Raw genomic sequence first — 63,974 nt, 5'->3', positions numbered from 1 at the left:
ACCACAGTTTTTGGTCCAAGGAATATTTATAGCCCACACTGAAGTCTCAAAAGCACTGTGGAAACTTTTAAGAGAGTCTAACTTACACTAGTCATAAACCTAAAGTAGAAAAGAATGTATATGAAACACGGTTAGTTTAGAGACTCTCTTATGTGCTAAAGTAATATTAATCACCAGGCAGCTGAGAGGAGTGGTAGGGCATATAGTCCCCTTCATGGGAGTAAGAACTTCATTAATACATTCTAGAGATTCTGAGAACGGAAAATGTCCAAGCTCTGGCTTCTGTTCCCATGACCAGCCACTAAATAACCACATTTTATTACACGTGTGTGTGCATGACAACGTGTGTGTATATGTTTGTGAAGGGTGTATGGGAGTGTACATGTGCATGTGTGAAGGTGCATGTGCACATATGTCTGTGTGTGAGTATGTGTATGTGAGTATAGGCATGAATTCCTCTGGAGTTTAGAGGTACAGGTAGCTGTGTGCTGCAATACCTGGGTGCCAAGAGTCAAACTCAGGTCCCCTGTAAGAGCAATAAGTGCTCTTATTGCTGAGCCTTCTCTTTGGTTCCATCTCTTTTTAGTGTGGTTTTGGTTTTTCAAGACAGGGTTTCTCTGTGTAACAGCTCTGACTGTCCTGGAACTTGCTCTGTAGACCAGACTGGACTTGAACTCAGAGATCTGTCTGTCTGTCTCCGGAGTGCTGGGATTAAAGACTTGCGCCACCACTCCCTGGCTCTGACAAATTTTTACTAGCTATAAAAGGCAGGAAAGGTATAGATAAACACACAAACCTGCCACCACACAAAAGCTGGTGATATGGCTCAGCTGAGTGAGTAAAGGCACCTGCTGACAACCTGAGTTTGATCTTTTGGACTCATGCTGCGGAAGGAGAAAACCAACTCCTGCAAGCTGTTCTCTGACCTCTACAGAAGAGCAGCCTTGGTTCATACAGCATCACATACAAATATGCACACAAAATAATCAATGAAATGTTTAAAGTTGCCAGGCACAGTGGCATGTACCTTTAATCCCAGCACTCAAGAGACAGAGGCAGGTGGATCTCTATGAGTTTGAGACAAGCCTGATCTACATAGTGAGTTCCAGGACAGCCAAGAATACATGGTGAGACCTTGTTTTAAAAAAAAATAACAAGGCCGGGCAGTGGTGATGCATGCCTTTAATCCCAGCACTTGGGAGGCAGAGGCAGGTGGATCTTTGTGAGTTCGCGGCCAGCCTGGTCTCCAAAGTGAGTTCCAGGAAAGGCACAAAGCTACACAGAGAAACCCTGTCTCAAAAAACAAAAAACAAAAATGAATCAATCAATCAATGTATGCCCTGAGTTTCGGGGAAGGGTTTTGTTTTAAAGCAGGTATTTATTAATTGGGAAGCTGGCACTTGAGTCACAGTGAGCATGTAGACCTCTATGTAGGGGACAACTTGCAGTTCTCGCCTTCCACCCACTGAGTTTTGCTGTTGTTGTTTTGTTGTGTTGGTTTGTTTGTTTGTTTGTTTGGAGACAGGGTTTCTCTGTGTAACAGCCCTAGTTGTCCTAGCTGGTCTCGAACTCATAGAGATAGGCCTGCCTGTGCCTCCAGGCATGCACCACCATGCCCAGCTGCCACAGAATTTTTAAATCTTAAAGTGATTAATTTTAAAATTAAAAAAATACACTATTAGAAATGTATGAGACTTTCAGATATTTTCTGCCTCTGGATTACTTGTCTTGGTCTTATTTATGGAATATCACTTTTTTTAAAGTGTGTATTTATTTTCATTTTATATGATGAGTGTTTTGTCTGCATGTATGTATGTGCACCACATGAGTGCCCAGTGCCATCACAGAGCATCGTATCCCCTGGAACTAGAAGCAGGTGGTTGTGAGCTGCCATGTGGGTACTGGGAACTGAACCCAGGTCCTCTACAGGAACAGCCAGTGCTCTTAACTACTGAGCCATCTCTCCAGCCCTGGAATATTACCTTTTGATAATTCAAGTACCCTTCAAAGTTTAATTTTTTGGGGGAACAGACCATTAAAATAACCATTACATTTACCAAAAGATATAACAATATTTTGGGGGCCGGGGATACGGCTCAGTTAGCAGTGTTTACATAGCACTCACAAAGTCCTAGTTTTAACCCTCGACACCATCAGATGTGTTGGCACACATACCTGTAATCCCAGAACCCAGGAAGTGGAGGCAGGAGGGTCATAAATTCAAGGAATCCTTGGTTACACAGTGAGTTTGAGGATATCCTCAGTTACATGAGACCTTATTTAAGGGGGGAAAAAAGGGGGGGAGGGAGGGAGGGAAGGAGGGAGGAAAGAAGGAAAGCATGGATTTTAAGCACTATGTAGACACCTTTTTCAAGAGGTAAGTATGAGTAATTTTGAGCTTGTAAAACTTAGATTTTATTTTTACTGCTGGAGATGGAACCTAGACTCTTACATATGCTAGATAAGCATTCTTCACTGATCAAATGATCAGACAAAACATGGACTTTTTAAAAAAATGAAAATTAGTAATACTTGACCTGCTTCATACAATAATACTTCAGGTAGAGTCTCACTGTTTCTCAAACAGAGAGAGGCGTGTGCAAATCTGCCTATGGAAAGCTGGACATCCTAGTCAAGGAAGGGTTTTTATGACAATGTTGGGGGTGTGAGGTAGGCAATACTGGTATTTTAGTGGGCAGGAGCCAGAGGAACGAAATGTCCTGCAATGCACAGAACAGTCCTGCACAACAGAGAATTGTCCTGTCTGAAATGCCAGCAGCTCCCAGCTGAGAAACGCCACACTGGAAAAGCTTCATTGCTTTTTCCTTAAACAGGACAAAAGCCTTTTGATAATTCAAATACCCTTCAAAGTTTAATTTTTTGGGGGGAACAGACCATTAAAATAACCATTACATTTACCAAAAGATATAACAATATAAAGATATAACATTATAAAGATATAATGATATTTTGGGGGCTGGGGATACAGCCCAGTTAGCAGTGTTTACATAGCACTCACAAAGTCTTATTTATGGAGTATCACTTTTTTTAAAGTGTGTATTTATTTTCATTTTATATGATGAGTGTTTTGTCTGCATGTATGTATGTGCACCACCTTTAGTGGTCTTTCAAAAATGTCAAAGTTTTATGACTTACAAAATTATATGATTTACAAGGAAACAAACACATTTTTTGTTTGTTTGTTTTTTAAGACAGGGTCTCATTATTTAGCCCTGGGTGGCCTAAAACAGCATTGCTACACAGACCAGGCTGGCCTCAAACTCAGAGATCCTCCTGCCTCTGCCTCCCGAGTGCTGGGATTGCAGGCCTACACCTGGCCAAACACCATTTTTTAGTACCTTTGTTGCAACTTGGACACTTTTAGATAGAAGAGAGGAGAGTGAAAGAGAAGGAAAAGGAGTAGGAGATGATGGAGGAGAAGGAGGGAGAGGGAAAATGGAGGAAGAAGAGAGGAAAGAAGAGGGGAAGGGAGAGGAGACTTCTTTTTTAAAGTTAATTTTATTTATATTGAGATTGAGTTGTCATAGAAAGTAAATAAGTACAGGGCTGGAGAGATGGCTCGCCAGTTAGGATTCCCAGCACCCAGCTGCAGCACACAACCTTCTATATGTAACTCCAGTTCCAGGGGATATGACACCCTCTTTGGATCTCCTCAGACACCTCATAGTACACAGACATACATGCAGGTAAGACATCCACACACATAAAATTAAAAAAAAAATTTTTTTAAAAGGAAGGAAGCAGGTACAATTAAAAGTTGGGGTCGGGGGCTGAAACAGCTCAGTAGGCAAAGGTGCCTGCCACCTATCGAAATGGCCTGAGCTCCATCCCCAAGACCCCACATGGTAGGAGGAGAAAACTGACTCCAGAAAGCTGTCCATACTCTCTACTTGAACAAGTAACAAGTGTATTCATGGATACACACAGAAATAAATAAGTAAAATTTCAAATGTGATCTTTTTAAAATTGTGATTTTAAAAAGACAGTAAACTAAATATCCTATACTCAATATTATATGCTTTATTTTTCCAAAATGGTAATTCTATAAACCATTTCCCAAAAAACCAAGGAAACTTTCAGGACTCTCAGGTCACCCTCTTAGCTAAAATACTTCTATAGATAGCTGCAGACATCATTTTGCCAACTGTTTTTGTTTTCAATTTTTATTATATATGCATTGGTGTTTTGCCTGCATGTATGTCTGTGTGAAGGTGGCAGGTCCCCTGGAACTAGAGCTACATATAGTTGCAAACTGCCATGAGGGTGCTGGGAACTGAACCCAGGTCCTCTGGAATAGCAGCCAGTGCTCTTAATGGCTGAGCAATCTCTCCAGACCCAACCATTATATGTATGTCCCCTCTAATGTTCTGACATCTCTACAAAGTATGCATTATTGCTCGTGTAAGGGTGTGTGTGTGTGTGGTGGCACACACCTTAATCCAATCAATGGGAGATAGAGGCAGGTGGATCTGATCTACAAAGCAATTCCCCTTGTATAGCTTGGTAGTGAGATTTTTGTCTCAAATATTAAAAAAAGGAAGGGAGTAAGACTGTCAAATTAGCAGAGCAGTGGTGGCACATGCCTTTAATCCCAGCACTTGGGAGGCAGAGGCAGCTGGATCTCAGAATTCTACAGGAGTTCCAGTATAGCCAGGGCTATGCAGAGAAACCCTGAATCAAAGACAGACTTGGGGTTCAAAAGCTAAATTTCCGCTGGGCGGCGGTGGCGCACGCCTTTAATCCCAGCACTCGGGAGGCAGAGCCAGGCGGATCTCTGTGAGTTAGAGGCCAGCCTGGGCTACCAAGTGAGTTCCAGGAAAGGCGCTAAGCTACACAGAGAAACCCTGTCTTCTGTTAATTACAGAAAGTTACTACTAGTCTCTACCCTCCCTGAACAAGAGACTAAAATGTATGCAGATGGTATCTCTCCAGCAACCTCTAAGGCTCTGAAAAGCCTCGAGTCATTTAATTACTACACAGTAAAAACTACCATTGATTCTAGCAGACTTCTTTTGTTGCACTGCTGTTTGTTTGTTCTGGGGTTCTGTTCATTTGGAGGTATGTTGTATTGTTGTTACTATCCCAGCCAAACAGACTTTCCAAGGAACAGATGACAAACTTACAGGAAAAACATGCCTATTCCCTACCATTCCTTCTTTGCTAGTCTAATAGTACAGTGTTTCTTTTTCTTTCTTTTTGAGACAGGGTCTCACGGAAGGCCAGGCTGACCTCTAAGTAGCAGAGGATGACCCTGAACTCCTGATCCTCCTGACTCTGCTTCCCAGTGCTAGGATCACAGATACGAGCCAACACTCCCAGTTCTATGCCCTGCTGTGGGTCAACCTAGGGTTTTGTGCTTACTAGGGAAGCACTCTACCAACTGTGCTATATCCCCAACCCACAGATTTGTTAGTTATATGTTAATATCACAAAGACAAGGCATACAACATTTCACAACAGTGAAGGCACAAATAAAATCCTACAATACACTGGAACACTATCGACTAACATAACAGAATAGCATATTGTCAGCCAGCACTGAAAATCTTCAATGTCCACCCAAATACGGAATCGAGATGCATGAAGTTGGTGGTAGAGACTGTCAAAGTGAGGAAAACAGCAATTTTTACAGTCCCTATATAAGAGGAGAAAAAGAATGCAAACAAAATATGCTGGTGTCCTAATAATTTTTCTATAATGATAAAAACTCTTTAACTGACCTAAAAATAAAAGTTTATTATATGTGAGATGTAAACTGGCCATTCATTTTCCAGGATAGGAACACTGGCAAGCATATTAGTTGTGTTTCAATACCAATCACCTGGCAAATATACACTACAGGTTGGCTCAGCAGTTATCCTTTCTATGGACCAACACAACAAATACACACATATTTCAGGATGGCTGCATAATTAAAACTAAAAGCAATACTGCTGAGCCTGACACCCTGCTGTTACGTAGTAAGTTGCAATTGTCATTCAAGCCAAAGGCATTCTACCATAAAAACGGCATCCCCTACTTAGTTAGCTGTAAACATACACAATGGTACCTACTAGTGTCAAACAGACCAAAGGATCATTTTTTTTTTTTTTTTTTTTTTTTGGTGGTGCTGAGGACCGAACCCAGGGCCTTGCGCTTACTAGGCAAACACTCTACCACTGAGCTAAATCCCCAACCCAAGATCATTCTTAAAAGTGTATTAGCTTGGGCTGGAGAGATGGCTCAGAGGTTAAGAGCACTGGCTACTCTTTCAGAGGTTCTTAGTTCAATTCCCAGCAACCACATGATGGCTCACCAAAAAAAAAAAAAAAAAAAAAAAAAAAAAAAGGTGTATTAGCTCCTTTGGGTAACTACCACATTTGCTATGAAACTATATATATCCACCAGTCTCAGGCCAGGCACTGGGCCACAACATAAAACAGAAACCGAGGCTGAGAGCTACAAAAGCATTTGGAGGTAAATTTGTTCAATTCTCTTAACCATTACAGGAACCCCTGTAATTTTTGTTTGGTTTGTTGGTTTGTCGTTTTATCTAGACAGTTTCACCCTGTAGTCCCAGGATAGCCTGGAATATACTATGCAGCCCAGCTTGACGTTGAACTCACGAACCCTCCTGCCTCATCCTTCTGAGTACTGGAATTACTTGTATAAACCACCACAGCTGGCTAGGAATCCCTTCTATTAACTGACCAAAATGTGAGGTCAGCAAGACGGCTCAGCAGGTAAAAGCACTTGTGGAGCAGATCTGACTACCTGAGTTCAACCCCTGGCTCCCATGATAAGCAAAGACCTCCTGAAAATTGTCCTGACATCCTCCCATGTGCTATATAACCCCACCTACACAGAATAGATAAAGAAATGAAATTTAAAAACTGAAAACTGTGTAACCAAGGTTGACAACGAACTCCTGATCCTCCTGCCCCTACCTCCCAAGTGATAGGATTACTGGCATGCACCACCATACAGTATTATCCAGAATCTCATGTGTGCTAGGCAAGCACTCCAGACACTGAGCTACACCCCCTGCCCAGATGTTCAGATTCTTACAAAGTCTCTTTCCAACTAAAGGAAAACATAGGAGCTGTAGTATACATTACTTTTTTTTTAATTCAAATACTGAATCTGAGGCTAGTAGTTCAAACAACAGCCAGTAAATGAAAGACAAAACATAGATTTTATTTAATAATATCCCCACTATTTCATAGGCATGAAAGATTTCAACATCATTTCAGACAAGTTGGAAGGAAGTGAACTACAACCTATGATGGTTTTCATATGACACACGTGACAGTTGCAGGTCTTCAGTAAGTTGGGCACCATTCTCCAGCACTGCGGAGACTGAAGGTGGATGGCTATGAGTCTGAGTCCAGCCCGAGCTACAGCATAAGATCCTGTCTCAACAAAAGAGGCGGAAAATCTTCAGCAACATCTGCTTTTTTTCATCTAGTTTTGTTTTATGTGCATTGGTGTTTTGCCTACATGTGTGAGGGTGCCAGATCTCCTGGAACTGGAGTTACAGTCGTGAGCTGCTATGTAGGTACTGGGAATTGAACTCAGGACCTCTGGAAGAGCAGCCAGCACTCTTAACCACTGAGCCATCTCTTCAGCCCCCAATATCTGCTTCTTATAAAGATGTTAGCCTGGCATTCAAGAACCATGTTCCACTAAAGTTAGCCTAACCTGGGGGCTTGGATGGAATGAAATAGGAAAAAAGGAAGAAAGTAAATAACCTAACATTATCCTCTAGACTTAGGCCACCTTTCTAATATCTTTTCTGTCTCAGCTGAAGTGATATTCCTCACTCCAGTTATTACAGCACTTTCTGATGATTGACTTCATTCCAACTCTTTTATTTTCACATGTATGTATTGTGTTTATGTGGATGTATGCTATGCGTGTTCGGTCGCCTAGACTCCAGAAGAGGACATCAATCAGGTGGAGCTAGAATTACGGACAGTTGTGAGCTGTCTCATGTGGATGCTGGAAACCGAACCCAGAGCAATACTCTTTCAACTGCTGAGCCATCTCTCCAGCCCTTCATTCTCACTCTCAGTGACTGGTCAGCAAATGTCTTTTGAGTCTTCCAAGCACCTAACTCACATACTTTACAATCTATTATCCATGGTGGGTAAACTTCTAAAAACGCTTTATATGTAACAACACTCCTCCTCATCTGATCCCTACTGCTATCTCCAATTTCTTTTTCTTCCTTAAATTTTTGTTTGAGGCTGGTAATGGTGGAACATACCTTTAATCCTCAGGAGGCAAAAGCAGGCAGACCTCTGTGAGTTTGAGGCCAGCCTGGTCTACAGAGCAAGTTCTAGGACAGCCAGTCTACACAGAAAAAGCCTGTCTCAAAAAAACAAAAGCAAACAAATAAATAAAATGGAAAAAAATTGACTTATTTTCATTTATGTAAAACACAAAATGCAGGTGGCTTATCTACATGCATGTTGTCTGTGCATCACATGCATGCAGAGGCTGCAGAAGCTAAAAGAGTGTCAGATCCTTTGGAACTGTAGTTACAGTCATTTGACACCATGTGGGTGCAGGGAATTGAACCCTGGTTCTCTGGAAGAACAGTCATGCTTTTAACTGCTGAGCCATCTCTCCAGCCCTCCTAGCTCCAATTTCATCTATCTTTACTCTTCTATCCATAGACACAGTCAACTTATGATGGTTAGTGCCAATTGTCAACTTGACAAAACCTAGACTCACCTGAGTCACCTCTTCTGGGCACGCCTGTGAGGATAACCCTGACGGCATTAATCAGACGAAAAGACGCGCTCACACAGTGAATAGCACCACTCCTGGCTTCAGTCCTGGACTGTATCAATGGAGAAATGGAACTGAGCAGTAGCACGCTAATTCATTCTCTGCTTTCTGATTATAAATGAGATGTCACAGACGCTTCAAGTGCCTGCCACCTTGTTCACGACAAAGGACTGTACCCTTGAACCGTGAGCAGAACAAGCCCCTTCTCCCTTAAGCGGCTTATTTGTAGACTCCTGCTCATACTTCAGCACCCATGCATGTAACATTCTTTCTCCATGGGGTGTTCTTATTGGTTTCTTCCACATGGCTCTCTCAGGAATCAACTAATATGGGAAGTGTTCTCTGACCTTTCAATCTCCTTTGTCTGTACTTTGATATGATATTGTCCTGAACAAATCCTATTACAGCTATCTTACTGTACAATAACTGTTGCTTATCTGTTTTCTTCACAGTGGACTATGTCCACTCACAGTCCATATGATCTCCATAAGGACTTGAACTTGAACTTGCTCACCTTCAAATAAATTATGGTATGTAAGTTTTGATATTAGATATTAGTCAAAATGTACAGTTGAGGGGAAAAGTAAGATTTAGATACTAAGATTCAGATTTCATTTTGCTGTTGTTGTTTTTGCTTTGGATTTGGTCTGGCTTTTTGTTGTCAAGACTCAAATTTTGTGTTTGAAGATGCAGATGTGTTCTGGTGCATGTTTATGTGGAAGACCGGTCAGACTGTGGCGTTGTTCCTCAGGGGCTGTCTAGCATTGGGATTACAGGTACATGCCTTTATATCCTAGCTTTCCACCTGAGTTTTGGAGATCAAACTTGGGTCAAATCCTCATGTCTGTATTGCAAACACTTTACCAACTGAGCTACCTCACCTTACCAAGACCCAAACTCTATGTGAAAAGTATCCTTTCTTTCATTCACTAGTCCACAAATCCTTTATTTAGCACCTCCTAGAGGTCAGACACGATGCCAAAACCTTGAGCGTTTAACACTATAGACATGCACAGCAAAAGAGGATATATATATGTTCAAAATGCTATTAACTTAGTGAGTCGTGGGCAGTGTGGTGGTTTGAATAAGAAAGGCCCCTACAGGCCCATATATTTGAAGCTTAGTCACCAGGAAGTAGCACTGTTTGAAAGGGTTAGAAGGCAAAGGAGGTGTGGCACTATTCTAGTAGGTCTGGCCTTGTTGGAGGGAGTGTATTACTGGAGGTGGGTTTTGAGGTTTCAAAAGCCCATGCCAGGCCCTATTGCGCTCTCTCGCTCTCTCTCTGCCTACAGATCAGGATGTAGCCTTTGCTACTGCTCCAGCACTGCCTGCCACCATAATGGTCTAAACTCCTGAAACTGTAAACCACACCCTAGTTAAATGCTTTCTTGCCAGGAGGTGGTGGCACACATCTTTAATAGGGAGTCAGAGACAGGCAGATCTCTGTGAGTTCAAGACCAGCCTGGTCTACAGAGGACAACCAGGGCTACACAGAGAAACCCTATCTCAAAAAAAAAAAAAAAAACCAGAAAAGAAAGAGAAGAGGAGAAGAGAAAAAAGAAAATGCTTTCTCTTAAAGCGTTGCTTTGGCCGTGGCATCCTTCACCACAACAGAACACCGACACAGGCAGATTAGGAGAAAATTATATCTTCTGAAATCCTCTCTACTTGTCAATTCTTTCTCCATCCTTAGCTTTTTTGAAATAGTCTTGCTATGTAGTCTAGGCTCAGATCCTCAGACTCAGCCTAAGTACTGAGACTACAGGTATATGCCACTGCACTAGCTTCATGTTTTCATTTTCTTTTGTTTTTATTTTCCAGATCTTTATTGTAAATATGCATTACTTAGCTAATGACAACTTTTCTAAATTCCCCAAAGATATAAATTCATTCCAATCAACAAGAACTATACTTAGAAAAAAATAGCATAAACATTTGTGAACCATAGCTAATATGAGAGTAAAAACAATTTAAAAGTTCTAGTCAGACTCTAATACAAAACAACAAAACTAAAATATGCACACACACACACACACACACACACACACACACACAAAAAAAAAAAAAAAAAACAGGCAGCTGAAGAGCATGGTTGAATGGTTGAAATTACTCTCAGTAATTACTGCTGGAAGGTACAGCCCAAAATGATACTCGTTAGCAAGAGGAATAAAGATGCAGAGATAAGGGGCAGGAGAGACGGCTCAGCAGTTGAGAGCACTGGCTGGTCTTCCAGTACCTGGGTTCAGTTCCCAGCACCCACATGGCAGCTCACAGCTGCCTGTCTGTAGCTCCAGTTCCAAGGGATGCGGCATCCTTACACAGACACACAAGTGATATGGAATATTCCTTTACACTGTGTGAAGATGTGTCACTTTGATTGGTTTAATAAAAAGCTAAAGGGCCAATAGCTAGGCAGAAGGTATAGAAGGAACTTCTGGACAGAGAGAGCTCTGGGAAAAAGAAATCCTAGCAGACACAGCGAGAACAGACAAGCAGGAGGAGATGTAAAAGCCATAAGTCATGTGGCAACATGTAGATGAATAGAAATAGGTTAGTTTAAGTTATAAGAGGTAGTGAGACACGCCTAAGCTATAGGCAGAGCTTTCATAATTAATAATAAACCTCAGTGTCGCTTTTTGTGAGCTGGAAGTCCAAAGGAAAGTCCGACTACACACATGCACACCAAACACCAATGCTCATGAAAAATAAACACATAAATAAAAAAGCTGCACAGATAAGAGCATCTATTAACCAAATGTTAATAGAAACAACAGAAAGAAAATAGTGTGACTAATTTCAGAAGGGCAAGAGAAAGAGTACAGAAGTTACAAGCTCTTGACGCTCTTCCAGAGGACCGAGTTCAGAGCTCATAACCCATGTCAGGAGGTTCACTGTTACCTACAACTCCAACTCCAGGGGATCTAACACCTCCTTCTGACCTCCTTGGGCACACACATGTGGCATGAACACACACACACACACACACACACACACACACACACACACTCACTCACAGAGGGTTTTTTTATTTTTATTTTGTGTGTACTGGTGCTTTGCCTGCACATTGTGTGTGTGTGTGTGTGTGTGTGTGTGTGTGTGTGTGTGTGTGTGTGTACAGTACCTATAAAAGCCAGAAGAGAGCATCAGATTCCCTAGAACTAGAGTTACAGATAGTTGTGAGCCTGAGGCTGGGTATTGAATCCTGGTTCTCTGCAAAAGGAGCCAGTAAATCTTTTCTTTCCTTTCTCTCTCTTTCTTTGTTCTTTCTTTCTTTCTTTCTTTCTTTCTTTCTTTCTTTCTTTCTTTCGAGACAGGGTTTCAGTTCTGGCTGGCCTTGAACTCACAGAGATCCACCAGCCTCTACCTCTTGAGTGCTAGGATTAAAGGTGTGCATCACCATGCCCAACTTACAGTGATTTTAACCACTGGGTCATCTCTCCAGCCTCCCCACACATAGCTTTTTTTCCCTTTTTCTTTCCTTCTTTCTTTCTTTCTTTTTTTCTTTCTTTCTTTCTTTCTCTCTCTCTTTCTTTTAATGTCTTTTAAAGAGTTGCTCAGAAATAAGCCAGGTGGTGGTGGTGCACACCTTTAATCCCAGCACTTGGGAGGCAGAGCCAGGAGGATCTCTGTGAGTTCCAGGCCAGTCTGGTCTACAGAGCGAGATCCAGGACAGGCACTAAAACAACATTGAGAAACCCTGTCTCGAAAAAAATAAAATAAAATATAATAATAATAAAGAATTGCTCAGAAACAAATTAATTGAATGTGACTGGACAGATCAAGTAAAGGCACACTGTAAAGTAATTAAAGAAAAAAATCAGAAAACATTATTGCTAATGACCTAGTGGCTGAAATCACTCCAAAAGGCAGAGCCCCAGTACTTGACAGTTAAGAACTCCTAAAAAGAATAAGAACACCCCTTGCTCAGCATGCTAGTCTTTGAGTTAAGTAAGAATGCATTGTTCGGCTAATTTATTTCTGAAAGTAGAACTTTCCTTCAATTAGAAATTAATCCCTAAAGTAAAGTCCTTTTTGGTAAGATACTATACAGTTTTCAGTAATGATATATATACATTGTATTGTTTTTTCTCCTTCAATATGTTATTTCCATAAATATCTCATGAATGGAAAAATTTAATATATTAAAAAATAAAATATGCAAATTTATCAAGACTACCACAGTGAATTCATAGTCGAAATCATTTTGAAAAAAAGAGCCCTTGTAAACTGTCCTAGGAAACATTAGTAAACATGAGCAGTAAGGTCACTACCATCCAAGTCTTCTTTCTTTTTTTTTTTTCCTGAGACAGTGTCGCTCTATAGAGCCCTGGCTATCCTGAAATTCACTATGACACCAGGCTGGCCTCAAATTCACAGAGGTATGCCTGCCTCTGCCTGCCTCTGCTTCCCAAGTGCTGGATTAAAGGTGTGCGTGCACCAGCAGACCCAGCTCTAATTTTCTATTGTATTACACAAATAAGATTTCATCACTCTATCCTATTTAATACAAAGGAGCACATGACAGCCTCTGTAGAACTTATTCAGAGGATAAATTAATAAATAACATTATATTTCATCTGTCTAATGATTTACAGTTCACAAAGCACTTTGACCTTTACAGCAATTCTGCATCCTTGCTCCAACTGGATAGATTAAAAAAGCAAGGACTAAAATGCGGAAGGCTTTTCTTCCTATATTTCAAAATCCAAAAGCCATAAAAGAAGATTGAAAAGCTTATCAGCATAAAAACCTACAACTTCTATAGGGGAATAAAATAAGAGACATAAGAAAGGCAAATATCAAAACAGGCCTGAGGGCCTGACAGCAGAGCAGACACTTGGTACACATGAGGCCCTGGGTTCAACAGCCTGTGTCCAAGAAGAAAAAGAGAAAAGTTCTTGTAAAACATAACAACAACATTTAACTTTTCATAGAGAGTCCTAGAAATCAGAAAGAAAGAGATCCCACGCAAGAGAAAAATTACGTGAAAGACTAAACTGGGTAGTTCACAGAACAGGAAATGGGGATGACTCAAACACAAAAAAGACACTTCATCTCAGCACGATTAAAATAAAACAACTAAAACCACTCGGAGTTATCACTTTATCTATCACACTGGTAAAAATCCAAGATTGATAACGGCAGGGCATACTATTAACAATACTGACCCTCCATCAGAGTGCTTACTGGAATTTCTGCAGCTTGGTGGCTATGAATTTGGGCACTTCAACCACTCCTTCGTGTATTCATCTGAAAAACAGTATCAGTGCCCACCTCAAAGGGATTTTACTAGGATTAAATGAGGTAATGTATATAAAGCAACTAGAACAGTATTCATTGTACAAAATAAACACTATTTAAGCATTAGCTATGACACAGGCAATGTTAGTTAAGTAAACAGGCAATGTAGATGGGAAAAATGCCTAAGGAAGAAAACTAAGCAATTCATGATAATAAATATATATCAACTTTAACTTAGAAATCCTGCTTTTGTAAATTATCCTGAAAATCCCCTTGCACACATGTAAAAATGACTCAAGCTCTCCATTACAGCACTGCTTAGAATATTAAAAAGCTAAACGAATGTACATAATAGGGAACAAGTTACCACACACACATTCTTGATATTTCCTTTAAAAATTTTTTTTTTCTGTTACATTTCATTTATCTGTGTGTTTAGAGGACAGAGACAACCTGTAGGAATTGGTTCTCTCCTTCCACCACACAGGTTGGAGAGATCAAGCTGTGAGACTCTCTGGTAAGAGCATTTACCCAATGAGCCATGTCATTAACTAATTTTTTTTTATTGTTTTGTTTTTTTGAAACAAAGTTTCATGTGGCCTATAATGGCCTCAAATTGGCTTTCTGTGTAGCCTCCCCCTCAAACACGGTGATTACAGTCATGTTTGGTTTGTTTTGGTTGATTGGTTGATTGGCTGCTTTTTTGTGTTGTATTGCTATTTTAGATACCTGGTCAGATTTTATTTCTACAGATAGGAAGGCCACAAAGGCAGAAAGACAACAAAGGTAGAAATGTGTTCTCTTATTTTCCTTGAAGCACTGGAGTTTGAACTAAGAGCCTCTCAGAGCTTCTTCTGCTATGTCAATTACACACACCACCACCACCACCAGCCTATGGAAAATCTTTTAAATTCTGAATAATCGTAGCACCAACTACAGAAAACCCTCGTGGGACTAGTTCAGCAGGAAACAGGACTGATATTTAAAGAGATCTGTCTGTACTCCACCAATAAACATCAGTTCCTTCCTGCTCCTGAATTCATCCTCCTCCATTCAAAGCCTGGTCTCAGTCACCAGCAAATGTAAAGAGGTTACTAGGTGTCTTCAGATTTCCCTGGATGTGACCCTCCTTGTTTTCCAATGTCCGTTCTGTACCACTTAACCCAGCCAACCATCTATAAACTATGGTCCCTGAGATAGGGTAACATAATACAAAGATACTCCAAAGCTCTATGAAGGCATCTCAGTATCAAAAGCATTTTGTGGGGAGGGAAGTGGGAATATTTGTTTGTTTTGTTTTTGTGACAGGGTTTCTCTAGGTAGTCCTGGCTGTCCTGGAGCTCACTATGTAGACCAGGCTGGCCTTGAACTCAGAGAGAGCCTCCTGCTTCTGCCTCCAGAGTACTAGGGTTGCCAGTATGCACTGCCTCACCCAGCTACACCCAAAAGAATTCTATGGGATACAAGTAGGTGTTTAAACTTTTAAAGAGAATGAGGAAGCTCTCAAAGTACTAATCTGAAAAGCTCTCAAAGATATACTAAAATGAAAGACAAGTCTAATGAGGTGGAGGGCAGAACAGTGAGAAACCATCAGCTTTTTCATGAAAAATAGAAAACTAAGATTATATATTCGTGTTTGGAAGCATTTGCCTAAACAAGGTCTAAAAGAATGCAAGACAGCTAGGTGTGTGGTGGTCCACATTCCAGTCTGTGTGCCAGAGAGGTCAGAAATTGAAGATCACCTAACAAACTCCTTCTCCCAAAATGAGGAACGGGTACACTAAGGGCAAGTGAGTAAGACACTTGACTAGCATGCTTAAGACCCTGGGTTCGATGGGCAGTGGTGGTGCATGCCTGGTCTACAGATCAAGCTCCAGAACAACCAGAGCTACACAGAGAAACCCTGTCTTGAAAAACAAACAAAACAAAACAAAAATGCCCTGGGTTTATCTTCAACCATAAGCCCCAAAAGAGTTTTAAAAACTGGTTGGGAGGGATGAAGGAACCATGGAGTTGGGTAGACAGAACAGTCATGAGACTGAAACTGTTTATACAAAATATATAGATATATAAAAGCCTATGTTATATATAAACAGTTTTATTTTTAACCATTTGAACATATTACATTTTTAAATACTGAGTATACATATATAACTTACTTATTTTAGGACTTTTTGTATGTTTTATTTATATGTGTGTTTTGTTGTTTTGTTTTTTCCAGCAGAGCAAACATGATGAGGGAAAGTGAGGAATGTTCCCAAGGGTAGGACTAATTCCAAAAGAGGAATACACTATTTTGTTATTTTTGAGAGAGGATCTGACTACGTAGACCAGGATGCTAACCAAAAGCGTACGATCCTCTTGCTTCAGTCTCCTAAATGCTAGGGCAGGTGTGCCCCACAGCACCCAGCTTCAAACATTAAATTGCAAACAAAACACTAAGGCTTACAGAACGTCAATATTTTACCTGTAACCAGACAGTTAATAACACAACCTCAGTTTTTATTTACAATGAAGATTTCCAATATTTTCCCCTTTTTCACACTGCCTTTATAAATATCAGAAGGCCAGTAAAATGGGTAAAAGTGCCTGCTGCCACACTTGATGACCTGAGTTCAGTCCCCAAGACCTATATGGTAGAAGTTCAGAATCAACTACTGCAAGTTGTTCTCTACTTCCACACCTACACTCACACACACACACACACACACACACACACACACATACACACACAAACAGTAAAAAACAGAATGTTAAGAATGGACAGTTGAGCCGGGCAGTGGTGGGGCATGCCTTTAATCCCAGCACTTGGGAGGCAGAGACAGGCAGATCTCTGAGTTTGAGGCCACCCTGGTCTACAAAGTGAGTTCCAGGACTGGCACCAAAACTACACAGAGAAACCCTGTCTCCAAAAACCAAAAAGCATCATTGGAGAGCAGATTATTAGCCTCTTAGCATGTACATGTCTTAAATAGAATCAAGACCCTCATATGCCAAATCACTCAGGATAGTGTTTGAGACCATATCAAACATTTATCTCTACAACAGAGTAACACAGTATGCATTGAAATCACCCAGATATCTGAAACCATCACTGTTAATTCAGAAACAAGCATCTGTACCATTGAATACTAGTCTCTAACAAGCACCAAGGAATCTCCAATTTGAGTCCCTCCTTGGTGTTAATAGGCCTCACCCATAGGACCTAATATCTCTTGCTATCATACTGGTTAATTATGACATCCATACGATGACATAGTCAACATAGACCATTTTTAATAACCTATAACTCCATTTCCCTTCAATAGCACTAAGACAATTACACCTTTTTCCCCCTCCCTTTGCTTTGAAAGAACTCTGAACTTTCCACTCATGTATTCTGACAAAATCTGGTCTTCAATCACATTGCTGGTTATCTCTTCATTCTCCAAGTACACCAGCCTTCTTAAAGATTTTACTTTTTTAAATGTCTGTTATTTCATGTGTATGAATGTCTTGCTTACATGTATGTCTGTGTATTGTATGCATGCACTGCCCAAGGAGGCCAGAAGAGGGTGTTGGGATTCCCCTGATTGGAGTTACATATAGTTGGCATGTGGGCACTGGGAACTGAACTTGAGTTCAGGCAGCTGATCTGAGCCATCTCTTCAACTGCAGATTTAGACTGTGCAGTTGATCACAGATCCCACACTATCACTAGCAATGTAAAGTGGTTCCCCATTTTCTATTTCTGCTTTGCAAATTCCAGTTTTGTATTAGCCCAATCTCCACCCCACCCCCCTTCCTGTTCTTAGGGTACTGGAGAAAATGTAAAATCTGGTGGTGGCACACACCTTTGATCCCAGCAGAAGCAGGTAGATCTCTAAATTCAGGGACAGCCTGATCTACAGAGAGCTCCAGGATAGCCAGGGCTATGCAGTGAAACCCTGTCTCAAAAAAAAAAAAAAAAAAAAAAAAAAATCCTTTATCCCTGGAGCTAGAGCTGTCCCCTCAGTTTAGAGCACTTGTTGCTCTTCTCGAGGACCTGGATTCAAGCCCTAGCACCCACATAAGCACCTCACAACGATCCATAACTCAGGTCCAGGGAATCTAATGCCCTTTTCCGACTTCTGGGGGCACCGTCACATAAGTGGTAACAAACGTACACACAGGCAAACAGTCATACATCATAGCTGGACAGCATGATCTACATAGTGAGTTCCAAGCCGGTCAGAGCTACACAGTGAGATCCTGTCTCAAAACAAACCAACAAGAAACCACTCATGAGCTGGAGAGATGGCTCAGAGGTTAAGAGCACTGCTTGCTCTTCCAAAGGTCCTGAGTTCAATTCCCAGCAACCACATGGTGGTTCACAACCATCTGTAATGAGATCTGGTGCCCTCTTCTGGCCTGCGGGGATATGTGTAGACAGAACACTGTATACATAATAAATAAATAAATCTTAAAAAAAAAACCACTCATCACATAACATAAAAATAAATCTAAAATAATAATAATAATAATAATAATAATAATAATAATAATAAATCCTTGATATTTTCCACTAATTCCTATGGCTATAATGCACATGTCAGAAACTCACTACAGCTCCTTCAACCTTCAGAAAAAAACTGATAACTGAAATAGAAATAAGGCCAGGCTAGTGTGATAACACACACATAGTTTGAGGCTGGCCTGTGCTACACAACCCTGGCTCAAGCAAACAAACAAACAAAAAGAGAAAAAGAAAAGAAAACCTTTTTACTCATCACTGCCTTCTGTTTACTCCTAAATCCATGCGCTTACTACTCAATCACCAAAGCTGCCTTGGAAAAAAAACAGGTGAACTCCCATTGCTGAACCCACTTGCTTCTAACTGGAATGAACCTGACCTCCGGCGCACCTGACACTGGGTACTATTCCCCTCCCTTCTTCAAGCGGTCTTCCTGTGGCTTCTGTAACACTGCCATTGTGTTCTAGTTCCTGCCCCGACCCTTTAAACCCTTTAAACCTCTCGTTCAGTGTCTGCTGTCCTCAGTGATGCTGCTGCGTCTGACCCACCGCCCAATTCTCCGCTTCAGCATTACTACCTCCCACTACACGAGTCCCTATATAGTCTCTCCACACTCTCAAATTTAGGTCTTTAGATCCAAACTTTCTCCGTTTATGCTCAATTTCCCAGCTCTATCTGAAGAACTCGAATTGAACTTGCCTACAGCCAAATTTCTTATTCTTCAGACTTGCTTCTTTTCAGTCTGTTTCCATGAATACCACCAACCCAATACCATAGACCAATGAGAAACCCCTTGCTTACAAAAGCAGGAAAAACAAAAAACCTCTCAACTCTATTTTGAAAATTTTTGGAATTTCATGCCATTCTCTTCATTTGCCAACAACGATCCCAGTTCATTCATCCTTTCTTACCCACAGTAACACAGGGTTCCTGCCTTCGGAGGCCTTCTGCCCTCGCGTCTGCTTTACTTTACCTCACATCTTCCAGAGACAGTCCATATCAAGCTCCTGCTTACAACCTTCTATGGCTCCCTGTGCCTACAGAATAAAGCCCAACTTCTTTAACACGTTTTTCTCAGAGGTATAAATTGAGAAGTTTTCAATTCGACTAATCTGGATCTTCTTTCCAGCTAAATCTGAATCGCAGTTTAGAGTAAGGTCTTCAAAGAGAAGTGTAAAAAGCAAATCAGTAAAAGAGGAGAGAAGGGAGGAAGTCTCTTAGAAGTCAGGGTGTTGGGGAGGGGTGGGCACGTTTGGCGGGAGGTAAGGAATCCAGATCTCCGCGGGCGAAGCGGGTACTGAGACCAGTGAGGCACACTCGGAAGGGGAGCGGGACGCGAAGGATTCCAGAACTTCCCAAGTGAGGAAGGTCAGACGCCACAATGTCGTGGTGTAACTTCCAGAGGGTTCCCGGCCTCTGCAGGTGAGCACTGCCCCGGGACCCCGAGAGAAGACAGACGGAAAAGGAAAGGGGGAAAGGGACGAGAGCCTGTCCCCTGCCTCTTGGAGAATCTCCAGGAAGGCACCAGGCTGTCCAGAGCAGAGGCTGCGCGCGCGGCAGGGATGCCGAGCCGGGCTCCTCAGACACTCTCCCGACGTTACCTGAGGCAGGACCGAGCCACCGAGGGGGCGTCTGCGCGGGCCGGGGGGCGAGGGAGTCGGCGGCCCAGAGCCAGCATAGCAGCTGCCGGCCGGGGCTGTTTAGCCTGCGGACGAGGTGGGGGTCCCTCGCGCAGAAGCCGGCGATTCCGCGGGGCCAGCGGCAGCGCAGGAGCGGGAGGCTACTGCCATGGCCTTGCGGTCTGGGCTGCTTTCCCCGCCTGCTCGGCGGGGCCCGGAGGCGGATCACCGCTGGGACTCAGAGGGCAGCTGGAAACTCTCGGCTCCCCGCGGGTGAGCGTCTGAAACGCTTGGGGGCAGGGGGCCGGGGCGGGGCCTCCGGGGGCTCCGCCCCCACCTCGGGCCTCCCTCAGAGCAGCCAATCAGTCGTCGATCTTTGACAAACGAGCTAGCAGGGTTGTCCAATTAACGCTAGGGATGCCACGTGGTACGAGGGTGGGCACAATGGGCGTTCGGGGAAGCCAATCAGCATCGCTAGGCGCCAACTCTTGGAAGACGAAGGGGACCAATAGGAAGGGAGTGGAGGTAAAAACAGAGGAGACAGTGTGTTGAAAAAGCGGAACCGAAGGGCAGAGAATACACCTGGGGGAAAAACCTAGTCTAAAGAGTCTCTAAGAGGGCGGGACAGTAAACAAAAGATAAACCAATCAAACCCCCCAAACAGAAGCGATTGATAATTAATTACGCCAATTGAACAGGCACTAGACTGGCGCGGCTTTTGAATTAGGTGTCCTGCAAGATCGAATGTGATGTACTGCAGGACTGCAGAGTAATGAGAAGCTAAAATTAATACACAATTCCTAGCGACTTGAGAAAAAGCAACAAGTAGAACTAAACGGAATGCCGAGGGAAGAGATTGGACTTGGTGAAGACTTAGAGGATAGGTATCACAAGCTGGCTTGAAAAGGAGAATTATGGAAGATCTTCGTGAGAAATAAGAATTTACCCAACTGTTCGTCAGGTACAGATTTCCTCACACTTTCCATACCTACGGATCTCAAGGGTTTATATTCTTATACCTGAGCAGACTGCAATAGAAGAAGGACAGCCGGGCGGGGGTGGCATATGCCTTTAATACCAGCACTCAGGAGGCAGAGGCAGGTGGATCTTTGTGAGTTTAAGGCCAGCCTCGAAAAGTTAAAGAAAATAAAAAGAAGCAGCATAAGGACAGATAGATACGGTGGAATATGGGCCTTCCTCCCAGAGTTTAGGGGCCTCCCTTAAAAATCCTTAGACTTCACTCTTCCTAGAAGTAGAGATTCTTGGCAAATATGTGGAACATAAATAACTGGAATAGGACTAGGCAGAAGGCAATGGCAGAGAGTGTACTATGTGGCCTTGGGTTCAATCCCCAGCACTGACAACAGTAATAACAGAATAAAGGTGGTCCTGATGGCAACTGAGTTTAAGAAAACCGTATGGTAGGAAATAAAATTGGAAGAGGCTGAATGTGGATGGAGCTTGAATAATAAAATGTGTTTTGTTTTAATGCTTGTGTGATTTGTTCTTGAACAGAAGCATAACGTAAACAGGGCACTGTTTGAGGAAGACTAATTAGTTGCTCACAGATCTCTGAATGGAGATGACCCCAGCCTAGTTCTCTGGCCTGTTCAGAATCATTCCAGCGTAAATTATGTGCTGCCACCTGGTGGCAATTCCGGTGTTACTGTTGCACTGTTGTCCTTTAACATTTCTGTTAAAAAATTTGGCCCCCTTGCAAGTATGTCTCTCATAGAGCTTGATACAGCTGATAAATACCACTGGTAGCAATCAGAGTTAAACAATGCCACCATGCCAGATGAATTACCTGCCCAGTGGAAGACAAGGAGAGGGTTGGTGGGCTGGCTTTTTAAAAGCAGGTCTAAACATGGGAACAACGATGGCCTATGCCTTTGATGGCCTACACTAGGAGGGAGGCAGACGCTGGCAGATCTCTTGAGTTAGAGGACAGCCAGGACTAAAGAGCCAGTTCCAAGACAGACAGGAATACCTAGAGAAACCTATCTTGGAGAGGAAAAAAAAAAAAAAAAAAGAGTGGATCTAAACAATGAAATTTTTAATTTAGAGCTAGGAATGCTGTCCAATTAGCAGAGTGCTAGTATGCATGAAGCCCAGATGTGGTGGCACATTCCTATCCTCTCAGCATTCAGGAAGTGGAGGCAGGATACCAGGAATTCAAGGTCATTCTCAGCTACATGTGGAGTCTAGGCCAGCCTGGGACACATGATACCTGGCCTCAAGATAAATAATTAATGTTAAATAGAAGAGGGGGGAAATAACACAGTGCATACAAGAATTTGCCATGCAAGCATGAAAAAGATTCTGTAATCCTAGCACTCCCGCTAGAGATCGGAGGCAAAGACCAAAACCAGAGCTGTCCTCTGATCTCAACATGTACACTGCATGTGGAGCACATCCCTGAGGCTAGTCAATGTCTAAGGCCCTCTCCCTATAACATCGGCTGCTAGCTGGGCCAGAGATTTAAATATACCCTGTTACTAAAGGTAGCTCCTGTCTTACTGCCTCAGCCTTTTATTGTTTTATTTCAGATAACTCTCCTCTTGCCAGCCTGAACTAAGAGTTGGAACCTTTCCATAAGCTGACTGTACATCTTAGTTCAGGGCAAATGCTTACAAAGACCTAGTTGGTGGATGGGTGGCATTATCTTTTGTCTACAGTTACCACTGGAAGAAGCCTCATAAGGTCTCTGTGAAATGCTGCTGATTCTTAGGAAATCTTGAACCCTCTAGAACATAGACTCCAGGAAAGAAGAAAGTAAAGCTGCCTAAGAAGATATACCTTTCAACCTATTAGTTTTCTTTCAACTTGACACAGGCCAGGGTCATCTGAGAAGTGAGAACCTCAAGTAAGAAAATGCCTCCATCGTGTTGGTCTGTATTCAAGTCTAAGCGGGCATTTCTTGATTGATGTGGGAGGGCCCAGTCCACTGTGGGCAGTGCCACCCCGGACAAGTGGTACTGATTAAAAAAAAAAAAAAAAAAAAAAAAAGCTACCTGAGGCCAGGCTGTGGTAGCACATGCCTTTGAGAATCCCAGCACTGCTGAGGCAAAGGCAGGTGGATCTCTGTGAATTCAAGGCCAACCTGGCCTATAGAGTAAGTCCCAGGACAGCCAGGGCTACACAAAGAAATCTTGTCTGGAAAAACTAAAAAACAAAACAAAACAAAAAGAAAACCAGCTGAGCAAACCAGTAAGCTGCCTTCCTCCACATCAGTTCCTACCTCCAGGTCCCTGTCCTGACTTCTCTTTGGAATTAAATACTGAACTACAAATTGTAAAATAAACCCTTTCCTCCTTGAGATGCTTTTGGCTGTAGTGTTTTGCCACAGCAATTGAAAAGTAAGCTAAGGTCCAAAACACCTGTGATAAGATATTTTTGTTTTGTTTTTATTGTTGAGACAGGGGATGTCTCAAAACTGGCCTCAGACTCCAGATCCTTCTGTCTCCACCTCCCTAGTGCTGGGGCTACATGTAGACACTGAAACACGTGGCATTTTTTTTAAAGATTTATTTATTTATTATGTAAACAGAAGAGGGTGCCAAATCACAACAGATGGTTGTGAGCCACCATGTGGTTGCTGGGAATTGAACTCAGGACCTCTGGAAGAGCAGTCAGTGCTCTTAACCTCTGAGCCATCTCTCCAGCCCCAACACATGGCATTTTTAAAAATAAAATTAAATAGCAATGGACCAGGGGTATAACATGGTAGTGTAAAACTTGCCTCGCATTAATGAGGTGGGAGTGTGGGAAAGAGCAAGCAAAGTCGCTAGCAAACAGCTGGGTGTGGCAGCACACACCAACTCTTAGAAATTAGGTGGTAGAAGCAGAACAGGAAGTTCAAGGTCACTGTGTAGTTTGAATGAGAAGGGCCCCCATAGGTTCATAGGTTGAATACTTGGTCTCCAATTATTGGAGGACTAATAGGTATGGCCTTCCTGGAGAAGGTGTGTCACCAGCGTCATGAAAGTTTCAAAAGATCTGCCAGTCCCTGTGTACTCTCTCTGCTTCCTGTTTGTGGATGGAATGTGTTCTCAGCTGCTGATCCAACACCATGCCTGCCTGTCAGCTCCTGACATGCTCCCTGACATGATGGTAATAGACTCCTAACTCTCTGAAACTATAACCCCTAAATAAACCCTTCATTCTTTTTTTTTTCTTTCCTTTTTGGTTTTCAAGACAGGGTTTCTCTGTGTAACAGCCCTGGCTGTCCTGGAACTTCCTTTGTAGACCAGGCTGGCCTCAAACTCACAGAGATCTGCCTGCGTCTAGTGGGGTTAAGGGCATGTGCCACCACCACCCAGTTTAAACCCTTCCTTCTACAAGATGCCTTGGCCATGGCATTTTATCAGAGGAACAGAAAAGTAACTGAGGGCTGGAGAGATGGCTCAGCAGTTAAGGGCACTGGCTGCTCTTCCAGAGGTCCTGAATTCAATTCCCAACAACTACATGGTGGCTCACAGCCGTGTGTAATGAGATCTGGTGCCCTCTTCTGGCCTGCAGGCATACATGCAGAGTGAACACTGAATATATAATAAAGAAAAAAGAAAAGTAAGATAGTTACTCAAAGCCAATGTGTGTTTCTCAAAAAAATTAAAAAGGGGATTAGTGTTGCAGGAATTCTAATTGATCTTATTAATAAAAACCCAGAGCCAGATATTGGGGTAAATGCTGAAAGATCAGAGGAAACAAGCCACAGCCACTTCTCACCTCACCAACTCCTCAGCAGATAGGGGAAGGTCCTGTCTCCATGAATCCTCAGACTGAATGCCCCTAAGTCCTCAGCTGAAAAGGCTAAGTTCCAGTCTCCTCCCGCCTTAAATGCCTTTCTCCACCCAGCCATATTGCTTCCTGTCTCAACCTTTCTAGTGCAGGGATTAATGGTGTGTGTGCTTCCCAAATACTGGGAGCAAAGGCATGAGATCCCAAGTGCTGGGATTAAAGGTGTGTGCCACTGCCTGACCTCTATGGCTAACTCTGTGGCTGGCTCTGTCCTCTGATCATCAGACAAGCTTTATTGGTTACAGTACAAACAACATATCACCACATTTCCCCCTTTTGTCTAATATTTAAAAATGTTAACAAATATAAGAAAAACTATGTATAATAAATACAATAACTATACACAATATATACAGTCAAGAATTACATCAACATTTGGCAAATTCAGAGAAAACATTCCATTAATTATCCTATCTTGGTGAACCCAAAGGATTGTACCTAATTTACTTTCTATCTAACTTGTATTAGCAACTGAAAACAATCTTTTGATGTCTCTTGAACTTACACACTTTACATCTTTTTAGTGAGTTTCTTTTCTGAATTTGTTAAAAAGGAGAACTATATCTAGTCTTCAACTCCACCAGAGACCCAAGAAGGAAATATTACCTGAGTAAGCAGGTAGTGCAAGCAAGCAACTTCTAAAAAAATGTGAGAAATGACAGAAACAGCTGGCACCTAGATAGTCACCCAGGGTTCCTCTGCAACATTGGGGCAGATTCATCTATGAAGCAGGACTTTCTGAAGGGCTGCCCTACCTTGTCTTGACAAAGTTCTGCAGTCTTTTATTTTGTGTCATCGTCCATTTGACAGCATGCTATTAGCAGTCAAGACAAGGGCATTTTCTTCCCCAGTGGCTAACTTTCACCACAAAGTGAGTAAACTCCATGTGGAGTTTCTTTGATGCCCATCATCATCTTTGAAGTAAATTGGTGCTGCCAGGAGCAGAAAAGATTCTGCCAGGCAGTGGTGGCACACACCTTTAATCCCAGGACTTGGAAGCAGAGCCAGGTAGATCTCTGTGAGTTCAAGGCCAGCTTGGTCTACACAGCAAGATCCAGGACAGGCACCAAAACAACACAGAGAAAACCTGTCTTGAAAAAAAAAATAATAATAATCTGTTATTAAAACATCTTAAATGCCATATTCTGTAGATTTCTGAAGTGTTTGAAGATAACCTGTCTACCTAAAATATCTGTTTGACATTGAAAAGGACTAGTAATTTGTATTACATTGTTAAATGAGGTATAATACCTTGAACAAGATTAGAAGTGTATGTACAGTATGTTCTAACAAAATTAATCTCAAATTTGTATCAATATACAAAATTTGTAGACACTATACAACAATTCAATCCAATATAAAATTTATTTAAAACTAGTAGTTGCTTTTTAAAAGTAGATTTAATAATCTACCTTTTTATCTTACATCTATATTCCCATTTTTTTCTCTTTAGGGTAGATTCAACAATCTACCTTTTTTTTTAAAGATTTATTTATTTATTATTTATACAGAAGAGGGTGCCAGATCTCATTACAGATGGTTGTGAGCCACCATGTGGATGCTGGGAACTGAACTCAAGACCTCCGGAAGAGCAGTTAGTGCTCTTAACCTCTGAGCCATCTCTCCAGGCCCTCAATCTACACTTTTATCCTATCATTTCTATATCTTTTTCTTTTTCAGAGTAGATTCAATAATCTACCTTTTATCTTACCACATCTATATCCCCTTTTTTCTTTTCAAAACAAGAACCCTGAATCTAATCTCTTTGGTTTAGCTTTTTTCCTGACCATTACCAATAACAACTTGTAATTTAGCACCCTAAACAATGACAAATATCCATAACCCATTGAATGACCAAAAACCACCCACCATACCCTTTGGGAATGTGGGCATCATGTTCTTAAATTTACTTCCTGTTATCTGAGGGCAAAGACATCTTTTTTTTTTCTTTTTTCTTTTTTCTTTTTTTTTTCTCGAGACAGGGTTTCTCTGTAGCTTTGGAGGCTGTCCTGGAGCTTGCTTTGTAGACCAGGCTGGCCTCGAACTCACAGAGATCCACCTGCCTCTGCCTCCCGAGTGCTAGGATTATAGGCTTGTCTCAAGTCCTGCTAGAGTAGTCTGTGAGGCTGGATCATCTCAGCTAGCTACCTCAAAATTGTCCTGAGCAGTTTGTAGTCTAAAGCCAATCTTTGGGTGGTGCTTTTCAGCTTAGTAGCGTTATGATAAGTTCATGTGGAATCATCATTGTGGGGTCCTATCATCTTTTTGGAGACTTAAAAAGATTGCATTGGGCCGGGCGGTGGTGGCGCACACCTGTAATCCCAGCACTCGGGAGGCAGAGGCAGGTGGATCTTTGTGAGTTCGAGGCCAGCCTGAGATCCAGGAAAGGCTCAAAGCTACACAGAGAAACCATCTCACAAAAAACAACAACAACAACAAAAAAGATTGCATTAGATCAGATTCTTGGTAATTTTTTGTGGGGTAGTTCTCCCTTTTTCTTGGATGCTTATTTGTCCAAAGGTCTTTAAATTCAAGATAATTGTTTTTCTTTTCCTGGAATGACAAAAACAAAACCCTAGGGTTGGGGATTTAGTTCAGTGGTAGAGCGCTTGCCTAGCAAGTTTAAGTGTAAGGCCCTGGGTTCAGTCCTCAGCTCTGGAAAAAAAAGAAAACACAAACCTGCCTCAACCCTAACTTTGGGGAGATTCCAAATCTAATCTTTATCAACTTTGATCTATGGTTTCTTCTGAATGTTTTGTTCTCTCTTCTATAGCTGTTCTATCACCCAGAGCTGTATGTTTTTGTTTTTAAAAAAAGATGTATTTATTTATCATGTATAGTGTTCTGTTTGCATGTATCCCTGTAAGCCAGAAGAGGGTGCCAGATCTCATTACAGATGGTTGTGAGCCACCATGTGGTTGCTGGGAATTGAACTCAGGACCTCTGGAAGAACAGCCAGTGTTCTCTAGCCTCTGAGCTATCTCTCCAGCCCTGTATGTTTTTTTTACAATAGGCATTACGTTCTTTAATTTAGTCCAATGCCTGCCTTTGCTACACCTTCTGCATAATCCAGAAGGGGGGCCATTTTGTTGGGATTTTTTAAACTTTATTTTATTTTTATGTGCATTTGTGTTTTTGCCATGGGAGTTGGGGTCCCCTGAAACTGGAGTTACAGACAGGTGTGAGCTGCCATGTGGGTGCTGGGAATCGAACTCAGGTCCTCTGGAAGAGCAGTCAGTGCTCTTAACCCCTGAGCCATCTCTCCAGCCCCCACCTTTTGTTTTTGTTTTTGTTTTTTTGAGACAGGGTTTCTGTGTAGGTTTGGTGCCTGTCCTGGAACTCATTCTGTAGACCACGCTGGCCTCCAACTCACTGAGATCCACCTGGCTCTGCCTCCCGAGTGCTGGGATTACAGGCTTGGCCACCGCCACCTGGCTCATGAGCCACTGCCACCCGGCTGGGATTATTCTTTGAAAAAGTATTGTTTCTGGGAACAATCTAGTTTACAATCCCTTTTCTTTTTCTTATTATTTATTTATTATATATACAGTATGTATGCCTGCAGGCCAAGAGAGGGCACCAGACGGTTGTGAGCCACCCTGTGGTTGCTGGGAATTGAACTCAGGACCTCTGGAAGTGCAGTCAGTGCTCTTAACCTCTGAGCCATCTCTCCAGCCCCTACAATCCCTTTTTAGGTGACCTTGTTTATCACAACTGAAACAGTTGACGTTTCAACTTTTCTTCAAACCTCTGGAAATCACCTCTCCTATCCAAGTATCATCATAGTTATGAGATTTAATACTGATTGGATCTGTATCTCAGATCCATCCCTCCAAGGGTGCTGATCTTGCCGTTAATGGCCTAATTTACTCTTCTGCATTGTGCATTAGCATTTTCAAAAGCCAGAGATTGTTGGAGCCCATTAGGTTTCCTAGTGGCTGTACCCAGCAGGACTACATAAGAGGTTGATTGGGTACCAGGTGTTTGTAAGGATATAACTAGCAGGGGGGGGGGGGTCTTCTGCTCCACCCCTTGGCATTGGTTATATAGACCTTTGGAATAAAGTTCTGGGCCAGTGGATAAGGATCCATGCCCACCCGAGACTATCCTGTATTTTCTCTCTGTTCTCTCTCCTCACTATTTCTAACTAAGTCTCTTATCCCTCAAACCTCAAGAGTTCCTGGAATAAATAGGTGCTGAATGAAGATGCTGGTCCCCCACAAGAGATTCAATTATTATTTGTCTAGCTTCTGAATTTGGTATCATTCTATTTACTGCTGAAATCAATCTTTGTAAGAAATCAGTGAAGATTTCTTTGGAGCCCTGTATAACTTTTGTAAATGACTGAATTTTCTTTCCTATATCTTCAATTGTGTCCCAAGAATTCAACGCTGCTGTGTGGCATAAAGCCAGGGTGTCATCATATAAAGACTGCCTTTCTACATTAGCATAACCTCCCTCCACAAGAAGTTGGTCTTGGGAGATTTCAATACCTCTAGCCCTACTTCACTGTTCAATGGTCTTAGCCTCATCCTTCCACCAGGTCCTCCATTGTAATTTGAGACCAGCCTCCAAGACTGCTGTAATCAAATTTCTCCAGTCTTGAGGGATAATTCTATTACCAGTTGATCACAAGTTTAACATTTGCTTTATAAAAAGTGAGTGCATGCCATATGAGATTTGTAGCATGAATCTTAAAGGTACTTGTTAATAAAAACAAACCCGAAGCCAGTTATTGGGGTGAATGCTGTAAGATCGGAGAAGCAGAACAAGCCACAGCTATCTCACCTTGCTAGTTCCTCAGGTGATCCTGTTTCCTCAGGCTGGAAGCTTCTGAGTCCTCGTCCCAATGGCTCTCAGCTGAACTGTGCTGCTCCAAAGCCTGAATACTTTTCCAGTTAAATGCTTAACTAACTACATGCTTTACTTACTTAGTTCCTGGTCCTCATGCCTTATGTACCTTTTTCTTTCTGCCCCAACTCCCTGGGAATAAAGGTTGGGTTTCTGGGATTAAAGGCGTGGGTCACTATATTTAGCTGTTTCTGAAGTGGCCTTGAACTCAGAGATCGGCTAGCTCCGCCTCCCAAGTGCTGGGATTAAAGGCGTGTACCACCACTGCCCAACTTCTGCTAAGGCTTGCTCTGACCCATTTTCTAGCCAGCATTTCTGGCTCTGTTCTAGTGGCTGTCTGTTCTCTGACCCCAGATAAGTTTATTTCGGGAAACATACAATATTTTGGGGAACACAATACCACCACAGAGATTATCACTTCTTTGAATCTCCTCAAATCTAACATTTGCACAGGAGTCCATTCAGCTGTTACACAGTCTGGAGGATATGAATCTTTTGGCAGTTCCTGTAAGGTTACTGGATAAATTAAGGTTGGCTGTTTGAAGGCCTTAGGCTGTTGCCCTATAACCTTATAATACAATGTTGAGATTGGTTCACCTTTGAATTCCTCTGTCTGGGTCTGGACATCTCTACAATCTGTTTTAACAAGTTTTTCTAAAGCTTTTATCTTGGCACTCATATTAACCAACTTTTTTAATGATAAAACAGAAATGATCAAACAAAAATTTATAATTGACATTACATAAATCCGTCTACATTATCCTCTCATTTAATTGTTCCATTTTCAAACCATCTAGCATATTATCAAACAGAGATCATTGTAAAAATGTTTCTCTTTTTTTTTTTTCTTTTTTTTTTCAAGACAAGGTTTCTCTGTAGCTTTGGAGGCTGTCCTGGAACTCACTCTGTAGACAGGCTGGCCTCAAACTCACAGAGATCCACCTGCCTCTGCCTCCCGAGTGCTGGGATTACAGGCATGTGCCACCACTGCCCAGCCCTCATTTTTTAATGTAAGAAAAAAAAACTCTTTTTTTTTTTAAACTAATTTCCCCCCTTTTAAGAAATCCCAATTAGGGACTAGAGATATGGCGCAGTGGTTAAGAGCACTGGCTGCTCTTCCAGAGGTCCTGAGTTCAATCCCAGCAGCCCACATAGTGGCTCACAGCCATCCATAATGAGTTCTGATGCCCTCTTCTGGCTTACAAACATACATGTAGGCAGAACACTGTATACATAATAAATAAATCTTAAAAAAAAAAAAATCCCAATTGACTCACCAAATCTGCTGACAATGATGATTCAGAAGATGGTGAAGTAAGGCAGCTACCTGGTGTGGTAGCAGCCCCAAGAAGGGGGTCCAGGGAAAGGCACAACCCACCAAGAGAGGGAAGACGCCAAAAGCCAGCCATCTGCACTGAGGAATATGCAAAAGCGGCTAACTCCTGTGGCTTCTGGAGCCCAAAAGCCTATGGAGTTTGCTGCAGATATCCTGCAACAGAAACTTGCAGGGTAGTGACTCTGACCACGTGCAGCTCCAGTACAAACAGAATATCACTACAGGTTAGAGAGATGGCCCAGCAGTTAAGAGCACTTGCTGCTCTTCCAGAGGACCAGAGTTTGATGCCCAACATCCATATGGCAACTGAAAACCATGTGTAACTCCAGTTCAAGAGGATCTGATGCCCTCTTCTGGCCCCTCAGGACACTACACACAGGTGGCACATAGACATACATGCAGACAGAATTCCCATACACATAAACTAAGAAAATAGTTTTTTTTTAATGAAAGTAGATTTTGAATCATGGAATTCTTCATTTCTTCATAAGAGTTATAGCAAACCAGGTGGTGGTGGTGGTGGTGGTGGCGCATGCCTTTAATCCCAGGACTCAGGAGGCAAGAGGCAGGCGGATCACTGTGAGTTCAAGGCCAGCCTGGTCTACAAAGTGAGTTTCTGGAAAGGCACAAAGCTACACAAAGAAACCCTGTCTTGAAAAACCAAAAAAAGAGTTATAGCAAAAACTACTTTTTGGCTAGGTATGACAGTGCACACCTATAATTGCAGGACTAGGAAGGCCGAGGCAGGAGGATCTCTGTGAATTGAAGGCCAGCCTGGTCTACATAGCAAGTTTCAGGATAGCCAGGGCTACATACAGAGACCCTATCTCAAAAGAAATAAATAAAGGATTTGGAGATTTTGTTTGTTTGTTTACTTGTTTTTGAAGATGACTCAATTTCAGAGGAGAAGCCTACTGCAAACATACAGGCTGGGCTGCTAAGGATGAGGAAGTATAAAGAATCTGGACTAAGCCTCAACAAGCAGGAGGACAGTGTGACTCTCTAGATCTAGTACCCTCCAGAGTATCACACTCTCCTCTACACACTCATCAACACAGCCTCAGGCCAACATCCTAACCCATTCTACTATCAGAAGAGGAGAACTACACCTGAGCTTGTAGTCAACGGTGTAGCTATAAATGTCAGACTTCAGAGGCAGAGGTCCCGGAAGCAGTTAGGTAACAAGAAGGAAACATACGGCTGAGCTGATCCCATGGGGGTGAAGAAAAACACATCAGGGAGAGTTACGCCACTTTATTTGAAATTAGCTGGGGAGCAGGAATGGCTGGACAGTGAGATGCCTCAGTAAAGAGGGCACATACCAGAGGGGATGAGAAGACTGTCTTGATGGATTCATCTCATTCTTACAAGTCCTTACAGCTCACTCTGGAAGATCTTGGGGCCTTGAAAGAACAGATCCTCTTGCCCAAGACTCTGGGCATGGGACTGAAAGCTGCTGGGTTCCAGGTTAGAAAAGGAGTTCTGGAGTTCTAAGAGGAAGGAAAATGAGAAACAAACCATTAGCCAGACTGTGATATGCATAAAACCAGGCCCTGGACCTTCCTGGAAAGGACACACAGGCCTGGTTTGTATGTACCCATTCTATGGTGGTTTCTAACTACCTGTTTCTGTCCCCCAACTGCAATGAAGTGAGTTAATGAAGAATGTAGTGGCACATGTCTATAATCCTAGCACTCAAGAACTTGAGGCAGGAAGATTTTGAGCTCAGGAGCAGGCTGGGCTCTATGGCAAGCCTGAGCTACAAAGGAAAACCTGGCCTTTAAATAAATATTAAATAATAATTACTTTGGCTTCTCTTCAAATATTTTGCCTTTCACTAAATAAAGATTAAATAATAAAGTAGCTTAACTCTCCCAGACATATCACATGGGTAGATGGACTCACACAGAAAAAGACAAAGGATTAAACAGCTGCATTCAGGCACCATTCAGATTCGGCCTCTCCCAGATTTGTCCTTACCCAGGTCTAGTTTCTTTAAAAGTTCCCAGCTATGGTCACAGTCTGGAAGACTGACTTCAGAGCTAGATGAAGAAAGAGACATGGCGAAGATGTTGGCCATAGGCAGCTTAGATTGCCAGGCATGAACAGACGTCCTAAAAAGAACAATTAGAGGCAGAGATGGTGATGGATCTAGGACCCTCTTCCAGCATAAAACTGTCTTCCTTTCTGAGGTCAAGCCTCTGGACTCCCACCTCACTCACCCAATTATCTTTCAGACATATAAAGATATATCCCAACTCTGAATCAAATGACAAATGCCTAACACTGGAGCCAGCAGGATGGCTCAGCTGATAAACATGCCTGACATCAAGGCTAAGGTTGATCCTGAGAACCCATATGGTAGAAGTGATTCCTACTGGTCCTCTGACCTCCACATGTACTTCATGGTACATACATGCCCATACATATGCAGACTAAATAAATAAATAAAATGCAAACAAATTTTTTTTTTATTAATGCAGGTGAGCATAACAGTACACACCTGTTATTCTGTACTCAGGAAGCAAAGACAGCAGGTTGGTGAGTTTGAGGCCATCTGGGCTACCCAGTGGAAATCATCTCAATAAAATAAATAAGTAAGTAAGTAAATAAATAAATAAATAAGACTGAATCTGGTAACATATACCTGGAACACCTGAACTTGAGAGGTAGAAGGAGGATCAGGAGTTCAAGGACAGCCTAGGTTAGAATGCCCAATGTTGTTCTTATTAATAAAACCCCAGATACTCAGACCAACCACCCCAACCAATCCTGGCCAAACTCAGGATAGCTGAACTTTGCTAGACCTCTATGACACAAGCCCCCTCTACTGCCCCAGCACACACAACTTCTGACCTGAGGAAGTAGGGCTCCTCCTTCTGGGCATCAGGGGCCTCTGTCCTGGTAGCCTCCAAGGTCTGAACCTTGCCCTTCTGGTCACTCTGTAGGTGTTCCAGCGTCTGCCAGACCATGGTGCAGAAAGAGACTAAATCTCTCCCATTCCAAGGGAGACTCCCTCCCACAACCCCCCACCTCCTCAACACCGGAAAGCCTTCCTGCGGCAAGGACAGTGACTCGGGTAAGCAGCAAAGAGACTGGGAAGAACTGTTTGGAAGGGAATCAGCATGGGGGAGAACGATGGGAAGAGAGATGGGGTGGAAGAAGATATCTAGGCCTTTCTGTGGAGCAGGACAGACAGGAAGGATGGGGACTCCATAAAGAAATATGTGGAAACTGGTCTAACCCTGTCCTACCTTCCAGCTTCGGGCTTGAACCTGGCGCCCTTCAGCTATCTGTTCCAGCAACAACTCCTGGTGTTGGCCTGAAAATGAGCCGGAATATACGGGGCACCATTCACCAAAGTCATTCCTTCTTCACTGCCTTGTAATTGGACTAGCAGTAGAAACTTTTTTTTTTAATTGGTTTTTCTAGACAGGGTTTCTCTGTGTGTAGCTTTGGTGTCTGTCCTGGGCCTCACTCTGTAGACCAGGCTGGCCTCGAACTCACAGAGATTCCCCCTGCCTCTGCCTCCCAGATGCTGGGAATTAAAGGTGTGCACCACCACCACCTGGCTGGCAGTAGAAACTTAGACAACATGTTCTGGTCCAGCGGCTGGAAAGATTCAAAGCTGATAGGAGAGACTAAATTCATACCATGAGAAAAAAAGAGCAATATAAAAATATTTTGCCAAAGGCTAGGGGTGTAGCCTGTGGTGAAGCACATGCTTAGCGAAGTACAAAGCATCACACAATACACAAATCACACAATACACAAATCACACAATACACAAATCACCATTTGCCTAGCCAGGGGTTGGTGCCATATGCCTTTAATCCCAGCACTTTGGAGGCGGAGGCAGTGGATTTCTGTGAGTTCAAGGCCAGCCTGGTCCACATAGTGAGATCCAGGACAGCCAGGGCTATGTAGAGACCCTGTCTCAAAGAATAAAAAAATAAAAATTAAAGAAAAAATATTTTGCCAGACTTTTCAATAGCTCAAACAGGCAGAGGTATGGTCAGTTACTAGAAGAACAAGAAGATATTCCAGAAATAGGGACAAAGGAATACTCTCAATCTTTTACTTACTCAGCTGGTCTCGAAGCAACTTCAGTTCCTCCCGAAGAATCTCTGACTCTTCCCACAAAAGCTGGTGCCTACATGAGTGACAGCAGTATCATTCTAAAATCAATGACAACCCACAGTGGCTGGGGACAAAGTCTCACTGAGTGGCTCTAGTCGGCCTGTAACTCAATATGTGGAACAGGTTGGTCTCAAACTCAGAGATCTGCCAGCCTCTGCCTCCTGAGCACTAGGATTAAAGGTGTTTGACACCAGAAAATAAATCTTAAATAAATAAGGAAAAAAAAAAAAAAAAGACAAAGTCTTGCCCATCACTTACTCAGTCCGGAGCTCTTGGTGAAAGCCATTGGTACTACTGGACTTCCCTGGTCTTGTTCTCATTTGGGTTTGGACTAGCTCTTGAACCTGGTTCCGAAGGCCCTGCAGTTCCTTTCTCAACCCTTCTAGGCGTTGCTCCAGAAGGACTCTCCCTTTGGGGCCCTCCTGAAGCAATTTCAGTGATGCTGCAATGGGACAAGTGAAGGCGAACTGATCTAAGCTTCACACATGAGCCCAGGCACTACTTGCAAATCAAAACAAGTACACATACAAAAGCTACATAGCCAAACTGTGGGCGCATATACAAAGTCTTGTGAGGCTGAAGAGATGGCTCTGCCTCACAAACAAAAGTTGTATATAGATCAGCAGTAAAGCATAGCTCAGTAAAGAATTGGCCCAGTACCTTCTAGAGCACTGATCTTCTTCATCTGCTGCTCCCGATCCTTCAACAGGCTCTGCACAGCACCCCTTAGTGCGGCAGTCACCTATCCAAGGAGAGAAAACCCAGAAACTACTTTCTAAGCTGTTTTTCTAGCTCCTAATAATATTCTCTCACATTGCCACCATATACAAACACCTAATTCCTCACCTGAGCCTGAGACTGAAGCTGGGATCGGAGCTTAGTAACTTCATTCCAGAGAGAAGATGAGCTGTGAGATTCAGTGCAGCTCAGTCTCTCTCCAAGAACCGGAGTCTTTAGAGGCCAAGGCTGATTAGCTTGGGCCCCTGGCTGTGGAGGCAAATGATGAGGTGAAATCCAGGTGTCAGCCAGGTCCCCTATTGAAGGAATAAGGAAGGGACAAGAGCAGGGTCTGTCTGTGTAGGAAATCAAAGTTTCAGAAGGGAAGTAGCTGGAATTTGTACGGAATTATAGGTGATACAGGCAGGCACTGGAAGAACGGCCTTGAAAAAAGAAAAGGCTGGGAGAAAGGACAACACTTACCTGTAGAGGAAACTCGAAGAGGATACAAATTCTGCTACAAAAGAAAACAGTTCCGCAAACCAGTGAGCTCTCAGTGTCCTTTAATCTACGCCCTAGCCTAGTCTCCCAGTGGGGAAAGGAGAATTCCGGGAGGTCGGGAGGGAAGGCGCTTGTGCCTCCTCACCTTAATCCGGGCCATATTTTCATCAGTTGAAGTGAGAACTGCATGCAGCTGATCAGACCAGCTAGGGCTCCTATTCATCCTGGAGGACTGAGGACTGCGTCTCTGACTTCCTGCTCTTGCTCTCCCACACCAAGACACCCGCGGTATAGCCCAGGACAGGCCACAGTGTTAGATGGAGAGAGGAAAGTGGGAGTGGGACATTAAGGCTACAGACACAGTACCACAGCAAAACTGCGAATCTGGAACTAGGGAACGGAGTTCTTGGGGAAGTGGGAAAAAATAGAATACTCTAAAACACAGATATCAAGTGAGGGTAGAATGAGCCGAATCTTGGTTGAAACCTCCCCAAATCAAGGACGTTAGCACAATCTCCACGTCAAGTCTGTATCAGCCACCACTACCGCCCGTGAGTTCAAACTCTGGTAGGCGGAGAATGAAATTTAAGAGCGGGTGCCGCAGCGCCACCCGGGAAACTGAGTCCGCTTCCGGCGGAGACAACAGGCAATAGAGGGCGGAAATACGTCTCCCTGGAAGCGCCCGGTACGTTCATACACACACCTCCCCGTGAAGCCTGTCGGGACACGGAGTCGTACAGACTCTGTTAAGTTTGGGCTCCAAGGACCAAACGAACTACTGTACAAAGATGCATCGCGCAGAGTCCATTGAAGCCGTTTACTTGGCCTTTACCTCCTGGGAAATGTAGTCCGGCTCGTCTTAACGCCTAGAAGCCCAAGTTAACTATAAGACTCCAGTTCCCAGCAAGCTCAGCGTTCAGCGTGCGCTATGGAGCCGCGTGTCGCAGAACTGAAGCAGAAGATTGAGGACACTTTGTGTCCTTTTGGCTTCGAGGTTTACCCCTTCCAGGTTGGTTTGTCTTCCCTGTGGTTCTAGGGCCAGCTGTATGATTGACCTTGGCGCCAAAAGTGTGAGGCTTTCTTATCCAACCCAAGCTCCTACCGCGGCCATCTAATGACCCGGTCTCCGGGTCGTGATGTGAAATGGGGCTTGTTAAAAAGGTAGAGAAACAGACACGTTTGCCCTATTACCTCTTTATGATGTCAAACAAATGAATTGGATTCAACCCACGATACCTGACTTCTTATCTCCGTAATTTACAGAAAAAAAAAAGTCCCCCTGTGGGGCCGGAATCACCAGACGCTTCCAAAGGAACTAGGAGAGGTCAAAGTTTGGAAGGTTGGCATGGCTCTGTATTAGGTCATTTGAAGAGAGAAGAGAATTCCTGATGTTGAACAAGACACAATTGGCTAGTTTGTTCCGTCAGCCAACAGAAGGCTAATTCATGATGTTGCTAGCAGCCTTCAGTACCGGACCGAGCATAGAAATTCCTCTCGCTCGCCTGGTACAGAACTCTCTGTCACCTCCATCCCTCTCCACCCCACCCGGCCCCGCCCTATCCCGCAATACTGAGTGAACAAGATATGCTTAGGACACAAACCTAAATTAAAATCATCCTGAGTCCTTTGACCTATCTTAAGAGACTTCCCGTTTCTCACCCATTCCGTTGAGCTGTCCACAGCAAGACTTAGAATAAGATACTACAGAGAAGTAAGTAAATCTAGCTTGAAAGCACTTGCAGGGGGAAGAGACTTGAAGCCGAACCTCTGGAGGATGTAGCTCAGTGACAGAGCTCTTGACCACTGTGCTTGAGGTCTTAGGTTCGAGCCCCAAATTGAGGAAAAAGGATGAAACTGACAGCTGAAGCCGGGACTCAGTGATAGAGTGCTGGCCAAGCCCCAGTTCCAAAACATGGATTGGGGGCGGGGAGATGGCGCAGCAGTTAAGAGCACTGACTGCTCTTCCAGAGGACCAGGGTTCAATTCCCAGCACCTAAAATGGCAGCTCACAACTGTCTGTAACTCCCAAGTTCTGACACCCTCACACAGATAAACATGCAGGCAAAGCACTAATGCAAATACAAATAAATGAATTATTTTTTTAAAAATTAAAGATCGATTGAAAGGAGGGAGGGTTATTGAAAGGAGGCAGTGATGGATGGCAGATAGGGGAAAAAACAGGAATGTCTATGTGAGGTCCAGGTATGGTGGCAGAAGACTTTGGCCCCAGCACTCTGGAGGCAGAGACTTGGATACCAGCCAGGACTATATAGTGAGACCCTATCTGAAAAGTGTGTGTGTGTGTGTGTGTGTGTGTGTGTGTGTGTGTGTGTGTGTGAGAGAGAGAGAGAGAGTAGGAACTAGTGCACTAAACAGTTAGCTGTGGCTCTGCCTGTCGTAAGGCTACTCTCCTCAGTCCTACAGCCAACAGCCGCCATGAGTGTCCCCTGAATCTTCAAGCTCATAGATTTTTAGCCCAACAACCTATCCTGTATCCCAGAACACTTCTCTCATGAGGATTACTATAATCTCCTGGCTGCCATCTTGGATCCATTCCATCCTCTACACTGCAACCAGATCTTTCTAAACTGTCAGGTCACTTTACTCTTTTTTTGTTTGTTTGTTCATTTGTTTTCGAGATGGGGCTTCTGTGTAGCTCTGGCTATTCTGGATCTCACTCTGTAGCCCAGGCTGGTCTCAAACTCAGATCCGCCTGCCTCTGCCTCCCGAGTGCTGGGATTAAAGGCGTGTGCCACCACCGCCCAGTACTTTACTATTTTAAGTTAAATGACTCCTCATTGTCACCAAATTGGGAGTCATAGTTTTTAAGTTGGTATTTAAGGTCAGGCACATCCTCACTCCTATAATCTCTCTAGATAGTCTGCTCTTCTCAAATGCACTTAGTACAGTTGTTTTCTTTTTTTCTTTTTCTTTTTTTTTTTTTTTTTTTTTTGAGACAGGGTTTCTCTATGTGGCCCTGGCAGTCCTAGAACTCACTCTGTAAACCAGGCTGGCCTGAAACTCAGAGATCCACCTGCCTCTGCACCACCCCACCCCCTCCCCAGTGGTGGGGTTAAAGGTGTATGCCACCACAGCCCAGTGGGCTGAGTGCATTTCTACTGGCAAGGCTACATAGTGAGACCCTGTCTCCAATAAATAAACAAACAGCAGATTCTCGTGCATATTTATTTATTTGTTTTTTGAGACAGGGTTTCTCAGGGTAGCTTTGAAGCCTGTCCTAGAACTCACTCTGTAGACCAGGCTGGCCTCGAACTCACAGAGATCCACCTGCCTCTGCCTCCTGAGTACTGGGATAAAAGGCGTGTGCCACCACTGCCTGACCAATTGTCACTTTCTATTCTAGTTTGTTTATAAACTCTTTCCCAAACTAACTCCTTGTCAATTGCAGACAGATTGCCCATATGAGGTTAATATGCATACATAGCATCAGTGAAGATTCTTTGAATGAATAAAATGGAGATGGGTGTAAAATGTATGAAACTTTGAATACAAAGCCAAGGCATGGGCCTAGTTAAGGCCCAAGCTGCTTGCCAACCAGACCTGAGCTTTCTGTGTTCCAGGTGGCGTGGTACAATGAACTCCTGCCTCCAGCCTTCCACTTGCCCTTCCCAGGACCAACGTTGGCCTTCCTGGTACTAAGCACACCTGCTATGTTTGACAAAGCCCTCAAACCCTTCTTGAAGAGCTACCACCTCCAACCACCGAGAGACCCAGTGGATCAGTGCGTGTCCTACCACCTGAGGAATGTTAGGGAGGTAAGGCTCAACTTCCCTTCAGCTCCCAAGCCTCCATCTGCTTCCCTGTTGATCAAACTCAGTGCAGGATCTAGACTTAGGGCTAGGAGCTATGCCATTATGTAACTTCTTCCTATTCTGCTTTCTCACAACCAGGTTTTACCCTTTCCTTTAGCAGACACCCCCACCTGAAATCAGTTTCGTAGAGTGACTACACTGATGGACAACTGTATGAACCTCAGGCTAGTCTGAATACGTACTGGAATACGAGTAATACATCTTTTTTTTTTTTTTTTTTTTTTTTTAAACCAAGGAAAATACTTTATTTACTATTTCTGAAGTTTTCAGCATCTGTAACATGCACAGGTCAAGTGTAAATAACTGAACAGAAAGCACAATTCTTTGAAAAGCCTTCATCAATCACTAGTACTTCCTAGCCTATTGACAATCCCACAGAGTTTAAAATTTTACAGTTACACTCATTTACTTAACTTACTGTGTAAGTACATGTGTGTGCAGGGGGAATACATGCATGTCATGGTACATGTGGGAGCCAGTTCTCTCTTCCACCACGTGATTGAACAGGCTTGGCAGCAGGTGCCTTAACCTGCTGGAGCATATCACTGGTCTTCCTGAAGAAGTTTAAATCGTAAAAAGAAGAGCGTATAGTAGACCTTCAGAACTTAGTTATTTGTGTCTATAAATTTCTCTGAACAGAGGTTAACTACATGCCAGGAACCCACAAAGCCTGGAAGGATGCTTTGTTCTCCAGGTTTTCATTAGGTCAGTTTGGTTATGTCCACCCTCAAAGATGTTCCGCTTTTCCCTTTACAGACCTGTGTTGACAGGTCACTAATGATGTCATCTCACACATTGAGGGTTGGCTTTGTGGAGACTGGCCTGTTCCAGTCCTCTACCTCCTCTGTGAGATCCCTGATCAACATCAGCAGTCTACCTTATTATAGGGCACACATGCCTCAGAGCTGTTTCCTAAGTCAGGAGCATGTCCCGTGACCAGAAGCTGCCCCCACAGCATATCTGGGACATGCTTTCCTTGCATAGGCATTTGACCAGTCCCAAGTCCTGAAGTGGGCCCAGCATATCTGCTCCATGGCTGCATTGTAGGCAGGGCAGCAAGGCACGCTTGTGGCACCAAATCTTGGCAAGTGTGAGGTAGGGTCAGCACAGTGATGTTCAAAGCTTGACACCAGATGGGCAGACGGTATCCAGGTCCTCCATGCCTGTGCACACGAGTGGTTCTGGAGCACACAAACACCAGGAAAGCAGACGGTGACACGGCACAGTGGCATGGTGCAGTCCCACAGTGTAGACAAGGAGCACAGAAGCTTTGGGTGTAGACTCTTTCAGATGACAGATGTGTTTGATTCCAAATGCATACGGCTATCCAAGGGCTGGACACTGGGCACTGGAGACATTATAGACAGGTGAAGGGAACCATTGCATTTGATTTGTAAATCTAATTTATCACTCAAGAAGAAGTATTTCTCATAGAAAATGTCCTTTTAGATATAATAAAATATATTAAAAAAAATAAGAAACTTCTCAGGAGGCAGCATCCAGGCCTAATAATAACCTTATTAGAAGTAAGACTGGCCCACCAGCTTGTAAACAGTTTGGAATGAACCTGCTGGATTACATCCTGTGCCATCCCTGTGCAAATTGCAACAATGTCTTCTAGAGAAAATTTTAAAAAATCTATTAAATCTAGAGATCTGAAAATTCAAAACTATCAATCTTGAATACCAAGATTAAAAGCAATAGGTTCTCTGACAAGGCCATCTTCATCAGGGCACGTTTTTAACAGTGTGGACTTGTATAAGAGATCCATCACTCTGCAGACACAGATGATATTTCGAAGCATAATTACAATGTGACTCCACAGCTTTGGAAACCGCTGGTGCTCACCTTGACATCATGAACTCAACAGCATGCTCTCAGCCCTGCCAACAGGTTCTATGTTGCGTTCTGTAAAGACAAGTCATGCAGGCATCTCCTAAAGCAATAGCTCTGATGACACATCCCTAGCATCCTGAGGAGCTTCTCCACTTCTGCTCGTCAGCCATTGCAGCTTTTAAGCCGAGTAAGGATTTGTTTCATGAATGGACGAGGAAGACTTCTGAAGTCAGCAACAAATGTACACAGCAACCAACCCAGTTGTCTCCTTTCAGGGTACATCTTGTCTTACCCTCCATGTATCTGATTTTTCACTTAGAAAGGGCCACGTTTCCCACCTGTGACCACTGGTCGTGCATATTCTACAAAGTCATCTATAAGGACAGGACAAGCTCTTTCATCGTAGTGAGACAAATCATCTGCAATCATGTTTCCAAAATCTAGGAGAAGGTTCCAAGTATCCCTTGGAATTGATCTTTTGTGATGTTCCAACAGAAGTGTGTTCCAAAGATCTAAAAATTTAAACCTTCCAGACAATACTAACTTCCAATATGCAACAGCCATTTCTAAATCTATGGGACCCACAGTGTAAGGCTAAGATGATTAATCTTGTCCTGCTTGTAAGTCTCCATCCTGATCCCTGAGGAAGAACATTAAGTGAGATCTACATTCAACTCATCTTAATGATGTAAAGTGCTCACACTGGGAAATGGAGAAGAACCTAAACCCTTTTGCCCAGGGTTCTTAGCAAAGGTAAAGGTGAACTGGTAAAAGTCTTTAAACTTGGCTGAGCCCTTAAGCTCTTGCTCCAGCTTGGGAAGAAGAGCTTTCAGTTTCTCTGTGCTACCACACCCCAGCTCTGTCATGCCATCCACAAATTCCTTTTTGCTAAATTCACATTGAGTGGCAGCCCTGAACTTCCATGCTACGACCAAAACACTAATACTGGCAGGGTCCAGGTCAGATCATCACAGAACTGCTGAATTCCATCAACTCCAATTTTGTTTTCAACCTGTGGGTCTTTGTACCTTCCATACAGCTGCTCCAGCTTCTTCTGGTCCATAGACTTCCTGCTCTTCATAGACTCTCGGTGCAACGCCTCTGGGTTTTGGAAGAAGCTGTCTGTAGCCTTGTCTAGTTTCCACTCATTCTGTGTCAGGCAGAAAATAGCAGTTTTCTGGATAGCCTGGGTGCATGCCACGAATTGGTGGACTTTGTCCTTCTGAGTTGATTTAAGATTATGCTTACATCTCACTTGTCATTGAGTAATACATCCTTTAGGCATTGTTCACTCTTCTTTGCTCTATGCTGTCTTTGGAGCCTTTTGAAGGCAGAACAGTATTTCCCAGCCTGTACTCATTTATATGCACATAAATTTGTACATATTTGTATACAAGGCCAATAACTCCTGATAATGGACGCCTCTGAGTGAAGTCTTTTGTATTTCCCTTCAAGCACATGCCCTTCTGAAGAGGGCAGAGGAACTTCAACTTCCTTCACTTAGTAGTGTCTTAGGTTAAAGTTGTGTTTTCCCTTCAAACAGGGCTTTTAATGGAGAATCCCAGCAGTAAGGAGGTAGAGGCAGGAGGATTACCTTTGGCTATACATAGCAAGTTCAAGGCCATTCTGACCCTGTCTCAAAAAACCAAGCCATGATTTATGAGAACAGGACCATGTTAATACACAACTTAGGCCTTTGCAGAACAGTCATGACTCCCATCATGCTCTTTAGTTTTTTTGTTTTTTTTTTTCTTTTTCCTGAGCTGAGGACCGAACCCAGGGCCTTGCCCTTGCTAGGCAAGCGCTCTACCACTAAGCTAAATCCCCAACTCCCATCATGCCATCATGCTAACAGGAGCCCCTTATTCTGTTCCAGAAGTTTCCAGAACTGCAAATGGAAGTCATTGCTGACTATGAGGTCCACCCCAACCGGCGCCCTAAGATTCTAGCCCAGACCGCAGCCCATGTGGCAGGTGCTGCTTACTACTACCAACGACAGGATGTGGAAGCTGACCCATGGGGGACTCAGGTTAGAGAATACATGTGAATGAATGAGTGGGGATTGAGAGAGAAAAAGAGTAAAGCCCCACCCCAAGTATTTCTATGAGGTCCCATGGTCCTTCACCTTCCTTTGATGAAGTTGGTACATAACTCAGAACAACTATGGTCCTGACAAATAGTTCACCTGTTTCCTGGTAAAGCTCCTTTACCTGCTTTCTGGTTTATCTGAGGATGTAACAGTTCAAAAAGTCTGGTCCCTTTTAGTGTTTTAAAAATATTTACTGTGTGTGCACGAATTTATAGATGTCAGAGTATAATTGCAGGAGTCAGTTCCACCATGTGGGTCCTTGGGGATGAACTGAGGTTGTTAGGCTTGGCTGCACATACCTTCACTCACTAAGTCATCTCACCAACTTCCTGGTCTGTTTTTTGTTTTGAGACAAGATCACTCTACATCTCTGGCCGTCTTAGAACTCATTTTGTAGACTAAGTTGCTGGCCTTGAACTTACAGAGACCCATCTTGTCTTGCCTCTGCCTTCTGAGTGCTGGGTTGTATGCCACCATTACCCAGCTTGCCTGCTCTGTTTTTGTGTTCTTGTTCTTGTGTTACATGGCTGTCTGAGGAAAATCCAAAGGCAAAGTAGTGATCAGGAGAGACTAATACTGGATCTGAGATGCTGCCTGAGGTCATAATTCTATGAATAGGTGGTCAAGAAGAGGACAGGGTCAGTGAGATGGAGGTAAAGGCACTGTGTACCACATGAGCATACCAACCTGAGTTTGATCTCTGGAACCCATGTAAAGGTGAGAGAGAACCAAATCCATGAAATTGTCTTCTGATCCCCAATAGACACATTCATATATACACAATAGATTTCTTTAAAAATGAGGGAAAGAGCCAGGCAGTGGTGGCACACACCTTTAGGGGAACAGAGACCCATCTTGTCTAAGGCCAGCCTGGTCTACAGCCAGGGCTACAAAGAGAAACCCTGTCTCAAACACACACACACACACACACACACACACACACACACACACACACACACACGCACGCACGCACGCACGCACGCACGCACGCACAGGCAGAGGCTTCTGCGTGAAATCTGTGTGCATTGAGTGGGAAATATGTGAACAAAACTAGAGCTGCTGGCATGAAGGCAAAAACACTCACACACATAAAAGTAAATCGAAGAAAGCAAGCTTGCAATAATGGGAGTTGGACCGAGTGTCAAAATGACCTCTGTAACCCTCCTCTTCTTTGTCCTCTCCCCAGCACATAGCAGGTGTGTGCATACACCCCCGATTTGGGGGCTGGTTCGCTATCCGAGGAGTAGTATTGATGCCAGGGATTGAAGTACCAAATCTGCCACGCAGAAAGGCCCCTGACTGTGTGCCTACAAGAGCTGACCGCATCACTCTGCTCGAAGGCTTCAATTTCCACTGGCGTGACTGGACTTACCGGGATGCTGTGACTCCTGAAGAACGTTACTCAGAAGAACAGAAGATCTACTTTTCTACCCCACCTGCCCAACGCTTGGCCCTATTAGGCTTAGCCCAGCCCTCAGAACACCCTAGCACTACACCTGAGCATCCCAGTTCCATGCTTACCAAGCCCCAGAATCCCAACAGAGCACGAAGCTGGCTTAGCCCCAGTGTCTCACCACCTGTATCCCCGGGCCCTTGATACCTTCTTCCCTGTGAGATCCCACTTATGTTAGATTTATTTTGGGTAAAACTTGGGTTTTAAAAAAGCACTTTTGTTTTTGTTTTTTCTTTCTTTTTTTTTTTTTTTTTTTTTCAGAGCTGGGGACTGAACCCAGGGCCTTGTGCTTGCTAGGCAAGCGCTCTACCACTGAGCTAAATCCCCAACCCTGCTTTTGGTTTTTCAAGACAGGGTTTCCCTGTAGTCTTGGTGCCTCTCCTGGAACTCTCTGTAGACCAGGCTGGCCTCCAACTCAAAGAAATCTGCCTGTCTCTGCTTCCCAAGTGCTGGGATTAAAGACATGTGCCACCACCCTATTAAAAAAAAAAAAAAAAAAAAAAAAGCACATTTTATTTGAGTATTATTTCCTGATAATAGCTCTTCAAAGAGGCAAGAGTCACTTTACCTATCCACTCTTGGCTTCTTTTACAGCTGTATCTGGCTATAGGTTACAGCTGCAGGATTTCTGGGGAGGAATTTGCTTCTCTTTCTGCCATGAATCCTGCAGAAATGGCAGAAGGGAAGGATGGTCCAAGACAACTACAGAGTCCTACTGGTCATGTGCATACCCAACACTAATCCTCGGTGATCTTCTTGAAGTGATGACGTTTTTGTTGTTTTTTATTTTTTGATCTGAGGATCGAACCCAGGGCCTTGCGCTTGCTAGGCAAGCGCTCTGCCACTGAGCTAAATCCCCAACCCTGAAGTGATGACTTTTTAAAGTCTTTGTGTTTGTTAGCAGCACCCAAAAGTTAATCTGTCAAGTTTTTTTTTTTTTCCAAAGCTTTGGCTTTGAAACTATAATATACAAACAGTAAAGTTTTCCTCAAAAAATAAGACTTTACATTGGTCAAGACGAACCACATGCCAAGGCAGACTCAAAATCAGCAGCTGCCTTCAAATATTAGACTCATACCTGTTACTATTTTTGTGTAGTATCCTAAGATACTATTTAGAGTTGTGGTTCACAATCTTCCTCATACAACCCTTTAATACAGTTATCTTGTGATAACCCCCAACCATAAAATTTTGTTACTGAAATAACTATAATTTTGATACTGTTATCTTAATGTAAATATGTTTTCAGATGGTCTTAGGCAACCCCTGTGAAAGTGCCCTTCAACTCCCAAAGGGTTCTTGACCCACAGGCTGAGAACCACTGATTTAGAGGATCCTAGGGGTATACACCCTTTAAGTGGTACCTATCACACAGGGCTATGCCAAGTTATTTGAATAAACTACTTTGAAACTGTCTGACATACAGGAAGTGGTATATCACTAAAGACTTAAGGAATCTTACACTTCTGCTCAAAGAGATCTAGTTTGATTATGGAATGTTGGAAGGCCACAATGGTACAAGACTGTTTTGTCTGCTGTTACTAAGAATCCAGAAGAAAATTCTTGCTGACTTAACAGTGAGGGTCAAGAACGTCTCTAATCATAGCTAGAATGAAGGAAGTAGAATAGAATCTATCCAAAGCCACTACTTTGCCTGTTCTCTCCAGGGATAGAAGCTTCCCGATCCTGGTTTCTCCAGTCTCACTGCCAGGTCTAAGGAGGTGGCTGCCAGTCAAGTGCAAGGGTTGAGGTTTACCTGTGTGAGGAGTGAGGTCCTGTCTTGGAAAGAAGCTGCCTCAAGTGAGCATTTTACTTTTGCATTTTGTATGGAGTGCAAACACAAGCCCTACTGCACTAAGCCATTGCTCCACACTTTTGTTTGCCAGGTTGCAAATGAGTCCCAGTAAGATTACTTGGACTGTTTACAATGCTGGAGGGTTGCATGGAAAACAATTTTTGCTTTTTAGGATAAATGCAAAATAGGCCAGTAACAGGTTTATTCGGTAAAGATGCTTGCCATCCACATGGTGGAGAGAACAGACTCATGGAAGCTGTCCTCTTGACCCCACATACACAGATGTACCCCTTCCCCCATAAATGTGATTTAGAAGGAAGAAAAAGAAATGGCCAAGCCTATAAACTCTTTAATCCCAGAACTGAGATGAGTGCAAGATTAAAGCCAACCTAGGCTACAAGGCAAAGCATGTATTAGCCTTCTTGAGGCTGGAATTAGAGGAAGCTGTTCTTTGAGACAGTCTCACTGAACTCAATGCATATTGAGGCTTGCTGACTAGCAAGCTCCAGCCCTCCACCTGTCTCCTTACCTCCTTTGCACTTAAGATTACCGACGCATAGCATTCATTGGTCCTGGCATTTTATGTGGTTGTTGGGGATTGGACTCAGACCCACATGCTTGCACGGATATTTTGTCCAGAGTGTGATCTACACTTGGGTGCAAATGAGTTTACTAACACTGTAGCAACCAAAAGTAAGGAACAAGTGTCAAATAGTAAAACATGGCATCAGGTATTCATGAAATCCTTCTTAAGCAGTCATGTTAGAGCTGTGGGTAGTGCAGAGCAGAGTGTTGTCCACACAGGTAAACCTCTTTTTTTTTTGGTTTGAGACAGGGTTTCTTTGTGTAGCTTTGGAGCTTGTCCTGGATCTCACTCTGTAGACCAGGCTGGCCTGGAACTCAGAGATCCACCTGGCTCTGCTACTCTGATATTTTCTTTTGCCTTCACTTCTCTATGTGCTGGGGTTACAGGTATGTCCCATCACACCACTTATGTGGCAGTAGGGTTAGAACACACTGGTTAATTTCTGTCAACTTGACAGTAAACTAGTCTCCTGGGAGAGGAAACCAAGTGAGGAATTGCGATCAGACTGGCCTGTGGCGTGGGGGTGGGGTGTGACTTAGAAGGGCCCAGTCCATTGCATAGTACCATTCTTATAGCAGCTGGTCCTGGACTGTTTCAATCCACTCCCCTACCCCCAGCTGCAAAGCAGAACACCAGGTAAGCACTCTACCAAGATCTCTACCTCCAGCCCTGAGGCAACTCTTAAACCTAATTTTTTTTTTAAGAATAGCAGAGGCTATGTGCTCTTATGAGAAAACGAATTAGGTCCATGGAACTCCTATCAAAAAAGAAATGGTAGGCCACGCTTATAAAACCAGCACTGGAGAGAGAAGCGGATCCTGAGAGTTTGCTAGACACATCTACATGTCAAGTTCCAGATCAGTAAGAGATCCTGCTTCAAAAAGTAAGGGACAGTTGGGGATTTAGCTCAGTGGTAGAGCGCTTGCCTAGCAAGCACAAGGCCCTAGGTAATGAGCATGAAGGCAAAAAAATAAAAGGGGGACTGGAGAAATGACTAGTGATTAGGGACACTTGCTGCTTGCTTGTGGCTCTTGCAGTAGATCCAGGTTCAATTCCCAGCACCCACAATGTGGCCGACACAATCCCCACAGGGGATACAATAGGCAAGTACACAGTGCATATTGAAGGAAAAGATTCATACATATAAATTCTTTGAAAAAAAAAAAAAAAAAGTAAATAGGACCCGAAGAACACTCTCTGGCCTCCATATTCACACACACACAACATACAACACACACATGTTCATCTACTACGATTGCCTTAAAATGAATCACCAAGTTCTCAGAGATCAGGTTTAATAGATACTAAAAAAAGAACAACAGGTTGACTTCTGCAACTCACAACACACCTCTGGCTATTCCCGATAGTGGAAGAAAGGCTAACCGCCCCCAGTACTGTAGGAAAGGGATGTCTTGAATCACACCACATTTTGTTTAAGCACAGATAGAGTACAAGAAATTTTCTTCTGGCTGACCAATGCAGCCTGGCAGAAAAATGGCCCAGTGCTGCTCACTTCTGCTTAGAGAAATATTCTTTGCTCATTTGGACATCAGGCTTGATGGTATCACTGCCAGGTTTCCAGCCAGCAGGGCACACTGCAAGAGAAAGGTATCACTAATTATTAACCTGCTCAGTGGTGTGTATCTGCCTCCCTCATCTCTATGAACAAAGGGCTGTCTCGTTGTAGTGGCACATGCTGGCAGGATATGCTGAAGAAAATGGACGCAGGAGAATTGAGTTCGAGGCCAGCCTAGACTACAAATTTTGCATGGCACATGCCTTTACTCCAGCACTCAAGAAGCGGAGGCAAGCAAATCTCTGGAAATCCAAGGTTGGCCTAGTCTACATAGTGAATTCCAGGCAAGTGAGAGAGACCTGTTGAAAAACAAAACAAACAAACAAAAAAAACCCACACAAGGTGGGCATGAGCTCAGGAGTTGGCCCCACCCCTAACTGGCATGGGATGAGCATGAAGGTGATCTGGCCTGCCCCTTACCAGCTACCACATGGCTCTCCACAGTACATGGCTTCTGGAGGAAAGATACACTTTTCCTTGGGGGGAAGGGGAGGGACTGGCCACTAGGAGTTTGAACATGCTCTAATGAGTATATGGCCAACACAAAATTGACTTAAATTTGTTTTGGGGGTTGGGGGTGGACTGGGTGAATGATGTGAGATTCCCAAATAATCAAAAACTCAAACCAAACCACAAAGCTGAGAATGTGGCTCGTGTCTACTAATCCCAGGACTTAAGTATTTGCCACAGCTGGAGGCCAGTCTAGGCCAAATTCCAGGCTAGTTTTGATGGGAGTGAGACTCTATGTCAAAATGCAAAAGTAGCCAAATAGCACACGCCTTTAATCCCAGAGGCAAGCAGATCTCAGACCACCCTGGTCTACAAAGTGAGTTCTACAATAGCCAGAGCTATTACACAGAGAAAGCATGTCTCAAAAAAACAAACAAAAACAACAAAAAACAAACTAAACAAAAAAAAAGTAAAAGGAAACCTAGAACAGCTGGAGAGAGCTTAGCTTAGCATATACTAACACCAGACAGTGTACAACTACCTGGAACTCAACACCCTCTAGATGCCGCTGGCACCTGCTCAGACCCATCCACACATGCTCTTCCAGAGGACCTGAGTTCAATTCCCAGCAACCATATGGTAGATCACAAACCATCTAAAAAATGAGATCTGGTGCCCTCTTCTGACCTGCAGGGATACATGCAGGCAGAACACTGTATGCAAAATAAAATAAACCTTAAAAAAAAAAAAAAAAAAAAAAAAAAAACATGGATTGGGGATTTAGCTCAGTGGTAGAGCATTTGCCTAGCAAGTGCAAGGCACTGGGTTCGATCCTCAACTCAAAACAAAACAAAACCAAAACCATAAAGAAGCCTGGAGATACATAACAAAGCCCAGTAGTATAATATAGTGTTTGCCTAGTATGCCCAAGACCCTAGATTTAACCCTTAATATTACATGCCTGCTGCCAAAGTGTTAAAAAAAAAAAAATCTGATCCTGGGGAGGCAAAAAACAATTAAGTCTGATCCTAGGTTGACTTAACTTTGTAATCTATCACTTCAGCTTTTGATATAAGGATAAAAAAGTTTCACCACAGCCCTAACCTACTATTATAGCTCACTTATTTGCACCCAAATCTAAGCAATAAAACTTCATCATTTTATTAATAACTGCCCTCTACTCTCTCAGCAGGTAAAGGGCAGAGCTTCCATCTTTCTCACACTTAGGAAAAAGGGTGAGAACAGCTGTATTTTCTACATAACAACTTCAAGCTAGAAATAAAGGCAAAGAAAATCTAATTTTTCCAGTTCCATTTGAGATATATATTCATCAAAGTCAAGTAATACAAACGAGTATGGTGGGTAGACCATATTGGCCTTAAACTCTTGAGAAATCTACCTGGCGGGGCTGGAGAGATGGCTCAGCAGTTAAGAACACTGACTGCTCTTCCAGAGGTCGAGTTCAATTCCCAGCACTCACATGGTGGCTTCACAACCATCTGTTATGAGATCTGGCACCCTCTTCTGTATACATATTTATTATTAAGTCTTTAAAATTTTTTTAATTTATTTTATCTTGTATATGTGGATGCATGCCATGATGCACCAGCGGAGGTCAGAGGACAACTCTATAGAGTTAGTTCTTTGCTTCCACTGAGGGTTCTGGTCATCACCACACTTAGCTACCTGGGAAGTGTGTTTACCCACTAAATTTTTAGTCAAGGATTAAGTAGAATATAGCCCCTCTATGGTGGGTGACTGGAAGGCAGAGGCAGGTGGTCTACATATCGCATTTCAGGCCAGACCAAGCAGCACTATATAGTAAGATCCTGTAGAAGAAGTGATGGCTCCGTGTTTAAGAGCACTTGCTGTTCTTTTTTTTTTTTTTTTTTTTTTTTAAGATTTATTTATTATGTATACAGCATACATGAGTACAGTCCAGAAGAGGGCACCAGATCATTACAGACGGTTGTGAGACACCATGTGGTTGCTGGGAATTGAACTCATGACCTCTGGAAAAGCAGTCGGTGCTCTTAACCTCTGAGCCAACTCTCCAGCCCCGTTACTTTTTTTTTGTTGTTTGTTTGTTTTTGTTTTTTTTTTTTCCCCCCGGAGCTGAGGACCAAACCCAGGGCCTTGTGCTTGCTAGGCAAGCACTCTACCACTAAGCTAAATCCCCAAACACAAATAAAATAAATTTTTAAACATTTATTATTTATTTTACAAATAAAATTTAAATTGTAAACAAGAGGAAGGGCTGGAAAAATAGCTCAGCAGCTAAGAGCAGTGGCTGCTTTTCCAGAGGACCTGGATTCAATAGGCAGCAATAGTGGCTCATACCTCTATTCCTAGCACTTGGGATGCTGAGGAAGATTTGTAGGAATCTGAAGACAGGCTGGGCTACATAGCTGAAGGCCAGCACTGATTACATAGGAAGGTACCATCTCATCTCAAAAAAGGAGAAACACACCAAATCATGTTTAGAATTTACAAGGATTACGCTTTCTTTGTATGTCTATGAATGTTATACCTACATGTATGTCTCTGAACTACATGCATGCAGTACCTGAGGAGGACGTCTGATCTCCAGAGACAGAAGTAATAGAAATTGTAAGCTGTCATGTGGGTGAAACAGAATCCAGCTGTCTTAACCACTGAGCCATCTCTCTAGCCTCTATTTTTTTCCTGTAAGATTTATTAACTTTTCTTTCCTTTTTACTTTAAGTATTTTGCCTGCATGTATGTCTGTACCCAATGCCCAAGAAGACCACAAGAGGGTATCAGATTCCCTTGAACTGGAGTTACAAAATAGTTGTGGGCCACCCTGTGGGTTCTGGTAATCAAACCATAGTACTCTGAAAAAGCAGCCACTGCTCTTAATCCCTGAGTCATTTCTCTAGTACTTATTACTTTTAATTTGTGTCTCTGTGTATATGAGTATCCAGAGACCAAAAGAGGATGTCAGCTCCTCTGGAGCCAGAATTACAGGCAAATATTTATAAGCAACTTGGTATGAATGCCGAGGACTGAATTCAGGTCTTACTGAAGAGCTGCATGTGCTCCTAACTCCTGAGCTATTTTCCAGTTGCCTTCCTTAAACATTTTTGGGAGACCTTGTCTTGGATACCTGAAATAGTCATGTAGAGTACAATGGCTTTGCTAGGCAATAGTGTCACATGTCTTTAATCCCGGACAGAGACTTAATTAACTCTTTGACCCAGGTTGCTTTGAAATTGCATGTGCTAGAATTACAGAACTGAGCCAGTACAAGAACAGACTTCTACATGGCAAAATAATTCCTTTGATTCTAAAACTTTATCTCACCTTCTTCTCTATTTCTCATACATCTACCCTACCCTACTCTTTTTTGAGCAGGTTGCTCTAAAACTCACTGTAACCCTGTAACTCACTAAATTAGCCTAGGATGAGCCTGACCTCCTGATCCTCAGGCTTCTTCCTCCCGTAAGTGCTAGGATTATACTAAGTTACATCCTCAGTCCCAAAAACAGATTGACAGCATGTGGGCTGGACATGAACCTCAGGGTTTCACAGGTTAGAAGTTACCACTGAACTACATTCCTAGCAACCAGGTAATTTTTTTAAAGATTTATTTATTTATTATATATACAGCATGTATGACTGCAGGCCAGAAGAGGGCACCAGATCTCATTACAGATGGTTGTCAGCCACCATGTGGTTGCTGGGAATCGAACTCAGGACCTCTGGAAAAGCAGTTGGTGCTCTGAACCTCTGAGCCATCTCTCCAGCCCTAGATAATTTTTTAAGATTTTATGTGTATGAGTTTTTTTGCCTGTACCACATGCATGCCTTATGCCCTTGGAGGTCAGAAGAGGGCGCTGGTCCTCCCAGAACTGGAATTATAATAGACTATTTGTGACAGACATGTGTGTGCCAGGGATCAAATCCAGGTCCTCTATAAGACAGCAAGTTCATTTAATCTCTTGAGCTCCCAATTTAAAAAAAAAAAAAAAAAATTAAATTTTATTTTAGGTACATTGGTGTTTTGCCTACATATGTCTGTGTGAGAGTGCCAGATCCCCTGAAACTGGAGTTCTAGACAGTTGTAAGCTGCTGTGTGGGTCCTCTGGAAGAGCAACCAGTGCTCTTAATCCTGATCCATCTCTCCAGCCTTCCAGCTCCTTATACATTAAAAAAAAAAAAAAAAAAAAAAAAGCCAGGCGGTGGTGGCACACAACTGTAATCCCAGCACTCAGGAGGCAGAGGCAGGTGGATCTCTGTGAGTTCGAGGCCAGCCTGGTCTACAGAGCTCGTCCAGGACAGGCTCCAAAGCTACAGAGAAACCCTGACTTGAAAAACCAAAAAAAAAAAAAAAAAAAAGGGGCAAAAACAAAAACTTTCCACCAAGTATGGTGCATAAATTTAATCCCAGCACAGGTAGATCTCAGAGTTTGAGGTCAACCTGGTCAACAGGGCAAGTTTTAGGACAGCCAAAGTTACACAGAGAAACCCTGTCTTGAAAAATAAAAAACAAACACTTCCATTTCTTACACAGACACACTTACCCTTTTACCCAATAGCAGCCTCTGCACCTACCATACTGCTATTTCATTAGCAGGCAGATGACTTACCTTCACCATGCTTGTCAGTGTACTGGAAGGCCTGCACTAGTCTCAGAATCTCATCCACAGAGCGGCCAACAGGAAGATCATTTATAGTGATCTGTCGAAGGATACCTTTATCATCAATAATAAAGAGGCCCCTGGGTGGAAGAGATTGAAGGATTGAGAAAGAGTCATTACAAGTTAAACTTTTGCACTGAAGTCCTAAGGAAACGAATGGGCTGTTCTCTAAGAGTTATACTAGCCTACTATTAGTGTGCCCACTATACTGAAAAATGCCATGAGAAATAGATGCAGCTCAGTTGGCAGCATGCTTACTTATCAAGCATGCAGAAAACCCTGGGTTTGATCCCCAGGACCACATAAACCAAGAGGAAGAGTGACAAAAGAAAAGTGGAAACAGTAGACCAGGAGTACAAGAACATCCTCAGCTATCATCATACACCATGTCCAAAATAAAACAGGTTGAAGGATAGGCATAGCAGCACATACCTACAAGTTCTAGTACCCGGGAGGCAGAGAGGAGGATCTTGGTATGAGGTCAACCTGAACTATAGAGCAAATTCAAGGCCAATTTGAGCTGTCATAACAAAATTATCTCAAAAATAAAAACAAAAAGGCTGGAAAGAGAAGACTCAGTCAGTAAAATGATGCTCTTCCAAGTATGAGCACCTGAATTTGAGCCCCAGAACCCATTAAAAAATTAAATTACCAAACAAGTAATCTCACCTTTAAAAAAATAAAATAAATTAAGAAAAAAAAAACCTAGGAGTTGGAGAGATGGCTCAGAGATTAAGAGCACTGGCTGCCCTCTCCAGAGGACCTAAGTTTGATTCTGAGCACTGGAATGGTTCCTCACAACCATTTTTAGCTCCAGTTCCAGGGGATCCAATGGGCACAGGTGGTACACATACATACATGTATGCAAACATCCAAACACAACACATACAATAAGTATGTGTTTAAAATTAAGCACACAATCCCAACACTGAGGAGGTAGAAACAGGCAAGTCCTTGGGACTTACTTATCAGCCATCCCAGCCTACCTGGCAAGTCTGTAGCCAATGGGACACTATCTCTAAAAAACAGTGGACACTGAGAACAACAACAGTCCAGGGCTTCTGACATCCACAGGACACATATACACAATGAAAACGACACCGCCAACTGCCGCCATGAGAAGCAACATGTAAAGACACTGGTAAGCCACAAGCCATGTGGCAAAGTATAGATTAATAGAAACGGGTTATTATAAGAGCTAGCTAGCAAGAAGGGTTAATTTAAGATAGAAAAGGTAGATAACAAGCAGCCTGCCATGGCCATACAGTTTGTAAGCAATGTAAGTTTCTGTGTGCTTTCTTGGTTGGGTCTGAGCGACTGTGGGACTGGCAGGTAAGAGAGATTTGTCCTGACTGGGCCAGGCAAGAAAACTCTAACTACAAAGGATGCTCCTCAGATCATGTGTTCTGGTTTTTCCAAATAAATGACTATTAGCTAACAAGACCATTCTCATAGTAACTGCCACCTCCCACCCTTAAAGTACATACCTGAAAGAGATACCTTCATCAGCCTTTAAGACTCCATAATCCTGAGCAATGGAACGCTTGGGATCTGATACCAAAGGAATGTTCATGGGCCCCAATCCTCCTTGTTTCTTGGGTGTATTAATCCTAAAGCAAAAGGCATTCTTAGAATCCACTCATTCAAACCTTTGTGAAGCAAGAATATTAACTGGACCTCATCTTTCAGATACCCTTTCCCCAAAACTTTTCCAACAATAAACTGAATGGCTTGATGACATTTAAGAGTGGTCATCAGTGTCTATCAGACACAGCACTCAAGCTGATGTGCCTCTGCTGCTAGGCAGTGAAGGGAAGTTGGAGCCCAGAAGCCAATACTTAAGTCTACTGCCAAACCTCCAAACTTGTTCCAGAAATCCACAACACACTGCCAGGTGTTATGGTATGTACCCTCCTGTATTCCCACCTACTTATGAAGCTAAGGCTGGAAATACTACAAGCTGACCTGAGTAACGTATTAACCCTGACTCAAAAACAAGACGCAAAAAATTCCACATGCCAAATGGACCAAAAACTTTACCATGCCAGATGACAGAAGTGAGAATCCACAGAAGCTCCAATCACTTGGCAGTTGAGTTTCTTAAATTCTTCTGCTCTATCACTGAAAGCAATGATCTCAGTGGGGCACACAAAAGTAAAATCAAGAGGATAAAAGAAGAACACGACATATTTTCCTGGGGAGGAAAAAAATAAGTAATGAAGAGTTAGCTTTGAAACTGAGTTTCTGATCTCGGGGTGCTGATACATGCCTGCAATCCCAGCACTCAGGGCAGAAGGATGCTATGAGTTTGAGGCCAGCCTGAACTACACAGTAAGAACCACATAAGCCAGGGTTAGAGACCCTCAATCAATGAAAACAAGAAATTCCTACGATATTAAAGACTTTTCAAGTTAATGATAGACACAGTTATCACGCAATGTCAGGATGCTCAACAAAGATGGCTCTTAGAAGCTACCTTTATACCAAGAAAGCCTGAAGTAAAGCCATTTCTTTTATATCAATTCTTTATTATTTGCCTCTATATTGTTTAAATGCTAACTGTAGAATAAAAAGTATTCAGCCTAATTCTGATCTTCTGAGAGGCTAATATTAGCACACACATCAAGTTATTTCAATGAAGAGTGGTGGTACACTCAGAAAGCAAAGGCACAATGGATGGATCTCTCTTCTACTGTAAAATGATGAGCCCAAAGAGGAAGTCAGGGTGGGATACAGTGGCAGAAAAACAGTCAGAGACCAGCCTGAGCTACATAGCGAGCTCCAGGCCAGCTCCAGTATACAGTGAGACAACCTCCAAAAAACAATCACCTACCCCAAAACACACACACACACACACACACACACACACACACACACACACACACACACACAAAATACTGGGTGTGGTAACTAACTCTGGCTGTAATCTAGCTTTCAGGAGACAAAAGCAGGAACACCACAAGTTCAAGACCAGCCTAGGCTATTAAATAAATTCCAAGCTAACCTAGACCACAGGAGACTCTGTCAAAACAAAACCGTCTGGTGGTGGCGGCGGCAGCACTCGGGAGGCAGAGACAGATGGATCTCTTGAGGACAGTCAGAGATACAGAGACAGTCACAGGACAATCAGGGATACAGAGAAACACAGTCACAAAAAACAAAAACAAAACAAAAAAAACAACCACAACAACAAAAGTTGAGGGTAGAAATTCAAGGACATTATCCTAGGACTTGGGAGGTAGGGACATGAGAATCAGGAGTTTGAGGTCATAGAACAGTTAAGAGCTGGCTACTCTCCTAGAGGTCCCAGATTTAATGCCCAGTATCCACATGATGGCTCACAACTGTCTAATTCCAATACCAGGGGATCCAAGACACTCCCCTGGCCTCTTGTAGCACCAAACGTACAAGTATGATAGACATATATGCAGACAAGCACCCATACACATAAAATAACTAAAACCAACAAGACAGAAAGTAAAGACAGGGCCTTTATACAATGATGGAAGGGTAATTAGGCAATCTCATGGGTAATTTTCTCCCTTTCTATCTTGTTATGATAGGCAGGGTTTCTTGTTTCTGTTGTTAAGATGTGGTACTACAGACTAGTTAGCTCCATCTATTTAGAATAGCATTAATAGGATTATAGAAGCCAACCAATGAATCCTCTTTTTATGTAGGTTCCATGGATTAAAATAAATTTGAGTCCTCAGGTTTGAGCAGTAAGCACTTGTACCTGATGAACATGTTTCCCAGCCTTCATGGGCAATGTTTAAGTAATTACATAAATCACAACAAATGTGTTCCTAACATGCCTAACAGGACATAACTAGAAAAATTTTACCCAAAGTACTGGTATAAGTTAACAGGACTTCTAGCTCCATTTTCCTTTAGTAATTCAGATTATCACTAAAGTAAATCTTTAAATGGGCCATGAAGCCTCTCTCCATACCTAATGGTTGAACTGGAACATTTCCAAATACCCACTTATTTTTGGGTAGCAACTATGTGTGAAAGTCAAAACAAGCGGGCCTTGACTCATCTAAACAACCTCTCTGTGGCTTTGCTTAACAGCACTTTGAAGTCTCAGTGGACCCAGCCCTTCCCCAGACCATGTGCCAAGGCCACCTCCCTGGAGGTGCACTTTAAACTGTTTGCTGTAAGAGATCTTTTCCATAGGGCCCACAATAGCTGTTCTCATCCCAACAACAAAGTCTGATGTCAGAGAATTTAACTGAGTACTTTACCCAAAATCTATCTCCAGAAACTTATGTACCACTAAAAAAAGAATATTTAATGCAAGCATTTAAGCCTTGCAACTAAATAATCTGTGTTCTCAATGGTCCCAAAAGAACTAGCTACTGAGACTGCAAGGCAGGAGAGGAAGAATGACAAGTAGCAATAGCTCAGCAGTTATGAGTAACTTGTGCTGCTCTTTCAAAGGACTCTGGTTGAGATCCAAGCATGGCAGCTCACACCCATCTGTAACAACAGTTCCAAGAGCTCCAACACCCACGCACACAAGCAGTGTGAGTGTGTGTGTGTGAGTGAGAGTGTGTGTGTGTGTGTGTGTGTGTGTATGCAGCTAAAATTCACATACATAAAAATAAATACACCCGGGCTGGCGAGATGGCTTAAGTTAAGAGCACTGACTGCTCTTCCAGAGGTCCTGAGTTCAATTCCCAGCAACCACATGGTGGCTCACAACCATCTGTAATGAGATTTGGTGCCATCTTCTGGCCTGCAGGCATACACGCAGGCAGGACACTGTATATATAATAAATAAATAAATCTTAATAAATAAATGCACCCTTAAAAACTAACTAAGGTGGTCGAGTTATTTATACTTTGCTTTTTTTTTTTTTTTTGAGACAGGGTATCCCTATGCAGCTTTGGCTGGCCTGAAATCCAGAGATCCACTTAATGCACCACTACACTCAGCTAGGAGGTCAATTTTTTTAAAAAAGAAAGGAGGGAAGGTAGAACAATAGCAGAACCTGCCAAGTATCTATATGAAATTATGGCAAATGAAATGTAACTGCAGTTACCAAGTCTTCCTTGTGAGCAGAAGCAAAGCCACAGCTCCAAAGATTTGATGTGAAAGACTAAATGTACTCAGGTTTTCTTAAAACAGGAGATGAAGGAGACTACAAAGATGGCTCAGAGGTTAATCACAATGGCTGCTCTTCCAGAGGTCCCAGTACAGATGTGGGGGCTCACAGACATCTTGAGTTCCAGTCCCAAGGGAGATATCTAATGCCCCCCTATTCCTGTGCACATGGTACACAGGAAAAAACCCACCCATACACATAAAAATAAAAAATGTCTTAAAAGTTTTCCAACTTAAGGCCAGGCTGTGGTGGCACACACCTTTAGTCCCAGCACTCAGGAGGCAAGGTCAGGCAGATCTCTGAGTTCAAGGCCAGTCTGGCCTATAAGTGAGTTCCAGGACAGCCAGGGCTACACAGAGAAATCCTGTCTTAACCCCCCACACACCAAAATAAAAAAAAAAAAAAGAGGAAGGGCCAGGACAGCCAGAGCTGTTACACAGAGAAACCCTGTCTCGAAAAACAACCCCCCAAAAAAGGGGAGGGAGGCCAGGCACTGATGGCACACTTTTAAGAAAGCAAACCTACATATCAATGTCCATGTCAACCTAGGTATAGTGAGATGAGACCTTGTCTCAAACAAGCAAACAAAAAAGAAAAGAAAGGGGTTGAAGAGTTGGCCCAGGTTAAGAGCACTGCCCATCCTTCCAGAGGTCCCGAGTTCAAATCCCAGCACCCACATGGTGGCTCACAACCATCTGTAATGAGATCTGGTGCCTGCAGGGACACATGCAGACAGAACACTGTATACATAATAAATAAATACATCTTAAAAAAAAAAAAAAAAAAAGGAAAGAAAGAACCAGAGGGCACAGTGGCATATGCCTTTAATCCTAGTACAAAGGAGGCAGAGGCTGGAGGATCCCCTACGAGTTCAAGGCCAGCCTGATATACATAGTGAGTTCCAGGATATGGAAAACTACATAGAGACCCTGTTTTACAACACCAAATAGATTAGATAGATAGATTGATAGATGGATGGATGGATGGATGAGGGTGGAGGATGGAATTCAGTGGTAGAGGGTTGCTAGCATGTGTTGAGGCCCTGAATTCAATCCCCAGTACTTTAAAACTCAAGAATCTTTCCAGTAATATAAGTATCACTAAAAAGGTAATCAGGTAAATGTAAGAGGCTTATACCTAGGATAACCACTCTTTTCCTAACCATGACTTCACACGTCTCCACGTTGAAGTGGCCTCTTGCCCAATTTAGTTAATTCTTACCTTTGTATTCACTTAGGCTGATATCTTTGAACTGTCCATCTGGCATAACAGCTGTGGCTTTGAAGTTGGGGGCAGGATGCCCAATTTTTGCATTTCCTGAAGACATCTTGCTATCAGCTGGGAAGAGCAACAACAACAAAAATTGAAACAAGCCTGTTCTTCTAAATAACTAAGAGTTTTCACCTACCTAGGACCTTAACTGTAGTTCAATCATGGAACTGTCCAGTAGCTTTGAATACATTGTTTTATATTATTATAGTAAGCACAGGCTATTGCAGTCAAGGGTCACAACCCAAAAGTTGCAACTTCTGGGTAAAACAAGACTGAATATCAGCCTTTGTTCTCACAAACAGCTCCACAGTGTGTCTAAGTAAGTCATCTCTACCACCCTTTCTGAACCAGTTTTTCCAACAGCATGTTATTTTACACATTCACTAGGCAGAAGCAGGAAAGAGGGGCAACAGACACAAGGATCCAAGCAACACAGTGCCAGGACACTGGCATTTACTGTTTCAAAACTTCAGGTGTTGTGTTTAAGAAGTTCTCTCTGCATAACTTGTTTGAAGCCAACCTAGGCTAAGTGAGCACTTGGCTTAATTTTTTTTTTTTTTAAATAAAGGTTTCTGCCAGGGACAGTGAGGCTCTCTGGATGCTAAAAAAGGAAGATACTGAACTCAGGCAAGACTGAGAAAACTTGTCTCAAAAGTTTCTGGATGTAAGTCAAGGCACTTTGCTACCTGATGACCTTAGTTCAATCCCCTGAACTTGCATAAGGATGGAGCAGGAACTCACTTCTACACATTGCCTTAACAACAGAGCCCAAACACAGTTTCTGACCTCTGGGCCAATATCTTGGGGCAAAGGTATAGGAAGAGTCACTTTACCGGCAGGGTTTGGGATAACAAGTGTAATCCCAACACTTGTAAGTAGAAGCTGAAGGATCAGAGTTCAGTTAGAGGATGGCCCTGGTTACAGAAAACCCTATCGTAAAAAAAAAAAAAAAAAAAAAAAAAAAAAGCCATAGTGTTGTTAGAAACCGATTTTTGCTATTTAACCAGGTCAATACCAAGATAAATTGTTAAGATTTACACCATTAGGAGCTTTAGAGATGGCTCGGCTCAACGGTTAACAGCCTATCCTGCTCTTTGCAGAGAATCCTGGCTCGGTTTCTGGCACCCACTTCGGGCGGTTCACAACCACCCGTAACTAGCTTCAGGGAGTGTCACACACCTCTAACCTCCTCGAGCACCTGCACTCCCGTGCACGTACCCACAGACGACATACACATAATGAAAAACTCAACATTTACACCACTCCAGTCTGAATGCTCCAAGTCCCAAACTTCTTGGTTCATAACGGCAATAACCAAAAGGCTAGGAGCGTCGTTGATCGCAAACTTTTAGCTTTTTTTTTTTAAACTCTATCTTTAACCAAAGTTTGTTGTTGTTGTTGTTGTTGTTGTTTTTTTCCAAGGGCACGCTGCAGCTTAGCAACTACCTATCTGGTGTGCTACACCATCTTTATCTAACTTGCTTTGCAAGATGGCCCGGCACTTCCAAAGCCCAACCAATCCGGGAAATTGACTTCCAGCCGCCGCGAAGCCCCTTTAGAGGAATCGGCCCAGAACGCCCCAATTTCGTCGGACGTAGGTTCCTGCCACTCACGCCACCACCCACCCCGGCACTTCAGAAAGCAGCGCGACCCAAGCGGGGGGTGGGGGGGCGCGCAGTGAGTTTAGTCCAGCACTGAGCAGCACGACCCGTCCCACTGTGCACCGGAGAGGAGGACACTCAACGCTAGCCTCAGGTTCCAACAGGTCCGGGAACCAAGGGCCACGTGAAGAACGCGAGCTGCGTCCGAGCACTCGTGGGACCAGGCCTCGCCCGGCTGCCTCGGCCCGTGACCGCCCCTGCGGAGCTGAGACCGGCCCGGGACAGAAAGAACCGGCGACCTGAGGAGCGAGCCTCCTTTCGCGCCCGCGCGACACCCGCACACTCACCAGGGCGGAGTCACAGGTGTCCAAACGAAAAGCCCACGGCAAGGCAGGGAGACGACGCCCGAGCCGTGCGCGGGGTGCAGCTTTTATAACCCACAAAGTTATCGCGAGACTCGGAGCGGGCCAGGGGTGCGGGAGGAGGGGGATCGGGCTGAGCCCCGCCCCGGCCGCCCCGGCCGCCCTGGCGGGATGACTCAGCGCTTTCCCTGGACGGGGCTGACGTTGGGGGGCGTCTCAAAAAGCGCTCACGCTTTCGATGCTGCTGCCCCGAGGAGTGGGAAAGGTGGGAAAGGGCTGCCCCTTGAGGCATCCTCTTTTAATCGGGGGTACCTGGGAAACCTCGCCTCTCTTTATTCCCAGGACCCGTATGTGCTGTGCATTCAAGACCCAAACTGAGTAAGGGTCTTCCTGTCTGCTCACGGAAGACCACGTCTCATTACCCCATGTTCTCCCATGTGCACCCCAGTATTTCTCAATTGCATCCTGGCCTCGAAAACCCTGTTCTAGAGCTGGAGAAGATGGCTCAGCGGTTAAGAGCACCGGCTGCTCTTCCAGGGGACCGGGATTCAATTGCCCAGCCCCGACATGGCAGCTCACAACTGTCAATAAGTCCAGTTCCAGGGGATTCAACACCTTCACACAAACGTACACGCAGGCAAAACACCAATGCACATAAAGTAAAAAGAAATAAATCGTTAAAAAAAAAAAAAATTCTCTGGTCCTCAGTAACCCACACCACTTAAGGCATCTACTCCATTGATCTCTGATGACTGTATGCTGCTTTTCTGTCTTTCATCCATTTTTTTCCCACTCTTAAATCTTTCTGAATCTGATCTTGTCACTGATCTGATTTGTGGTTTTAAAAACTGGGGCT

At 43.3% G+C, this 63,974-nt stretch overlaps 4 protein-coding genes and 2 pseudogenes across 9 annotated transcripts in view; 2 read left to right on the top strand and 4 right to left on the bottom strand.

Annotated features, from left to right (window-relative positions):
* Tesk2 (testis associated actin remodelling kinase 2) overlaps nt 1–20,442 on the bottom strand; it is a 120,297-nt gene extending 99,855 nt beyond the window's left edge. The window contains exon 1 of the mRNA XM_036177334.1: nt 20,131–20,442. The gene's annotated coding sequence lies outside the window, so the exon portion shown is untranslated. The remainder of the gene's footprint in view (nt 1–20,130) is intronic.
* On the top strand, nt 11,489–12,739 carry LOC118577977 (annotated as a pseudogene).
* Nucleotides 20,443–32,374: 11,932 nt separating the features above from the next.
* Nucleotides 32,375–37,330, bottom strand: Ccdc163 (coiled-coil domain containing 163). 6 transcript variants are annotated; one of them, XM_036178947.1, is made up of 11 exons: nt 36,639–37,330; nt 36,476–36,509; nt 36,122–36,309; nt 35,936–36,017; nt 35,534–35,717; nt 35,221–35,288; nt 34,390–34,457; nt 33,992–34,095; nt 33,639–33,646; nt 33,116–33,177; nt 32,567–32,625 (listed from the first exon to the last, which is right to left on the bottom strand). In XM_036178947.1, the coding sequence occupies exons 1-10, from the start codon at nt 36,714–36,716 to the stop codon at nt 33,131–33,133; spliced, it is 861 nt and encodes a 286-aa protein (XP_036034840.1). In that variant the 5' UTR covers nt 36,717–37,330; the 3' UTR covers nt 32,567–32,625; nt 33,116–33,130. The 6 variants fall into 6 exon arrangements, with proteins under 6 accessions (XP_036034835.1, XP_036034837.1, XP_036034838.1 ...); XM_036178942.1 differs by lacking the exon at nt 33,639–33,646 and having other exon boundaries at nt 32,375–32,625; nt 33,116–33,249; XM_036178944.1 differs by lacking the exon at nt 33,639–33,646 and having other exon boundaries at nt 32,375–32,625.
* Nucleotides 37,331–37,339: 9 nt separating this feature from the next.
* On the top strand, nt 37,340–45,912 carry Mmachc (metabolism of cobalamin associated C). The gene is made up of 4 exons (XM_036178948.1): nt 37,340–37,502; nt 40,075–40,269; nt 44,039–44,191; nt 45,438–45,912. Exons 1-4 carry the CDS (start codon nt 37,422–37,424, stop codon nt 45,846–45,848), a joined length of 840 nt encoding a protein of 279 aa, XP_036034841.1. The 5' UTR covers nt 37,340–37,421; the 3' UTR covers nt 45,849–45,912.
* Nucleotides 42,373–43,873, bottom strand: LOC118577384 (annotated as a pseudogene).
* Nucleotides 45,913–49,363: 3,451 nt separating the features above from the next.
* Nucleotides 49,364–63,182, bottom strand: Prdx1 (peroxiredoxin 1). Its single transcript, XM_036178949.1, has 6 exons — nt 63,104–63,182; nt 61,105–61,221; nt 56,813–56,966; nt 56,260–56,382; nt 54,722–54,852; nt 49,364–49,680 (listed from the first exon to the last, which is right to left on the bottom strand). The coding sequence occupies exons 2-6, from the start codon at nt 61,208–61,210 to the stop codon at nt 49,595–49,597; spliced, it is 600 nt and encodes a 199-aa protein (XP_036034842.1). The 5' UTR covers nt 61,211–61,221; nt 63,104–63,182; the 3' UTR covers nt 49,364–49,594.
* Nucleotides 63,183–63,974: the final 792 nt, after the last annotated feature.

Source organism: Onychomys torridus, chromosome 2, assembly GCF_903995425.1.
Source record: "Onychomys torridus chromosome 2, mOncTor1.1, whole genome shotgun sequence".
Taxonomy (NCBI): domain Eukaryota; kingdom Metazoa; phylum Chordata; class Mammalia; order Rodentia; family Cricetidae; genus Onychomys; species Onychomys torridus.
The sequence above is the reverse complement of the archived record's forward strand: the minus strand, read 5'-3'. Positions and strand labels throughout refer to the sequence as shown.

Bases quoted from the DNA above. Each gene is read 5' to 3' on its own strand.
- Prdx1 (XM_036178949.1), bottom strand. From the start codon at position 61,210: ATGTCTTCAGGAAATGCAAAAATTGGGCATCCTGCCCCCAACTTCAAA. The intron at 56,967-61,104 runs GTAAGAATTAAC...TTTCCTCCCCAG, and splicing joins CAGCCTAAGTGAATACAAAG to GAAAATATGTCGTGTTCTTC. The intron at 54,853-56,259 runs GTATGTACTTTA...TCTTCCACCCAG, and splicing joins GATGAAGGTATCTCTTTCAG to GGGCCTCTTTATTATTGATG.
- Ccdc163 (XM_036178942.1), bottom strand. From the start codon at position 36,716: ATGAATAGGAGCCCTAGCTGGTCTGATCAGCTGCATGCAGTTCTCACT. The intron at 34,096-34,389 runs GTAGGACAGGGT...ATGGTCTGGCAG, and splicing joins TTCAAGCCCGAAGCTGGAAG to ACGCTGGAACACCTACAGAG. The intron at 32,626-33,115 runs GTAAGGACAAAT...CCTTCCTCTTAG, and splicing joins TTTAAAGAAACTAGACCTGG to AACTCCAGAACTCCTTTTCT.
- Mmachc (XM_036178948.1), top strand. From the start codon at position 37,422: ATGGAGCCGCGTGTCGCAGAACTGAAGCAGAAGATTGAGGACACTTTG. The intron at 40,270-44,038 runs GTAAGGCTCAAC...ATTCTGTTCCAG, and splicing joins ACCTGAGGAATGTTAGGGAG to AAGTTTCCAGAACTGCAAAT. The intron at 44,192-45,437 runs GTTAGAGAATAC...TCCTCTCCCCAG, and splicing joins CTGACCCATGGGGGACTCAG to CACATAGCAGGTGTGTGCAT.